At 38.5% G+C, this 72,089-nt stretch overlaps 2 protein-coding genes, 1 long non-coding RNA gene, 1 other non-coding gene and 1 pseudogene across 8 annotated transcripts in view; 3 read left to right on the top strand and 2 right to left on the bottom strand.

Annotated features, from left to right (window-relative positions):
* Positions 1 to 20,849: 20,849 nt before the first annotated feature.
* On the top strand, positions 20,850 to 24,447 carry LOC114299425 (uncharacterized). Of its 2 annotated transcripts, XR_014361774.1 has the most exons (5): positions 20,850 to 20,985; positions 21,131 to 21,520; positions 22,226 to 23,251; positions 23,574 to 23,685; positions 24,086 to 24,447. It is a non-coding gene; the product is annotated as an uncharacterized LOC114299425 (transcript). The 2 variants fall into 2 exon arrangements; XR_003642311.2 differs by lacking the exon at positions 22,226 to 23,251.
* Positions 24,448 to 27,538: 3,091 nt separating this feature from the next.
* Positions 27,539 to 28,943, bottom strand: LOC114311199 (uncharacterized). The gene is made up of 2 exons (XR_014361781.1): positions 28,120 to 28,943; positions 27,539 to 28,027 (listed from the first exon to the last, which is right to left on the bottom strand). It is a non-coding gene; the product is annotated as an uncharacterized LOC114311199 (long non-coding RNA).
* Positions 28,944 to 29,728: 785 nt separating this feature from the next.
* On the bottom strand, positions 29,729 to 45,665 carry LOC114278286 (putative disease resistance RPP13-like protein 1 pseudogene; annotated as a pseudogene). Of its 3 annotated transcripts, XR_014361778.1 has the most exons (4): positions 45,458 to 45,610; positions 43,601 to 43,687; positions 42,571 to 42,658; positions 29,729 to 36,651 (listed from the first exon to the last, which is right to left on the bottom strand). The product of XR_014361778.1 is annotated as a putative disease resistance RPP13-like protein 1 pseudogene, transcript variant X1 (transcript). The 3 variants fall into 3 exon arrangements; XR_014361779.1 differs by lacking the exon at positions 45,458 to 45,610 and having other exon boundaries at positions 43,601 to 44,561; XR_014361780.1 differs by lacking the exons at positions 42,571 to 42,658; positions 43,601 to 43,687 and having other exon boundaries at positions 45,458 to 45,665.
* Positions 45,666 to 70,041: 24,376 nt separating this feature from the next.
* LOC114282990 (uncharacterized) lies at positions 70,042 to 70,581 on the top strand. Its single transcript, XM_028225776.2, has one exon. It carries the CDS (start codon positions 70,042 to 70,044, stop codon positions 70,579 to 70,581), a length of 540 nt encoding a protein of 179 aa, XP_028081577.2.
* A 219-nt stretch (positions 70,582 to 70,800) lies between these two features.
* LOC145819140 (uncharacterized) overlaps positions 70,801 to 72,089 on the top strand; it is a 2,463-nt gene continuing 1,174 nt past the window's right edge. Inside the window, exons 1-2 of the mRNA XM_082913099.1 lie at positions 70,801 to 71,713; positions 72,056 to 72,089. The exon at positions 72,056 to 72,089 is cut by the window's right edge and continues 210 nt beyond it. Of these exons, the coding sequence (XP_082769225.1) occupies positions 70,801 to 71,713; positions 72,056 to 72,089 (947 nt within the window). The remainder of the gene's footprint in view (positions 71,714 to 72,055) is intronic.

Genomic DNA, 72,089 nt, shown 5'->3' with positions numbered 1-72,089 from the left:
GAATGCTGGGGCCACCTACCAACAGTTGGTCAATGTCGTTTTCCATCATTAGATAGGTCGGAATATGGAAGTATATATCAACGACATGCTAGTCAAGAGCAAACTCTCTATTGATCATCTGACCGACCTGCGAGAGACCTTCCCCATCCTACGCAAGTACCGAATGAAGCTCAACCCAGAGAAGTGCACCTTCGGCATAGGATCTGGGAAGTTTCTGGGTTTTATGGTCAGTCAGCGGGGCATTGAAGCTAACCCTGAAAAGATCAAGGCCTTGATTGAAATGCAGTCACCCAAAACGGTTAAGAAGGTTCAAAGGCTCACTGGCCGAGTTGCAGCCCTCAACCGCTTCATCTCCCGCGCAACAGATAAGTGCCTACCATTCTTCAAAGTTCTTCGGCAAACTTTTGAATGGACAAATGAATCTGAAGAGGGTTTTTAGCAGTTGAAGCAGTGCATGGCCAATCCCCTCCTCCTTTCACAAGCAATTACGGGCGAGCCGCTCTTCCTCTATTTAGCTGTCTCAAGCACCGCAGTCAGTGCAGCTCTTATCAGGGAAGACGACTCTGTCCAACGGCCGGTTTACTACATCAGTCGGGCTCTCAGGGGAGCAGAGCAGAATTACCCGTTGTTAGAAAAATTGTCCTTGGCCTTGGTCACCGCCTCCAGACGGCTCCTATAGCGATCCCGGTCTACCCTTTCTATAATTGTTGTGTTCCGGACTTTGGTTCTATGAAGTTGGTGGTTGTGTACGTTGTGGTCATCCTTTAATTCCTTATGTTGAGTTTTTAGGATGTGTTGGGCATGTTTCGAACAGGTAGGATGGGTTTTGGTCTCTAGTGCTATTGCCCAGGTTTTTGGAGTTGTGCTCGAGCGGGTCATTCTACACTCGAGCGGAGTTTTGTTTTTGGTTGTTCGCTCGAGCAGGTGTTCTGGCGCTCGAGCGGGGTTTACACCCTTCTAGCATTTCGTGTCTCTGTAAAACTTCTACAGATGTGTTTTCTACGCTCAAGCGGGTTTCTTGCGCTCGTGCGGGTTTGTTGGCGCTCGAGCGGATAGTATAATTTTGGTGTAAGTTCTGGGAAGGGGAAATCTACGCTCGAGCGGCCTGGTTTTCGCGCTCGAGCGGATGTACTTTATTCTTGTGTCCTGGAGCTCGAGCGGGCCTTCTTACGCTCGAGCGTGTCCAGATTTTTGTGCTTGACGCTCGAGCGTTGTGTTTTCCGCTCGAGCGGGAATGTCGTATAACGGGGGGCAGCTGGGCATTTTTCAATCACTTTCTACACTTCCTCTCTCTCTCTTGCATTTTGAAAAGATATTTTGAGAGCCTCTCTCTCTAGAAACTCCCTTCTCTCTAAGTATTGATCTAGTATGAGTGATTTCCCCACCTTCGGTCTTTACAAAAGTTGGGTTGATCGTTGAGGGTTACGTTTTGATCCGAAAATATTAAGTTTTGGAGCACGTTGAGTTTCTTCATCTTCTTCCCTTGAGCTCCGAATTTGAGGTAGGGATTCCTACTCACTCTTATGATCCTTGACATAGATTTTTGGTTGTTTTGATGAAGTTGAGTTTGATTTTGGGATCTAGGGTTTCAAAATGTATAAAAGGGGATTTGTTATTTTGATTCTAAAATGTGTATTTTGGGTTTCAAAATAAGGATTTTCATGTTGGTTGTTGATATATGGATCATTGGGTCAATATTGGAAAAAGGGGTAAAAACCCTAATTTGTTGTATAAATTAATTGGTATAATTAATTTGGGAAAAGTGTAGGTATTTGGAATTGAGTTGGAAATAATGAAATTGACTTATCATATAGTAAAATGGTGGAGTTGGATTTATTAATCGCTCACTTTTGAAAACATTGATATTTTATCTGTTGGAGCTTTTATTATCTGTTTAGAAATAATTGCTTGGGCTACCGGTGGAGGGTAGTTTTGATTGTTGTAGACAATGCATGATGATTAGGCAAACTAAAACTAATCAATTGGATGTGTCATAGAGTATGAAGGATAATAGAATACATTAATGTTATGTATTGATTGATTGTGTATATGATCTTTGTGTATATACGTTGTGTGTGTGGGAGGAGATAGGGGGTGTACTCCACGGTTTAGGGGAAGATAGCGGATGGACCTCTAAACCGGATGTTGTTTGGGAGGAGATAGGGGATGGACTCCACTGATACAGCTCATATGCTTGTCAGATAATGTGGTGATACAGCTCATGTGCTTATCTATGGAAGTGTTGATATAGCTCATATGCTTATCTGTTGAAGTGTGGATACAGCTTGTATGCTTATCTGTTGAGATGTTGATATAGCTAGTAGGCTTATCTATTGTGTAATGAAAAACGTTTAATATGAGTCACTGTCTCATGAAAATTGTTGGCCAGGTTCTGAGCCGTTGTTGTAAATGGGAAATTGGATTGGAATGGAAAACGAAATGAAACATGGACATATTGGTCATGTAATGGGAATGGGTTATGAATTGATTTATGGGAGTTAAACATTTATCATTTGCTAATGTCTTAGTTATTGCTCATACTGTGTTTAGCATATCTCTACTGGGCGTTGGCTCACCTTATATGGGACATTATTTTCAAGTACAGGTAGCATGCCACCTCCAAGGACATAGCTTGGATGATGATGAGAGTTGAAGACTCTTTTTGTTTATTTGTTTGTATTACATGTACATCAGGCCAAGGGCTTCTTTTGTATAGAGTTAGTACTCTTTTTTTGTGTAACCAAGTGTTGACTTGGAAAGCTGTAAGCCCGTAGGGCATTTGCTTTTGTTGTTAAACATGTAATATTGTAGAAAGAACTACTCTGATGAATAGAAATGGTTAATTTCTCTTTTATCGATGCATATTTAATTGTTGGGTTTTATGTATTATTTTGAGGGCGTTACAACTTGGTATCAGAGTGTACCGGGTTCAAATACTTTGGGTATGTGGGAAGTGATTAGTATCACAAGGGGTTTGTCTCGCTTGATAGAGACTTAGAAGTAGTGTCATATGCTATGTGTTTAATTGATAACATGCTTATGTGACTATGTGGGTATGGAATGTAGTTTCTAGGATGTTGATTAGATCCTTGGGTTTCTAGGAGTCTTTTTGGAAAAGCACTTGATCAATGTTGTTTCTAACCAGAACTCTAGTAACGCCTCGGGACTGTCATTATCCGGAAATGAAATTCGTAATTGCTTATGTGTTTAGGTGCTTACGTTGAGTGAATTAAAGTTGTCCAAACATTAGGACGCGAGTGTTTAGTTTCGGCACATTTATGAATGTGCTAATGTTCTGTGTTACCTTCATTAGGATGTCAGGACGAGGAAGAGGTGATAGGCGTGGCAGGCGTGGTAGGCAGGAAACGCCTTTACCGGATGATATTCTGGCAGTGCAGGAGGGAGTTGGTCAAGCCAATATGGCCGAGCCAGCAGGTCAGCAGGCTATGGGCGCCTTGGCCCGAGAGATAGCGGGAGCTTTGGGTATTCTCAGAGCTGAGAATCAGGTTGCTGAGGCAAGACCTTCTTTCTTGAAGAGGGAGTTCTTCAGGTCTAACCCGGACGAATTTGTTGGGGATCCGAAAGAGCCCCTTAAGGCTGACGAGTGGTTGGAACAGATGGAGAAGACGTTCGAGATGTTTGGCATCGAGGACGGGGCTTTAAAGGTGACCTTGGCATCCTTCCAACTGAAGGGAGATGCGGGTCAGTGGTGGAAGTACGAGAAGGGCCGTGTTAGTGGTGCATGGGAGGCTTTTGTGAACACTTTCCAGGAAAAGTTTTTGTCTTCAGCTGCTAGGGAGAAGCTGAGGGAGTAGTTTTGCCAGCTTAAACAGTAGGGCTTGTCAGTGACCGAGTTTGAGGCTACTTTTACTAGTCTATCCAGGTTTGCACCTGAACTTGTGGCGTCCGAGGAACGCCGTTGCTTTGAGTTTAAGCGGAAGCTGAGGCGTGGGCTCAAGTTGAGGATTAGAGGGTCGTTTATCCGGGAGTACAGATGTTTGGTTGATGCTGCAGCTCATATGGAGCTCATGATGCAGGAGGAGGATGAAGGGCAGAGAGGCTCCAAGAGGAGCCAAGATGGTCAGGGTGATGGCAGGAGACAGAGGGGTTCTAACCCTCAGCAGTCTCAGGGTGGTTTGGCTAGATCGACCTTTCCAGTGCCGAGTGCTGGCTCTGGGAGAGGTAGTCAGGGAGGCTTGACTTGTTTTGCGTGTGGCCAACTGGGTCACAAGTCTTCGGTTTGCCCGCAGAAGGGAGGGGGTCAGCGAGCTACTTCTTCTTCAGCTAGACCTTAGGGCCAAAGTCAGGGCAGGGGCCAGCCCTTGTCTTGCTATCAGTGTGGTCAGCCTGGGCACCTGAAGAGGTTTTGCCCACAGTTGAGTGCCACTTCGGGAGCGTCTAGTTCTAGGCAGACGCAGAGTTATCAGCCAGCTCAGTCTGTGCAGGCCTCGAGGGCCAATCCGGGAGCTTCGTCGTCCCAGTCAGTGCAGCAGTCTTTTGCTCCTAGGGGTGAGCAGGTGGATCAGGGGCCTACAGGGCACGTGTATGCTGTTACTGCGCAGGACCTAGTACCGGCTCCATCAGTAGTGAGAGGTACCTTTCTGTTTTGCAACTCGGTTGCTAGTGTGTTGATTGATACGGGTGCGTCTCATTCTTTTGTATCTGCTGCATTTGCATCTGTGTTGGAGTTGGAGTTGGCACTGTTAGCATCTCCTATTTGTGTAGTATCACCCGTTGAGGGTGAATTGGTTTTGAAACTCGGATGTAGAGGTTGTGATATAGAGGTCGCCGACCATAGGCTTCCTTTTCCCTTTGTTATTATGCCCATGAAAGGTTTTGATGTTATTTTGGGTATGGACTGGTTATTGTCATACCGAGCAGTTATTGATTGCTACCGCCAGAGGATCACAGTTTGTACCTTGAGCGGGGAGTGTTTCCATTTCTTGGGGGATCGGGTTGGTAGTGTGTTGCCACCGATGTATGATCCGCGAGGGCGGTGTGAGCTTAGTGGTCTACTTGCTAGCTTTTTGAGTAGTGAGTGTAATGAGACCCAGACTGTGTTACCGAGAGTGGTTTGTGAGTATTCGAATGTCTTTCCCGAGGACCTCGTCAGTTTGCTACCTCACCGAGAGATAGAGTTCTCTATTGATTTGGTGCCCGGCACAGCGCCGATTTCTATGGCACCTTATCATTTTGCCCCAGCCGAGTTGAGTGAGTTGAAGACTCAGCGCCAGGAGTTGTTAGATAAGGGTTTTGTTCGCCCTAGTGTTTCTCCGTGGGGAGCACCGTCCCTCTTTGCTAAAAAGAAAAATGGTGCCTTGAGATTGTATATCGACTACCGGAAGTTGAATCGAGCTACGGTCAAGAATAAGTACCCTATGCCCCGTATAGATGATTTGTTTGACCAGTTGAAGGGTTCCCGTTGTTTCTCTAAGATAGACTTGAGATCGGTTTACCACTAGTTGAGGGTCAGGGAGGAGGATATTCCGAAGACGGAATTCCGTACGCGGCATGGCCATTATGAGTTTCTGGTGATGCGATTTGGGCTTACCAATGCACCGGCAGTCTTTATGGACTTGATGAACCGGATCTTTCGGAAATTCTTAGATCGATTTGTGGTCGTCTTCGTGGACGACATTCTTATCTATTCGCCATCTGAGGAGGAGCACGGGGAACACTTGAGAGTGGTGCTCAAGTTACTTAGAGCCCATAGGCTGTATGCCAAGTTTGGGAAATGTGAGTTCTGGCTAGGAGAAGTCAAGTTCGTAGGCCATGTAGTATCCGGAGAAGGGGTGTCTGTTGATACATCCAAGGTTGAGGCAGTGCAAGATTGGGCACAGCCTAAGAGTATTTTTGAGATCCGCAGTTTTCTGGGATTAGTTGGGTATTACCGCCGGTTTGTGAAGGATTTCTCCAGGCTAACTTCGTCGTTGACTAGATTGACGCGGAAAAGGGTCAAGTTCGTGTGGAGTGAGACTTGTGAAAAGTCATTCCAAGAGTTGAAAGTTAGATTGACCACCGCTCCGATTTTGATTATTCCGGAGAGAGGGTTGGGTTATGCGGTTTATTGTGATGCCTCACGAGAGGGTTTGGGTTGTGTGTTGATGCAAGAGGGGAAAGTGGTAGCTTATAGCTCACGTCAATTGAAAATACACGAAAAGAATTACCCTACACACGACTTAGAGTTAGCAGCCGTGATTTTTGCCTTAAAGATTTGGAGGCACTACCTTTATGGTGAGAGGTTCGAGGTGTTCTCGGACCACAAGAGTTTAAAGTACCTGTTTACACAGAGGGACTTGAATTTGAGGCAGAGAAGGTGGATGGAGTTCATTGAGGACTACGATTTTGAGTTGCACTATCACCTGGGAAAGGCCAATGTTGTGGCCGATGCCCTTAGCAGAAAATCCATTACTGATGTAGCTTGTATATCTATCCGGGAGTGGGAAATGTTGGGAGCACTTGGCGAGTTTGATTTGCTTCTGAGGGAATCTGTTGAGGCTGCGGTCTTGTTTTCTGTTGTTGCGCAGCCTACACTCGTAGCTCGAGTGTTAGAGACACAGAGAGGTGATCTTGAGGTAGAATCCCTCTGAGAGAAGATCTCCAGTGGGAAGGTTGAGAAGGGTTTGACGGTGTATCCCGACCTGAGTGTGAGATACCGAGACCGTTGGTTTGTGCGGTAGTCTTGCCGAGAGGAAGTACTCCGAGAGTTTCATCATTCGCGCCTTGCGGTGTATCCCGGAGGCACTAAGATGTATCGAGATTTGGGTCGCCAGTTTTGGTGGCGGGGTATGAAGAGAGATGTGGCAGTTTTCGTGTCTAAGTGTCTTACTTGTTAGCAAGTGAAGGCCGAGCATCAGAGGCCAGCGGGTTTGTTGCAACCCTTGCCTATTGCAGAGTGGAAGTGGGAGCATGTCACTATGGACTTCGTTGTAGGTCTCCCGAGGACTCAGCGGGGTAGTGATGCTGTTTGGGTGGTTGTAGACCAGTTGACTAAGTCAGCGTATTTTATCCCTATGCGTGTAAGAGATTCGGTAGATCATCTCACCGACTTGTATATTCGGGACATAGTGAGATTGCACGGGGTCCCAGTGACGATCGTCTCAAATAGAGATCCTCGTTTTACTGCTAGGTTGTGGTAGAGTTTGCAGAGTGCCTTGAGCACTAAGTTAACCTTTAGTACGGCTTATCATCCTCAGACTGACGGGCAGTCCGAGCATACTATTCAGATCCTTGAGGATATGCTTCGAGGTTGTGTCCTTGACTTTAGTGGGACGTGGGAGAGGCACTTGCCCTTGGTGGAGTTTGCCTACAACAACAGTTTTCAGTCGAGTATCGGTATGGTACCATTTGAGGCCTTGTATAGCCGACCGTGTAGGTCTCCAGTTTGTTGGGCTGAGGTGGGTGATGCACCTTTGTTGGGTCCGGAGTTGGTTAGGGAAACGACGGAAAAAGTTGAGCTTATCCGTAAGAGGTTGTTACAGCCCAGAGTCGTCAGAAATCTTATGCCGACCGTAGGAGGAGGTCTTTGGTGTTTGAGGTGGGTGATCACGTCTTTCTGAAGATATCACCTAGACGGGGATTGATGAGGTTTGGGAATAGTGGGAAGTTATCCCCTCGGTTTATTGGTCCTTTTGAGATTCTTGAAAGGATTGGCGAGGTTGCTTATCGTTTAGCTTTGCCGCCACAGTTGTCCGGAGTACATGACGTGTTTCATGTGAGTATGCTTCGGAAGTATGAGCCGGATTCGTCCCACGTGTTAGATTAGACCGACTTAGAGGTAGATGAGGATGCCTCGTATGAGGAGAGACCGGTTCAGGTCTTGGATAGGCGGGATCAAGTCGGAAGCCACTTGGGAACGCAAGTTGGAAGTCCGCGAAAAATATCCAGACTTGTTTATTGATGTATAACCATGTAATGAGATTTTGTAATATTAATAAACTTTAAGAGCATTAAAAATGTCTTAAGTTGAAAAACATTGTGAATGTTTTGGTTTATGAAAGTATTGTAGAACTTGCCTTGATATGGGAGTTGATTGTAATATTGCATATATTGGCTATATTATAGAACTGGAGATGTATCATGAATATTGATTATGATATGAAAGTATGAACCATGTATGTTGGAAATGGTTGGAAATGGAAGAGAAATGCATGTTAATGATGCACTTGTAATATATGTTGTTTTTACATATTGTGAGATTGCCTCTTGAATAGAGATGGAAAGACCGGTAATGGGTCGAGTTGTTAAATTTTGCATTGTAATAATGTTGGGAATTGAGAAAATCTTGTTTTTGAAAAACCTGTATTTAATTTCGAGGACGAAATTCTTTAAGGGGGGAAGGTTATAGCGATCCCGGTCTTCCCTTTCTGTAATTGTTGTGTTCCGGACTTTGGTTCCGTGAAGTTGGTGGTTGTGTACCTTGTGGTCATCCTTTAATTCCTTATGTTGAGTTTTTAGGATGTGTTGGGCATGTTTCGAACAGGTATGATGGGTTTTGGTCTCTAGTGCTATTGCCCAGGTTTTTGGAGTTGCGCTCGAGCGGGTCATTCTGCGCTCGAGCGGAGTTTTGTTTTTGGTTGTTCGCTCAAGCGAGCGGGGTTTACACCCTTCCAGCATTTCGTATCTCTGCAAAACTTCTACAGATGTGTTTTCTACGCTCGAGCGGGTTTCTTGCGCTCGAGCGGGTTTGTTGGCGCTCGAGCGGATAGTACAGTTTTGGTGTAAGTTCTGGGAAGGGGAAATCTACGCTCGAGCGGACTGGTTTTCGTGCTCGAGCGGATGTACTTTATTCTTGTGTCCTGGAGCTCGAACGGGCCTTCTTGCGCTCGAGCGTGTCCAGATTTTTGTGTTTGACGCTCGAGCGTTGTGTTTTTCGCTCGAGCGGGAATGTCGTATAACAGGGGGCAGCTGGGCATTTTTGAATCACTTTCTACACTTCCTCTCTCTCTCTTGCATTCTGAAAAGATATTTTGAGAGCCTCTCTCTCTAGAAACTCCCTTCTCTCTAGGTATTGATCTAGTAGGAGTGATTTCCTCACCTTCGGTCTTTACAAAAGTTGGGTTAATCGTCGAGGGCTACGTTTTGATCCGAAAATATTGAGTTTTGGAGCACGTTGAGTTTCTTCATCTTCTTCCCTTGAGCTCCGAATTTGAGGTAGGGATTCCTACTCACTCTTATGATCCTTGACATAGATTTTTGGTTGTTTTGATAAAATGTTGAAGTTGGGTTTGATTTTGGGATCTAGGGTTTCAAAATGTATAAAAGGGGATTTGTTATTTTGATTCTAAAATGTGTATTTTGGGTTTCAAAATAAGGATGTTGATGTTGGTTGTTGATATATGGACCATTGGGTCAATATTGGAAAAAGGGGTAAAAATCCTAATATGTTGTATAAATTAATTGGTATAATTAATTTGGGAAAAGTGTTGGTATTTGGAATTGAGTTGGAAATAATGAAATTGACTAATCATATAGTAGAATGGTGGAGTTGGATTTATTAATCGCTCACTTTTGAAAACATTGATATTTTATCTGTTGGAGCTTTTATTATCTGTTTAAAAATAATTGCTTGGGCTACCGGTGGAGGGTAGTTTTGATTATTGTAGACAATGCATGATGATTAGGCAAACTAAAACTAATCAATCGGATGTGTCATAGAGTATGACGGATAATAGAATACATTAATGTTATGTATTGATTTATTGTGTATATGACCTATGTGTATATACGTTGTGTGTGTGGGAGGAGATAGGAGATGTACTCCACGGTTTAGGGGAAGATAGGGGATGGACCTCTAAACCGGATGTTGTTTGGGAGGAGATAAGGGATGGACTCCACTGATACAGCTCATATGCTTGTCAGATAATGTGGTGATACAGCTCATATATTTATCTATGGAAGTGTTGATAGAGCTCATATGCTTATTTGTTGAAGTGTAGATACAGCTTGTATGCTTATCTGTTGAGATGTTGATATAGCTAGTAGGCTTATCTATTGTGTAATGAAAAACGTTTAATATGAGTCACTGTCTCATGGAAATTGTTGGCCAGGTTCTGAGCCATTGTTGTAAATGGGAAATTGGATAGGAATGGAAAACGAAATGAAACATGGACATAGTGGTCGTGTAATGGGAATGGGTTATAAATTGATTTATGGGAGTTAAACATTTATCATTTGCTAATGTCTTAGTTATTGCTCATACTGTGTTTAGCATATCTCTACTGGGCGTTGGCTCACCCTATATGGGACATTATTTTCAGGTATAGGTAGCATGCCACCTCCAAAGACATAGCTTGGATGATGATGAGAGTTGAAGACTCTTTTGGTTTATTTGTTTGTATTACATGTACATCAAGCCAAGGGCTTCTTTTGTATAGAGTTAGTACTCTTCTTTTGTGTAACCAAGTGTTGACTTGGAAAGCTGTAAACCCGTATGGCATTTGTTTTTGTTATTAACATGTAATACTGTAGAAAGAACTACTCTGATGAATAGAAATGGCTGATTTCTCTTTTATCAATGCATGTTTAATTGTTGGGTTTTATGTATTATTTTGAGGGCGTTACAGCTCCGTCCTTACTTCCAGGCCCATTCCATAGTGGTTCTCACCGACCAACCCTTGAAGAAGGTCATGCAACAACTAGAACTTTTCGGCAGACTCATGCAGTGGTCAGTGGAACTCAGTCAGTTTGACATCTCCTACCGGCCTCGAACAGCAATTAAAGGACAGGCTGTCGCCGATTTCATCCTGGAATTCACTAATCCTACCCCAACCACCGCCCCTACACCCCCACCAACCCCTACCGAGCCAGAAAACCCGCATTCTTGGACTCTCAACGTCGACGGATCATCCCGCAGGGAAGGTAGTGGGGCTGGCCTCATTCTCACCGCCCCTGAGGGTGGCTATTTCAAATGTGCTCTCCGTTTCTTGTTTAGCGCCAATAACAATGAGGCCGAATATGAGGCATTGATAGCAGGACTCCGCCTCGCCAAGGACATTGGAGTCAGCCACATCCAGGTGTTCAGCGACTCCCAGCTCATTGTCTGCCAGATTACGGGGGAATTCGATGCCAAGGAGGACACAATGCGGGCTTACAGAGATACCTCGGACGAAAAACTCCAAGGCAGATGAGATGGCTCAGTTGGCCTGTGCAGACCAATCCGACCTCAGCCACGGTGTCCGCCTCGAATACCTAGCCCACTCGGCCATCTCACCCGACCTACAAGAAGTGCAGTTCCTCCAAAACGAACCCATCCCTTGGGCGTCCGACATCTTCCTATTTTTGACAACGGAGGAACTCCCAGATGACCAACAGCAGGCCGCCAAAGTCAGGGCCCGGTCGTCCAATTACATCCTGGTCAGTGGCGTCTTGTACAAATGTGGTTTTTCACGACCATACCTGCGATGCCTCAATTCGGCTCAAGCAACCTATGTAATGCGGGAAATCCATGAGGGAATTTGTGGTAATCATTCGGGTGGCAGGTCTCTAGCCCACAAAATACTCCGTTCTGGTTATTTCTGGCCAACTCTCAATCAAGATGTGACTGATTTCATGCTCAAATGTGATAAGTGTCAACGTTTTGCCAACATCCCTCATGCTCCTCCTACAAAGTTGATCACACTTTGTAGCCCTTATCCGTTCGCCAAATGGGAGATCGACTTGGTCGGTCCACTTCCCACCGGCCGAGGCCAGACCAAGTTCGCGATTGTCACCATTGATTACTTCACCAAGTGGGTAGAGGCAGAACCCCTTACCACCATTATTGAGTGGAACACAACCAAGTTCATCTGGCAGTCGATCGTTTGCAGGTTTGGCATCCCTTAGGCCATCGTTTCCGACAACGGCAAACAATTTGATAACGCCAAGTACAGGAAGTTCTGTGCTGACCTCCAGATTTAACCATGTTTCTCTTCCCCCCGTCATCCCCAGGCCAATGGCCAAGTTGAGGTCACCAACTGTTCTCTCCTAAAGATCATCAAAACTAAGCTAGAAGCTGCTAAGGGACTTTAGGCTGAGGAACTACTAAATGTACTCTAGGCTTACCGAACTACAGCTCGGACTCCCACTGGGGAAACCCCTTTCCGCCTAACATACAGCGCTGAGGCGGTTATTCCAGTAGAAGTCAATCTGCCTACTCCCAGGGTTTTACATCCGGATCCAGCACTAACCGAAGAGCTCCGTCGGGCAGACCTGGACCTAATTGAAAAACTCAGAGAGACCACCGCTGTCAGACTGGCCTCATACCAACAGAAAATGAGGACACACTACAACTGCAAAGTCCGACCAAGAGAGTTCGCTGTAGGGGACCTTGTCTTGAGAGAAACAACTCTTGCCACCAAAAATCCGACTGAGGGTAAACTGGCAGCCAAATGGGAGGGACCTTACATTGTGAAAGCCCGACCACGTCCGGGCACCTACCAACATCAGGACATGGAAGGTCAAGACCTCCCCCACCCCTGGAACGTTGAACACTTAAAGCGCTACTTTCAATAAGTTCCTACTGTTGTATTGCTCAGTTGTTGTATTTTCTTTTTGATGCATAATGTAAACTTTGATCGACTGGACTACACTGTCCAGGACAATAATTCTATATCTTAGCTATCTGTGTGTTATCTCAATAGCATTCTCATTTGCAGCACTTATTAACAGCCTCAGCCAGATTGAGCACCAGAAGCCTCGGCCAATCCGACCGTCAAAAGCCTCAGCCAAACTGAGCACTAAAAGCCTCAGCCAGACTGAGCACCAGAAGCCTCGGCCAGTCTGACCGTTAAAAGCCTCAGCCAGACTGAGCACTAAAAGCCTCAGCCAAACTGAGCACCAGGAGCCTCGGCCAGTCCGACCGTCAAAAGCCTCAGCCAGACTGAGCACTAAAAGCCTCAGCCAGTCCGACCGTCAAAAGCCTCAGCCAGACTGAGCACCAAAAGCCTCGGCCAATCCAACCGTCAAAAACCTCAGCCAGACTGAGCACTAAAAGCCTCAGCCAGACTGAGCATTAAAAGCCTCAGCCAAACTGAGCACCAGAAGCCTCGGCCGGTCCGACCGTCAAAAGCCTCAGCTAGGCTGAGCATTAAAAGCCTCAGTCAGACTGAGCACTAAAAGCCTCAGCTAGACTGAGCATTAAAAGCCTCAGCCAGACTAAGCACCAGAAGCCTCGGCCGGTCTGACAGTCAAAAGCCTCAGCCAGACTGAGCACGAAAAGCCTCAGCCAGACTGAGCACGAAATGACTCATCCAGACTGAGCATGAAGCACTCGGCCAGACCAAGCCTCAGCTAGCCTAAGCATAACAAGTCTTAGCCAGACTGAGCGCCACAATTTCAGATTCAGACTGAGTTACTTACAACGTCAGTGAATCATAGCTTAGCCCCAACTGAGCACACGTGCAGGGCTCGGTCAAGGCCATCCATGCAAACTTCATGCTTGTGGAATTAGTAGACACACTTAGTCACAATTCCAGATCCAAGTCCTTACACCACTCTTTGCTTAGTTAGATTCCAAAGACGTTCTTACACGTTTTCTTTACAAGTCAGGTTATTTTCTTCTCACTCAAACTCTTACAAGTCAGCCTCTTTCCTTATAAGCCAAGCCTCACTCCATAAACCACTAATCTACATGAGAAGTGCGGCCAACACAAACTTATAATTTTATTACATTTTAAATTTCACTTCGCATTGAGGAGTTCTTAACTTTACTCTGCACTGAGCTTTTGTTACAAGTTCAATTTCACTCTGCATCGAGGAGTTCCTAACTTTACTCTGCATTAAGTTTTTTACAACTTCGATCCCACTCTGTCTTGAGGAATTCCTAAATTCTGTTTTTATAACAAGTTTAACTCCACTCTGCACTTCACAATGATTCAAAACAATGAAATGCAAAACACAACTCAAATTTTATTTATTCACAACTTTGTACATAAGTTCATTACAGCAATTCAAAAAAAAAAATAAAACAAATAAAACAAAACATGTTTGTGCAAGGTCTTCTTCTTCTTCTTCAATTACTCCTCGTCGCTGGACACAAGGTCTTCTTCCTCAATATAGCGATCCCGGGTTTACCCTTGTTGTACAGTGATCCGGACATGTGTCCGTGGATGTTGGTAATTGTTTATTATCTAGTTTGCATCCTTTTTACTTTGTATATTGAGTTATAGGATGTGTTGGGCAGGTTTGTTACAGGTTGGTTGTGTTTGGGAGCCTAGTGCTGTTGCTCAGATTTTTGGACCTTCGCTCGAGCGAGGAGTTGGTCGCTCGAGCGAGCGTTGAGTTCGTGCTTAGTGGGTCGAGCCAGAGTGGCTTCGCTCGAGCGAGCGTTTGCGTCTGGTTCTGGACCTGAGAGTTGCATTTCTTGGCTCGAGCGAGCTTCCTTCGCTCGAGCGGTCTGGTTGTTCTTCGCTCGAGCGAGAAGTCTGTCGCTCGAGCGTGCTTCTGGTTGCAGACCTGAGGGTTTGAGTTGTTGGCTCGAGCGAGCATTCTTTCGCTCGAGCGCACTTCTGAGTTTTTGGCTCGAGCAAGAACTTCTTGGCTCGAGCGAGAATTTTCTGTGTCTGGTCGCTCGAGCGACAAAGGCTTCGCTCGAGCGAGCGTGTTTTGTATCAGCGGACAGTAGCGTTTTTGAACATCACTTTTTCACTTTCTTTTTCTTTCAAAACCTAGATCCGAGACTCTCTCTCTCTACATTTACTCTCTCTCTAAGATTTGATCTCCCTAGAGTGTGAATCTAGCCTAGGGCCTTTGTTAAAAAGATAGAGGGCGTTGAGAGCTTCGACTTAATCTGAAAAAGTTTGGATTTGGAGCACGTTGATCTTCGAGTCTTCATCTCCTTTTTGGCTTAAACTTCGAGGTAGGGATATCCTACTCCTCCCTATGGATTTTGTCTTTAAATTTTAGTATTTTGAGATGTTGGGGTTGGTTTGGTAATTTGGTGAAAGTTTGGGGCTTTTGTGTTATTTTACAAAAGTTGGGGTTTTATTCATAATAAACCTAGATGCATGTTTGGCATAGAGAAATGAAATAAATGTTGAATCATTGATGAAAATGGGACCTAAGGGTTGAAATGTTAATTATGGAAAATGACCTAATTACATTGTTGATTAATTGGGATAATTAATTGTGAGAACTGTGGAAATGAAATGAGATTGTTGAGATGGGAATATATGGGGTTAAAGGGTGTAGTTGAATTAATAGCCACTCACCGGAATGAAATGTTGATTGAATATCCATTGTGCATTTATTTTCTGTTTAGAAATAACTGCTTTGGGCTATCGGTGGAGGATAGCCGTGATTGTTGTAGACAATGCATGATGATTAGGTAAACGGAAACTAATCAATGGAATGTGTCATGGAATTTGACTGTTGATAGAATACATTAACTGTATGTATTGAGTGATTGTATATAGAACCAATGTGTTTGTATACGTTATGTGTAGAGGAGGAGATGGGGGATGTACTCCGCGGTTTAGGGGAAGATAGGGGATGTACCTCTAAACCGGATAGTGTTGGGAGAAGATAGGGGATGAACTCCGTAGATACAGCTCATATGCTTGTCTAGAGAAGTGAAGACGGAGCATATATGCTTATCTTTGTGAAGGGTGGATACAGCTCATATGCTTATCTGTGAATGTGGGATATTGTTGTTATACATATCTGTTGAGAATGTGGATATAGCTTATATGCTTATCTGTTGAAATAATGATAGAGCTAACATGCTTATCTGTTGAAAAAGGAAAAATGAAAGGTAACTTGGACTCATAAGTCGTATGACATAAATATGTGATTTATGTGAATGTATCAGTGTTGGCCATCTATCAATTGCTAATCTTTTAGTCATTATTCATGGTTGGTTTAGTGTATTTCTACTGGGCTGTGGCTCACCCTATATGGGAATATCATTTTCAGGTACTGGTAGCATGCCACCTCCAAGGACATAGCTTGGGAGGCTAGAGGCAGACATACTTTTGTCGTTTTACTTTTTGATGTATTACATGTAAATTCAAGTCAAGGGCTAAATGTGTAAACGAGTTAGTACTCTTTTGTTGTAACCAAGTGTTAACTTGGAAAGCTGTAAGCCCATAGGGCATTTGCTTTTGTTGTTAACATGTAATACTTTTTGTAATGAAACTCTTATAAATGAAAGAATGTGGAACTTTTGAATATCAATGCATGTCTTATTTAATGGGTTTAATGTTATTATTTTGAGGGCGTTACACTCAATACCCTCATCCAGGGGTGTTTGGGCCACATCGTCTTCACCAATTGTTACACTACTGAGGTCTAAGTCTGGGAACAGTTCTTCAGCTCTACGTTTGAACATTTTCCAGCCACTGTCCCAGAACTCAGCCATTTCGTGCTTATAAAAGTCTGACCGCTGGAAGCTCTCAATCACTTTTGCCTCAGTCCTTCCTCCAACAGCCGTCCTCGATGGACCCGCCCCCCCAGACTCCTCCCTCACCAAGCTATTGGCGACCGCGGCATCCACTGTCATCTAAAATTCAGCAGACCCCTTGAACTGGTCCACTGCTGCAACATACAGATCGGGGTAAGCCGCCCTTTCAGAGGCTGTCTTAGCCCTCTCCTCATCCAGATCCTTCTGCGGGGTTGCCCTTTCAAAGGCCGCCTTAGCCCTCTCCTCCGCCAACTCCTTATCCAGGGTCGCCCTTTCAGCAGTTGCCTTGGCTTTCTCTGCCTCCAACTCCTTCTGAATGCTCTCCTTTTCAGCAGCTGCCTTGGCTTTCTCTGCCTCCCACTCCCTCTGAAGGCTCTCCCTCTCCTCCACTGCCTTAGCACGCTCGCCCTCCAGCTCCTTCTGCAGACCGTCAATCTTCACGTCTGCCTCATCTAGGGGTGTGCATAATACCGTCGAAACCGCCAAAACCGCACCGCCAATGCAAATTCGTTATTATTTCCCAATCGAACCGTCGATTTTTGGTAAGAAAAATGGCAAATTCTAGTGACACTTTTATCAATCCGCCGGTTTCTATTTTTCTTCCAAACCGCATCAACCCGCACCGCTATTAAATCATGTTTTATAAGATTCTAAAAATTCTTTTTTACTTAAGTTTGCTTGTTGTTCTATACCTTAGAATATGGTATTACATTACTGCTCGAAGGGAATTCAAGATGTCAGTAATCCAAAATAAAGTTGGATTCCAATTCACTTTTCAATCTTTTTTTTTTTTCTGGCCATGTTGCAAACTTGCATCAGCTCACTTTTCAATCTAAATATTTTTCAACAGTAAACATTTTCAATATATTGTAAACCCTGAATGATATTAATTTTATGTATTGTATTTGATCATTGTAGCTTCCACAGATGCTTGTAATGAACTGATGGCATAGTCGTTGATATTATCATGTTGTTGCTATACTTGCTGCATCAGAAGAAAGCTTCGCAAGATGCTTAACATCACGGTATCTCTCGTCTTTTTTTTACTCTTTGATTTAAGTTTTGTAATTTGAATTCTATTTTTTATAAACCGCCAATCCGCCAGAACCGCCAAGGCAAATCCGCCATTATTTGCCAACCGAACCGCCGGTTTTTAATAAGGAAAATGGCAAATTCTAGTGACACTTTTATCAATCCGTCACCCGCCATACGGTTTCTATTTTTCTCTCAAACCGCACCGACCCGCACCGCGCACACCCCTAGCCTCATCCTTCTGCCTGACCAGCTCTTCATTACTGCTCATCGCCTCTTCATGTCGTTCGACCGCGACCGCGCAGGCCTTTTGGACCTCATCCAACCTTTTCTGCTCGCCAGCCAGTTGGAACTCGAGCGACACAACCTGGCGGCGTGTGTTCTCCAGCTCCACCTTGACCGCTTGCAGATCAGCGTGGGCACTCTCCCAACTTACACTCTCCTTCTTCATTGCAAGCTGAGTCTTGGCCTCATCTGCCTTGAGTTTTGCAGCCCCCGCCTTCCTCAGCAGAGCCCCTGCTAAGGTGGTTACCTCCATTTGAGCGGAGTATAACCCCCTCAGCAGTTCAGCCTCATTGAATCTGGCTGCTGAGCGTAAGGCTACCTCTTCTACTATCCCCACAAGGCGCTCTGCCCCTGCCCTGGCTGGGCCTTCTCCTCTCTCCAGCCGCCCAACCACTGCACGAGCGTGGTAGATTGTAGTAGTCAGACTGACTCCCCCTCCTTAGGGTGCAGGACCCCCCTGGGGCTGTTCTCCCCTCCTTGGCTCAGGGCCAGTTACCCCACCTTCTACTTGCACTTCAGGGGCGACCCTCGCGACCCCTGCGGCGATCGCTGCCACTGCTGGAACGACTTCCATGCCCTCTGAGGCAATGTCCACCACTTTTGGGGCAATTACTCTTCCTGGGGTCTCCTCCACTTTCCCCCCCTCTGCCTCCTTCGCCATACTCGTCTCTTCTGCCCTCACTTCCCTCTTTCTCTTCTGGGCAGGCTCTTCTTCACTTCTCCTCACTCTCATCTTCTTCTTCACTACACCCAACACCTCCATCTCCTTCAAAGACCTCTCCTTCAAAGGATCTATTGGGGGCGGTCGTGGCACAAATTCACCGAACTTTTTTTCCCCCAAGGGTTTGGGGCGAGATCGGATCCTCTCCCTTGCAACCAGCTTTGGCGGTCGGTCTGCCTGAGACTCTCTGAATTCTTGGGCTTTGGCAAGGATGGTCCAATCCTCTGCCTCTTGAGCCTTCCTCCTTGCCTCCAACTCCGCTCAGTCGAGGTCCCTACCATTCGGTTGTGGACCCAACCCCGCCTCAAACAAAGCAGACGGCTGAACGAGCTTGTCCCATCTGGCCCCTTCCTTCTCCCTCCATTCCTTTACCCTCTTCACCCTCTCCTCTGCTGCTGCTCCCAACTTTGGCTCCACAAACTTGGTGGGCACTTTCCAAATGGTGTGCACTCCATCCCCTCCACTAGTAGACACATAGAACCACCGTGGTCTCCACCCCTTGATCGATGACGGTAGCCCCGCCACCAGTCCTTTCCCTGCTGCTGCCTGCAGAGTGACCCAAGTCTCTTGCTGCCCTGAAGCTTTGTAACATGCGAAGAATTCGTCTACTATCATGGCCGCTCCTTCGTTCGCCTTCAGCCACATACTTGCACAGGCCAGTAAGATCTTCCACGCATTGGGCATTAGTTGGCCCGGCGCTACCTCCAAACGATTTAGGACATCTACCACCACTTGCGGCAGGGGCAGCCTCAGTCCTCCCTTCAATGCTTCCTCATAAAGGGCAAACTCCCCTGGCCTGGCGTTAGATGGCCTCTCCGTCGACATCGGCAACAATAACTCTATTTCAGCAGGCACCTGGTATTTTTCACGAATAGCCTCTAAATCCGCTGCGGTAACCGTTGATCTATCTGCCTTTGTATGCCAGTGATCTGGTTCTGCCTGGATGATTGGCTTTGGAGCTATTACCATGGTGGAACCATGGGATCGTACCACCGACTTCCCCAACCCCTCCATCCTATATTGCTGCGCTAACTCCACTGCATCATTGTCACCAAGTGGATCCACCCTGACATTCGTAGTTTCTTCTTGGGCCATATCTATGGTATGTCTGCAAATCGCTTCAGATGTAGGTGCAAGGAAATTGAAAAAGTGTTGTAGAGGTGTATCGTGAGCAACAAAGGAATTCACACTTGGAATATTTTGATTTTTCGTAAACAAGTAGGTGAATCGAATAATGCCAAAAGCCCACGGTTTGCCTGTATTCCAAGGATCCCAATTAATTTTCGCCAGTTTGAAAACTTTTCAAATCATCCGCCAAAACTGTCTTTTCAACACCCATAATGACCTATCGTTTCATTTATGATCCAACGCCTAATCTCCCCCCCCCCCGGCGGGATTTGCCACGTGTACGACCACGATCCACTGCCTCCTCCCCTTACCTTGTCTTTTCCACTTCAAATCACCACGTGACGCCACCTCTCGAGCCCCATGCTCCTCCACCTCACCCTTCGCGGTCGACCCTCCTCGTGGTCGGTCCTCCCACTCGGTCACCCTTCGCAGTCGGCCCGTCTCGTGGTCGACCCTCCCACTCGGCCAACCTTCGCGGACGGCCCTCTTCGCGGTCGGCCCTTCTCGTGGTCGACCCTCCCACTCGGCCAACCTTCGAGGTCGGCCCTTCCACTCGGTCACCCTGCACGGTCGGACCACCTCCCGGTCGATTCATCCTCTCGGTCACCCCTGTCGGTCGACCTCCATCCTGCCAATCCCTAACACCCTCATCTTCTTCATTAGTATTCCCTTCGTTGGACTAAAGTTGCACTCGGGAATGGGGGACTACTAACGTGTATAAACCCATAAAGGCCATGAATCACTATGAACAACCCAAGCCCATCACTTTGAGCCCAATACATAACCCAGTTGGTGAGGTCCAGGACAGTTGGAATCCAACATGGCATAAAGAGCCAATGACATTCAGACACATGGCAGGTGAAGGACGAGCCACATCAGCAGATAAAGATCTGCAAAGTTATTGCCATTGCACATCACCATTAATGCAGCCCATCACAGCATTTATTACGGCAACACCTCTCCGTCGGAACAGGACCCCCTTACCCTGAACAAGGTAAGTTACAGCATAGACTTTCGGCGAGGAGGGCAGGTCGGAAGAGACAGCGAAATGATTATCAAAGGATATAAGCAAACGTTGAAGACAAGAAGAAAGTTAAGCTTTCTATCGCTAGTCTCTCTCTACACCCTACTTCTCTTTCTAACTTGCTCATCGGAGGGTTCACTGGGGGACTACCCCGTTCCCCGTTAGACTTGTTTGCAGGTTATCCGATGGGCTTGATCATTTGGGCGTGGGCCTAAAGGACTCGGACCTGTCCGATCCATTCACTGGAACAAACTGTATCATCATAAAGGAACCATACAGGGGGCGGGTTTCAATCTCTGTAAGACCGAATCGATCTCTCTTGTGTATCTGAAATCAGAGTTATCTATCTCTTCTTCACGGTGTTCTTCCTGTAAGGAGTCCTTGAAAGCAACGATTGAGAGTGTATTTCACTGACTGGTAAGTTGGTCATCTTCATCTTCATTTTCATCTTCATCTTTGGTTTTGGTTTTTTTTCCCCCTCATATTTGTGTAGATTCGTAGATTGCTTCTTCCTCTCCCTACATTGTTTTATATGAAAATTATTTAATTTTGATTTTTTCAGATATTCCCCAAATTTGTAACAGGGGATATGAGTTCCATTGTTTCGAATCTAATTCAAAACCATGGAGCAGATAAAAAAAATTTGACTTCAAAGTTCTCTCTCTCTCTCTCTCTCATTTCACAAAGAAACAGAGTAAGTAGTATTTTCTTCGTATTTTTTGCGAAGCTCTGAATCGCGAGACCACAAAATCGAACGAAGACAGGTCTCCATTGGCCGTCGAATCTGCAAGGCAAAACCCTAGATCTGAGTTGATCTGTTTTCGATCGGCCTCAGCATTCTGAATATTGGATCCATTGGATCGGAGACCATGCCAGTGGCTGCTTCCGCCATATGCTTCTTGAATCTCCACGGCGATGTCCTCATCAATCGTCTCTACTGCGATGACGTTGGGTCAGCTCCTCTCTCTCTCTCTCTATATATATATATATATATATTTATATGTATGTTTATTCAATTATAGATTTATATGCTTGAAATGTATGAATTACATATGATGAATAACTTGCATTGAGTATATATTTGACTTCCTTGATGGGGATTGACATACATATTTATTAATAGAGATCCTTAACATCGCTATCATTTAAGAAAAAAGTGTGGGTTTATAATGGGTAGCAGCTTCTGTTCTATCATCTATGTATGTTTAGCTGTGACTATTTCGGGAAGAAGGACATGTGGTTTCTTAAACCCTAGATTGTTGTGTTGTTGCTCCAAAGAAACTTAATTAGAGACTTTTACTATTTGTGGAAGGCACGCTTTTAGTTGGTTTACAATTGTCAGGTTATTACTTTAAAGAAACTTATTCCCCCTCCCCCCTCCGATGCCTGTGGAAGGTGTGCTTCCATTTTTTTTTCAAGCATCAAGTTATTCTTTATGTTTATAAAACATTAGATTAGAATTGTATCTTGTGTTTCATTGTGTGCATAAATGTCAACGGTCATTTTCCTTATGATATTCTGAACTTAATTTCATTAATTCTATTGTCTTAATACTATAATAGCTGTTTGTTATATGACAAAGAATTTCACTTTATGGCTTAATTTTGTGTAATTTTTATTTTGATTTTTTGTTTATTGACTCCAATAATTTATCCAGGGGTAATATGGTGGATGCCTTTAGTTGAGCTGCTCATATTGTGATATTTTACATCACTATGTGGTGGTTGGTGAGAAGTCAAACACATCAAGTGATGTTTGGCATTTTGGTTTTTATGTCTACGTTCAATTTTTGGCCTTCTTATTGCTTGCTAAGAGTGTGTCTCTTTTCATTGAATACAAAATTTTAACAGGTTCCACATTGGTGTGCTTTCAACTAATAATATCTCCTTTAACGGTGCCATTTGTATGACCCCATGATGTTCTTCCCATTGAAGATTAGGTTGTTTGTAGAAGGGGACAAATCTGTAATTAATTCATTGCCTGAAGTTGGATTACATAGTTTACTACTTGGTCCCAATGTTCCAATTTCTTTTAATTGTTTCCAGGTTGGTTCTTAGTAAATTTAATGGAAGATGTTTATGGTTTCACAACTGCATACATTGGTCCCACCATTTTAACTTGGTGCACTTCCCTATAGGGTTATGTTAGATAGGTTCAACCTTTCATTATACACATACTGGAGAAAATTTGCTACCCTCTTTGGATTGTTCTTTTCTGTTCTTCCTTCTTCTTCTTTTTTTTCTTCTTTCTTTCCTCTTTTGCATAGTAACTCAAGGAATTTTGCTTCTTAAGTACTTCAATTATTTCAAGGACCAAATGTATTTTCCTTAGTTATGGTTCGTTAGTTTGTTCCACACTTTTGACTTACCCTTCTTTAACTGAAGCAGATTTATTGTTATTTATGGATCAAGTTGGGATAATACTTTAGATTTTTTTTCTTTAGCAGACAGTATAAAGAGAAAAAGGAAGAAGTGGCAGAGACGGAGGTTGATCCTTAATTATATTCTCCATCTTTGGCAAAAAGCAAGACCTCTCCACCACTCTTCTCTCTCTCACCTAAGGCTGCTTGAGGACCTAGGCTGGCAACTAATTCCTTGCCATCTCAAATTTTCAGAAAGTAGCTTTTTTGTACTTTTTTGCCGCATGATGACAATCACATTCACAGATTTCTCTCTGTCTCTATGTAGGTTTTTTGTTTTCATATTTACACTCTGATTGTTTGGGCATAAAATGCTTTTTGCATTTTTTAGCATTTGGTACAATAGAAAACAAAATGGTTTTTTATTCTTTTTGCTTTTTCCTTCCACGATTTCAAATAACTACCCTAAAATAGTTATTTCAAATCCATCATTATAGAATTGTTCAATTCAATTTTAAAATTTAGAGATGAATTATCAAACCTAAATTCGAGTTATCTTCCATAAATGATTAATGCCAAATCCATGCATTTCAAATCCTTAAACACAAACGGAACCTAATAGTCTAAACTTAGTTATTTCTTTCAGGGGCGATGTTGTGCAAGTCAAGTTGGGTAGCTACGTCTGGAAAGAATGGTATGCGGCGTGATTGGATTGTCCATGACTGCAAAACAGGGGACATTCTAACAAGAGCTTCCAGGTAGGAGCTTATTTAAACAAATCTCATGACTTTTATATGGATGTCATAAGTTATGCGAGATTCGTGTATAGCCACAATATCCTTTCAAGAACACTATATCAGCATGTTTATTGCCTTGGAAAAGGGTGCATATATTTTTCTGTTATATTTGAACAAATAAAATTACAAGATATTGTTGAATATATGTAAACTAGTTTAAAGTGAACAATATCTGACCTTCACATCCCTCCTGATAATATCCATAAGACTGTTTGGATTAGGTAGATATCCCCCGGAGCATGGTAAGCCATGGATTTTTAGTGTCAAGAATAACATATTTTGAAACTTAGATTAAATTACTTATTGACTAACCAGACTTTTTATTATTATTTATTATTATGGTGACTTTGGTTGGTTGCAGTGTCTGAGTGATGATGAATAAAGAGACGCGGAGGTTATCTAAGATACCAGATGAAGTTAGAGTGGAAATAGGTCCTTATTTTGTGGATTCACCTCCTGTTCTGGACGAGGACAGCAGAAAATTACCAAAGCTTAATGAAAACACCATAGATTATATTCGTATTGGTTTAACTGTAAGTTAAAGAATTTGATTGTCACGATTATTTGCCTCTGTTATGCAGCATATGACTGCTTTGTGCTGCTCGAACTTTGGTTTGTTGATATGATTTGTGCATTTTGAATTGATCAACCTAAACGGAGTGATTTAGATGTCAACCTGCATTTTAATAATGTGAAATACGCTGGCTGGATTGTTGAGGTAAATCTCTTTTCTTTCTTTTGATGCTTTATCTATTTGATTTCTCCGGTTATTAACTTTATTACCTGTCCCATGAAATATGGTTTGTGATGCCTATTGGATGCTCTGTTCAAACCTAATATCATGCTCTCTGGCCAGCCTCTTCTTGGTCAGCCAGCAATGGTTAAACCATCTGAAGCTGAAAAAAATCTGGTTAAATTAAAAAGGCTCATATCATTGGATTGTTAGCTCATTTGATGGTGCGATAGGGCTATGTAAGTGTTGAATAAACTTTTAAATGTGACGTGACCATAAAGAAAGGATTGGTTTTCCCTCAGCTGATGATTTTTCTTTAGTTTTTCATGTATAAATGTCTAAGTTGATTGGTTTACTTTTTGGGTTGAAAATTTAGCCCTAAATCTGGATGCTTTTAACATAATGCATCTGACCTTACTAAATGATAGAAGTGTTCTTTTATATATATATATATATATATATATGTATATCTTTTCTGAATCCCAGATTAGGAACGAAAAACGGACCTTGGAAATTGGTTTGGTTGGAGATAGAGCAGGAAAATGCCTATAACTCGTGCATAAGTTCCAAGTTCCATATTTTCCCCGTGTATAATGATGAATTCAAACATAATTTCATGATGGGGTAACTGTTTATGCTATGGAGATTCACAGGTACATAAAAGAAAATTATCTTATTTTGAATGTTATAGTTTGAAGTAAAATATGGCTTGATTCCATTAGTTCTAAAATTTCATGTTTTATGTGCACTAGCAGAGCATATTTTGAAAGGCTCTTGGAAATTTGATGTTGTTAGTTAGAATATATATTCCAATAATGTGGTCATACATTACAACACAAGTTCATCGTATAACTTTGGCAGCATCACTCTCCTCAAAACAATTTTTGTATCCCAGGGACTGAGTGTTAAAGACCTTGTTGTTTTTTAGGTAGAATTAAATTTTCAAAATTGACATTGAAAATATTTGAGAAAAACTCTGTTCTTACATAATGTTGATACACAAATGAAGACCAAAATAATACAATAGTGTATTTTTCGAAAATTTTAAACCACGTTGATGGAATTTTTGTTTTGAAGTGATACGATCAAAAGATCTATCTTATCATTTTGTATTAATTTTCTGTATGAAAATTTTACTGAGTAATGCTAGAATGATCAGTTTTGTATATAAATTTACTTGACATTTGATGAAAAAAAAGTACTGTTATACAAATAAAACTACATAGAAAATCAAAAATCATGTAATCAGGTGGCAACTACTCAGCTTAGCATTACAACAAAAGACTATTGAATTTTTAAGATTTCCAGAGAAACATTATTGAGGTTGTAAATTCTGTATAAAATTTATGTCAAAACATCAAGATTTAGCTTGAAGTGTTTCTTTTTGTTGACAGGGGCACACACCATAGGGATTTCTCAGTGTACAAGCTTCACCATAGGGATTTCTTCTAGCTATTGCCGCGGGTTTAGGTGCCTTAATACATACATTGGGTAGCCTTGTCCCTATGATAGGAGTAAGTGGATTTGCTACAACTGCAACTGTAACTGCAACTGCTATAGGAACTGTTGTCAGTAGTTTTAGATAATCTCTTAATAGTTGTTGATATGTTTAGAAAGTTAGATATGCATAGTTTTGGATGATTTAAACTTTTTGTACAGTTTAGAACTTAAGAATATAGTTTTCGAATGCTTGGAATGTATAAACAATTGTTGAATGTTCATAATTTATGGATATAGTTTCTTTTTGATGTTTCAAACAATATTTTGTTGGTTGATTGATGTTTTGTGATGCTTGTTTGTAATATTTGTTAGATTGTACACAATTGGTCAAATAGAACTTACTGAATTTTTTTTAAAAAAATTGCATATTCTACGGCAGACATAATAAGTCATATTACATATTTTACAGCGCACAATCAGCATCGTTATTTGTCTCACCAATTAACGGCGTGCAAAAATAGCCGTAGAAAAAGTAACAATGACGCATAAAATCTGTCGTTAAATAGTTTTTAACGGTATGCTATAGCATGTCGTAGAAAAAGTAACAACGACGCACAAAATTTGTCGTTCAATAGTTTTTAACGGTGTACGAAGCATGTCGTTGAAAGTGAATGACTTTCCATAACTGGTCATAATATGACGAGCGCTGCACGCCGTAGAAGGGTTTTTACAGCGTGCATTGCGCACCGTAAAAACCTTTTTTTGTTGTAGTGATGGCAATATCATTTTTTATTCATATGATTAATAATTTTTGATAAAAATGCAGTAGTGTCATGTGAATATGAACCTTAAGAGAGTCTAATGTAACATTTCTTTCTATGTTTGGTTCATTAGAATGAAAGTGAGTAGAATGAAATGTTCATTCCTCATTTCATTTACAATATATTTTTTAACATTTCTTTAGTGAACTAAATATGATGATGAACATTTTTATAGAATAACTATTCTGGTCCACTTTAATTTTAATGGACTAAACCTACCTCATGTTACTAGACCTTTTAGCTATGAGAAGACCTTTTAGATCCTGAACACAAATTAGTCTTCATATCTTCTTGTTTAAATCTTGCTTTTGTGCTTATGTTTGTGCAGGCTGTTGTGTGGTATAGTTTGGGGGTGAAAAATGCTTCAAAAGTCATTAGACTCCACCTATCTATCTATCTGTCTTTTTTACCTACTAATAGAAAGGAATGCAACCTAGAATGTAGGAAAATATGCAAAAAGGTATAAAAGTAAAAGTTTTTAGAGTGGTTTTAAACTAACTGGCTGAGTGTTCAAAGGTATAGAAATGGATGACAGCAAGAGAGGTGACCCCTTGGATCTCTCAACACAAAGTATTCTCATTAAAATATATAGAAATTAACAAATTCCTTTCCATTAATTGAAGAACAGCAGTTTACCAATTTATGGATGTTTTGTGATAATTTACCAATTTATGGGTGAAAATTGCTCAAAGGTGAAAGTTTTTCAAGAATTGTATGTACATGTTTCTATCACTACTCATTAGTTTACATGTTCAAAACATCAATGTGTCCATCATTTGACAAATTTAAGTCCAGTTAAACAACCATTTCACAAAATTGAAACACGATGAAATTTATTGATGAAACTCAAATTTCAGAATTCTTGATGTCTAATGACACTAGGGTAATGCCCTTTTCTTTTCCTTTTTTTAAGAGAGCATCATTACAAAAATAAAAAAAAATCCCAACTAGGTGACTCATGCTACTAAGCCAATCATATGCTTAAGCCAAAGGCCGACAACCCCTAAAACACCTACTAAGACGGATGCAGAACAATGACCGAGATTGTAGCAGCAACTAGACAACTTTTCATAATGTTAGGATCCACTCCAAAAAAAAAAAAAAAAAAAAAAAAAAAAAAAAACAGACAGCAAGACACCAACTAGGATAACAAAGCTAAAAAACAAAAACAATGAGGACTCAACTGCCTACACTAGCCAAACTGAGGCAGAACAATGACCAAGAATGCAATCCGGCCATATGAACTCATCCATCTTCCAAGTTGAATCAGTCCCTTTCATCATCCAAAGCTGAATCACCATTTACACCACTAAGAACAAAGAGGAAGAGAGCAGAGCCATGTCAAAAGACTACTTGAAAATCCACAGTTGCCTAACCTAGCAAAGCAAAAAAGTCCCTCACCTTCTAAAGGGAAGTGTAGGTCTTTGACTTCTTTCATCTTTAAGATTAAATCAGCAACTGTATAGCAAGGGATAATTCAATGTGCTTTTAGCTGAGTTGCAACTTTCTCTTTAATTAACTCCAAGACATTTTCCCAAGAAGCTTCACCATTATTAAAGACAAGGTTATTATTTCTGGTTTTCCATATGGTCCAAAAAATTGTCATGGATGGGTTTAGCCTCCCATCATAAGAGCTTTTTGACATTCTTGAATGTGAATCCAAACCACAAATCAAGGCATTAACCGATAAGGAACAACCCATTTCATTACCCACCAAGACAAACAATCACCCCAAATTTCCTAGATCTCCTACAAAGTAACAAGAGATGATCAAATTGACTTTGACTCATTCCGACAAATATATCAGAGCCCAGAACATGATTCATCTAGAGCATTTATTTTAACCAAAAAACAACAATTCTAAAGGGGGCAATACTTTGCCACAAACTCTATTGTAGGAATAATACAACCTCCAGATGAGGCAAACAGGTTATGTAAAGAATTTACTGAGAAGTTACCTGATGGATCACCCCTCCAAATTAATTGATCCATTGATTGGCATTAAGCTGATCAATCTGTGGCAGCATTTTCAATAACCTATGATGGCATTCCTCCTCCTCGTAACATACAAACAAAGTCTTCCTATGTGACGTACACATGTTATGAAATCATTAATGAGACCATCTTTGTTACATCAGACACCCATTTATCAAACAAAAAGAGAAATCTCATTCCATTTCCCCAATTTCAGTAGCACATTAATGGGGATATGTTCAGAAGAAAAAGAAAAAAAAAAAAAACAAACTGCATTATCCTTTTAAGCAATGAAATTATGAAATATCCCATCTCTTGTTGTACCAATTATACTTTTCAAAAATCACTATTTGGCTCAGATGCAAACCTCCACCACCACTTAATTAAGAGAGCTTCATTCTTAAGTTTTAGATTAGAACTACCCAGAACCATAAATCTATGTAATGAATCTTTCATCATATGAGATTATGCTCACTGTAATTATAGTCACAGGGTTAATATTCAATGTTTATTGGTTTGATTTGTTTTGACAAAAAGGTTACCATTAAACTTATGGTAGGCAGGGCTGAGGAGGTTGTTGAAAGATTATAAAGTATTCTCTACTTTCCTTTGCCATTTCAGGCACAAAACTACTAATTTATGCAGTAACTTTGTTCATATGATTGAGTTTAGAAGGTGAAATCTTCTCACCCATCTCTTTTAGAAAAAAAATTCTCCAGGTGGACATCACCTCAGCAGAACTTGTAAGTCTTAGATACTTCAATCTTTAGTTTGCTCCTTCACTCACTCTCTCTCTCTCTCTCTCTCTCGGAAAAACTCAGTTGAATAACCTAAAAAGGACATCTATTAATCATTGCTGCAAAATGTGAAAAGCAACTGAGTGTAATTGAAGCCAACCAAAATGAATCAAATTTCAACACTCTGATTATTTGATGAACAAAACTTCATTTTTTTGGGGAAGTCAATATAAACCAAAGATCAAAAGTAAATACATAGTACAAGGAGCATACAAGGGCAATACAAACAAGGATGGGAATTGTCTAAAGCAAGCAAAAGATGAGGACAATACCATTTAGCCAATCTAGGCCTTGTTTACATCTGACATGAACATATGTACTACATATACAACATAAAGACCATGAGAAGATAGCAATAGCTGCACAGAAAGTCTAGAAAGCCAAAGAAGCAACAATAGTAGCATCAACATAAACCAGTCAATTTACCACTGAGCTTTTATATATGACACGTACAAAAGCAGTTGTAGAAAATATAGCATGATAAAAGAACTAACCCGGTTTACCAAAAAAGCAAAAAAAGAAAAAGAAAAAGAAACACGACCAGAAGCAAGGAAACAACAACAACAATACAAAATCATCAAGCCACTGCATTCTTTAGGTCTTCAACAAGATGCAACATTTCTTTAAATCAGATGCAGCATTTACTTCACCGGACGCAGCAGAAAATGATTGAAAGAGTTGATACCATCCTTTGGTAGCTCTTTTGGTTTCCCAAGAATAGCGGTAGCTAGGGCAAAGCAGATAAATGAATGTATTGAACCTGGAAATGAAAACAATAACAACAATCAAAAATAAACATTTGACAAGCATCTACCAAAACTTATAACTTGAACAATTTTTACTAAAACCTGAAAACACCACAGGGAAAATAATAATAATAATAATTGCTGAAAATTGAAAAGTAATTGGGTTAGTGACTGCCACAAAATGGAGATCAAACAACATATGTAGACGAAGCAAAAAGACACCAATTATACATGGTGAAAATACATAAATTCTAGGTAAGTAATCGATGCTCCGACCCAAAAATTAAAAAAGAAAAAGAAAGTTATGGTTGATTATTGTGATTGGGCATGTGATCCTAATTATGTCTGGGTGTTAATGTGAGAAAACAAATTACCATTCTGCAATATGATTTATATTTTTTATCAGAAAACAAAAAGAGTTTATGAATAATAATGTGAATCATTACAATCAATAAATAAACAAGGGGAAGGGATAATAAAGAACAAGAAAAAAAAAAATAGGCAGTATACAAAACCACCTTAATTTCCGAACCAAAAATAAATAGACCCCAAACCCCTCTATGAAGAAGAATGCAGTGGTTGGTTGGCAAGAGACCAACACTGGGAACACTTGACATGAAATTCCCTTGTTTTTCAATAATATATATATATATATATATATATACTTAAGAAATTAATTTGGCCTCTTCATCTTCAACCTTCATCAAGTTAGACCATCTCCAATCCTTCACCAAAATTTTGATTTGAATAAAACCCGCTCTTTTGATTTGATATGAAATACTCCAATCCTTGCATCAAAATCTTTTAAAAAATTCCTCTCTTTTCCCAATTTTTTCTTTCTATCAAATTTGATGGAAAAAAAAAAATCATCTCAAATGCTTCTTTTTTTAATTTTTTTTCAATTTCAACCCTTCAAATTCAATGTTTTCTTTGCGATTTTTTACATTTAGAAGGGAAAACTGTAATGATAAAAAATTAAAATTAAAATAAAATAAAAAAACATAGCCCAACCTCCCCTTTTATATATAAGTTTTGATAATTTAAATATATTTAAGTTTCGTATTTTGATAATTTTTTAAAAATTAAAATATTGTTCTATGAAATTGAATGGAATATCATTAGATATATGATAGAATTATGTGGTATGATGTGTATTATTTTTTGATTTGTTATACACTTAATAATGTAGATTCCAATTCTATTACCATATTATTTTGGGTGAATTTATAAGACTTTAACATTTCTTCCGAATTTATTAAGAAAAAAAATTATGTGTGTAACTTTTCTCAACACATAAATATAAAACAAATACTAAGATAATTCTCCCATCTAAAAAAATTGCTAAGATAATTCACTGAACTAATAAAGAAGCAGAAGAAAATACATGTATATACAAACGACTAAATTTATTAGTACATAAATCATACTTGCATAACAAATAACCAATTTTATTAATAAGTAAATCATTAAGTGAATTAATAATTTTTAATGATATGAAAAATATTTTTCAATTAACCATTTTGTTAAAAAATAAATCATTAAGGAAATTAATTGTTTTTAATGATATGAGAAATAGTTTTTAATAAACAATTTTGATAATTTATTATTGTATTGGAGAATAGTTTTTTTTTTCCCCTCAGTATTGTGTTAAATTAAAATTTAATAAACGATAGTTATAATTTCTAGTATTATAGAACTTATTCATATTTTAAACAAACTTTATAGGTGTATTTATAATTTGTTAAAAAATAAAAAATTCATGTTCATAATTAACCAATAATATTTACGTAATTAAACTCAAATTATTTCACCAACCAAATTAAAGGACAAAATAAGAAAAAACAAAAAATTGGCAAGCCACAAGCAGCAAACCGTCTCTTTTATATATATCTATATTATAAGGAATACACAGGCTCTCTGTTGTGATGAGATGAGGAGATGGGACACTATTAGCATTGATAAAAATAATAAAATAATAATTTTGATATATTTAGGTCAAGTTTGAAAAGATTAAATAAGTCCACACTTTTTATCTTTTTTGGATCACATCAATCAACATCTCCTCTCTATTTTTCTACACATATTTCTATAAAAAGTCAAAAAATACACTTATTTAAAACATCTCAAACCACCCTTTAGTTTGGGTGATTTTTGAGTGCCTGGCAGTTTTGATTGCTCATATTGCAATTTATTCCTCTACTTCAAAGATGTATCTGTAGTCTATGGTGACTTTAGGAATGGGAGCTATGAGGGGCCAATATTGGCCTTTCCCCTTTTCACACCGCCGTTTCATTATTGGACATCTGTAGAAATGAAGTTGTAAAAGCGAGGGAGGCAGCCCTCCTTGCTTGGGAAAAGATGCGAGCATAGGGCAATTTATGAATTCAAGTTTCAAAAGCGAGGGAGGCAGCCCTCCTTGCTCGGGAAAAGATGCGAGCCTAGGGCAATTTCTGAAATAAAGTTCGGTGAGGTTTTGAATGGTCTCCATGGAAGAAGATATCTTCTCCAGATTTGGGAAATCATAAATCCACAGTTCCGTCAGAGAGGTGGGCAGCAACATCCCATCTACTGGAAAGCTGGACACCGAATAATATTCTTCTTCTTCTTCTTCTTCTGATACGTTTTTTGGGCCTCGAAGCCAGAGAGTTTTAAGAGAGGAGAATCTGTGCAAACCCCACTCTGATAGGGGCTTACCAATCTTCATATTCTCGATGCTAAGAAAAGTGAGGTTGGTGAGGAAATTCCCTTTCTCTAGAATGTAGGAGGAGACGATTCCTCCTCCTGCAGGCCAACTTTCTATCACCAGAAATCTAAGGGAAGCGAGGAGGCTGTTGTTGCATAAACTAGGGACCGATTCTAGTTTTTTGCAATTCCTGATAATCAATGATGACAGTTTTGTTGGGGGGTGGTGGACCCATTCTTCCCGAAGGGACTCCAAATTATCACACCCGTGTATGTCCAAGGACTCCAGATTAGAATCGTGTGCTGTCCACCCAGGTAAGGACCGCAGAGCCTTACATCCATTCCGAATCCCAAGTTCTTTTAGGCTAGGCGGAAAGCCTGTCTCTGAAAAAGATACCAGACTTGGACACTCACTGATTTCCATCTTTCGAAGAGAAGTGAAGGTATGTAGCCCCCGTGGCAGTTTCTCCAGCTTTGCACAAAAACTTATAGATAGATCCTCAAGTTGATGTTGCCCTTCGTTTTCTACATCCTCGTCTTCTTCAAACAATGAAACAAGTTGCCGACAAAAAGAAATTTCCAAACGTTTCAAGGCAAAGAGACTGTGTTGTAGTCCCTCATCACTCTGCCACAGTGTTGTGAGTTCGGTACACAAAAAAATCGTCAATTCTTTGAGTCCTTTAAGCCCCTGGGTAAGCCATTTTGGCAATAATGCAAGTTTCTGAATCATCCCAATGCTCAAGGAAGTTACTGAACTCAGATGCTTAGACATTGCATTTGCCAACATCACTTCATCATCTATGCTTGGATTGCACAGGGACTCGGGGATTGAAACATTTCTAATATCTAAGCAAGTAAGGGAGCTGGGTTCAAGCACGTTACATGTCTCAAGGAGCACTGGAAGGCTCGGAAGCTGAACATCACTCATGGACAGGGAGGTGAGTGACGGGAGAACAAGACTGGAAGCTTCAACCAGCAGCTGCGGGCAATTTTCAATCTCAAGAGTTTTGAGGCAAGGAAGATTACTCGGCAACATTCCCACAAGTTTCGGACATTTTTTGATGGAGAGCTTACTAACACGAGTGAAGGTTTGAACTTCCTTGTCAATTCCAAAAATGTACCAATCCTCCCATTCTAACATATTCTCAAAACATAGTGTCTCGAGTAATGGAAAAGGTTTGGCACAATGCTGCCCATAGAACTCACAACCCACATGCTTGACGGCACTCATTCCCTCAATGTGAAGGTCTTTCAAAGAGGGTAGTTGTCCAAATGGCGGTAAGGAAGTGCAATTTTTACAATTTTGTAACTTCATGCGCACCATATTGGAGAACAAAGGATCCCCTATCCAAGTTGGAAAACTCATACCATGGTAGCCTCTAATGTGTAGCTCTTTCAGCTTCTTGTGAGGTTTTAATATGTCAAGCACTTCTGTAACCATTTCATTTCGTAAACCATCCAAGCTCTCACTACTCCACACCATTGTTAGCACATCTATACCTTGCTTGTCATTCAAACACACCCCTCTTGCATACGAAGAATCAACCACATTTTCTATACCCGATATGCAAAGTGTCCCTCCAAGATGAATTAAGTTCCCCAACTCTCTTATCCGAGACCCATTGTTGTCTTTCATAACAATAAAATTGGATAGTGTTTGGAGACTTGTCAACTTATCAATTCCTCGTGGCATTTCTTCAAAGGAATTTGAATCAATCATATCGAGATGACGTAGGTTGACTAGGTTTCCCATGTCCGTAGGCAATTTCCTCAGCTTTGGACAACCTCTTAGCATCAAAGTTTGTAGATTGTATAGGGTACCTAATGATTCAGGTATTGTTCTAATTCCAGTGTAGGAAAAGTTAAGATATCGCAAATGTTTCGAATCTCCAATTGAATTTGGAATAAGTTCGCCAATGTGATATCTACTCAAACTCAAAACCCTTAGGCGTTTCATCTTTAGCAACAGATCAAGGGGAACCTTGCTTGTCAAATAACAATGACTTCTTTTACTAATGGACAATGGTAAGAAGGTCCTTACATTCTCGGCTTTATAAAAAGTTTCAAACTTTTTGATTGTGTCAAATTCGCTTTGCATGTAAGATGAATGTCGAGCATTCTTCAATTTTTCACATTGCGCCTGATCTTTCAATATATCCTCCAATCTAAAACAAGTATATCCTGCAACTGACTGAGCCAAATCATTGATGAGGTCATGCATCACAAATTTCGAGCTTTCACCACCACTTGATGGTTGGAAAAAAGACCTCGACTGCAATTCACGAAAGTATTCAACTCCTAAATCTTCCATTTGCTTCTTTCCATTTTGTTGCTGAAGAAGGCCTTCTGCCATCCACAAGAAGACTAACTCCTCCTCCTCAAATTCATAGTCCTTTGGCAGTATAGAGCAATATGCAAAGCACTGTTTCAAATGTGAAGGGAGATGATGGTAGCTTAATCTCAAAGCTGGAGGGATTTCATTGCCTTGTTCTGTTAAATCCCATATTTTACTATTCAATACAATTTCCCACTCATCGTCCCTTTCTTTGCACCGTAAAAGGCCACCAAGTGTCCTAGCAGCCAAAGGCAAACCTTTACATTTTCCCACAATTTTCCTACCAATAAACCCCAAATTTGGATTTGCATCCAAGCTTCTATTCCCAAAGGCATGTTGTTCAAATACTGACCAACAATCATCATCTGATAGATGCTGTAGCAAATGGTTTTGAACAGTTCCCATAATCGATGCAACACCTCTGTCACGAGTTGTTACAATTATCTTACTTCTTGGGGCTCCATCATTAAAGGGGCTCTTCAAAATGTTCCAATCATTGTATTTCTTGTCCCATATGTCATCTAAAACAATTAAAATCTTTTTTCCAACCAAATTTTGCTTTAGTTGAACTTGAACTTGATTCAAGTCCTTAAATTCACAAGACTTGGAAGTAATAGACTCCAGAATTACTTTTGAGATTCTCAAAATATCGAACTCATCAGAAACACAGACCCATGCTTTCAAATCAAAATTCTTATTCACCACTTCATCATTGTATACCATCTGTGCAAGGGTGGTCTTGCCAAGCCCACCCATACCTACAATGGGAATTACGCCGACTTTGCCATCACTTGACTCATTGCTTAGGAGAAAATCAATTATCTCATTTTTTTCCTTATCCCTGCCACATATGCGAGGTTCATGTATCAAGGATGTGGAGAGTGGTCTGTGCCAAGCTTTAGTAGATTCTCTTGCAACAATGTTTTGTAAACCAAGTCGACTTCCTCTTTCAAAAATATTTTGCAATCTAGTAGTGATTTCCTCTATCTTGGATGTGGAACTCTTCATAAAATCAGACAAAAGTGTTGTTGGACTGAATCCTTTACAACATGTAGGTATCATGGCTTGTAGCTTGCTCTTGCTTGTGCTAGCTGCTTGGGACTCTGCTGTTAACTTACGCTGCAAAGCTTCAGTGGCAAACTCGTCCAGTATGTCATCCAGATCATAAGCTAGGTCTGTGAGTTCCTCCAGCCACATTTTCACGGCTCTATTTTCTATTTGTTTCTCCTCCGCATCATCCAAGAATGCCTGAATTTCAGTTAATTCTCCACTCCATCTCTTGAAGATAGTATGAACCTCCTCCCGACGAGCAAAGTTCAGTAGGTCAATTGAGGCCAACTTCTCAAACAACACCTTAATAAAAGCAGCGAGAATGATTTCGCCTATAGGCATTGTTTCCCTGTGGAAACAAGGAAGCAAGAAACAACATTATATCAGATTTAGAGAAAGACACAAACAACCCAAGACAAGCATGAGAGTAAAAGTCTGATTGGTTTTAGAATGAATTCACAATTGAAGGTAACAAAATGAAGAGTCATTATTGCAGCTGCTATTATGTGTTTACATACTAGAATATATTCTACCTTATGAAAACCAATGGCTCAAGTTTTTTTTACCAACTATTCCACATGCCCGAAAGTAAAGTTATTGGGGAAAAAAATGTATTGTATGATCCACAAACAAAAGTTTCATATAAAATACCATATAAGAATGGATAATTATTTAGTTGTTCGTTATGGTACTGTTCATGTTGTGCTCTCAGCCATTATGGGTGAGACCGTGCTAAGGCACTTTTATTACGTACTTGATAAATAAAGAATGATATTTTGTGGTTTCGCATTTGTCGGGAGGATCACATAAGTAATATTCCGTTGTATTCTGAGACTACCTAATATAGATACATACATATTAATAAAGATTGTATTCTGAGACTACCTAATACAGATACATATATATTAATAAAGATAATGTGACAATGATATTCTTAAAAATACAAATCATTTTAATAAAATTTTATTTTTTAAAATAATAGGAAACAATGTCTCCTTGAAAAAAAACATAATGAAGTTAAACACTACTCTTTATTTTTCACTAGTTATAGTATAATAAAGGAATGTTCTTTATTTTGCCTAAATACTTTTTTATTTATATGCTCTAACACTACTATTTATATTTACTTATTTATTCAAATTATTTAAAGAGTCTCTCAAGACTCTCTAAACGTAGCCAGCTAGAAAAAAATTTGTTAAAATGACTAGTGTAATAACTAGCCCGTTACAGAAAGTAAAATAGGACAAGACTAACTATAATAGCAAATACACATCTTTCAAAGAATCCATTGAAGATACTAACACAATGGAAATAGCATAAATATGATGCCATTGAAACTTTCTTCCCAAACAAAAGTAATGGCAGTTAATGAGGTCATTATATTATAGGTGATAAATGAATTTTTAGGTGATAAACAACAGTAATGCCATTGAAACTTTCTTCCCAAATAACTATTTGTAATTATCAAAAAATAAATGCAGTGTCGAGGCTTGCTAATCATCCTAATTTTATCAATAGGTGATAAATGAATTTTTAGGTGATGTGTCTCATATAATAAGTTAAGACTATTGCTGAGCAGAAAGTTTAATAAGATCGCTATGCTGGTCATAGAATCCGAAATTAATTTCAAAATAATGAAACTCTTTCTTCATCAAAAACTTGTTTGATAAAATTGCAGAGATTATTATATGATTTCTTGAAGGGTAAATTACACTTCTAATTATTTTTTTATTTATGTTATTATCTGCACTCAGAAATTTCTATTGCTACTCAAGAAGTCCTGCAGGTGTGAACACAAAAGTTTGTTGAGTAAATGTAGGCGTGCCTAGTTCAAGGTGTAGGAATTGTTAAATATTTCTAACTTCTAACACAGAGCAATGACTGTGTATGGCTAAGAGGAACCGTCATTGATTCGGATCTTACCCCAATGAAGATGACTTTTAACAAATTTATAGGTACCAAAGATAATTAGACTAAAATTGTGACTTGCATTGATTGGAAATGAAATACAATTGATAATCTACGATAACTAAGCAAAAAAGCTAAAAGAACTAAGCTATGAAGATATGATAAGTAAGCTATGAAGCTAAGCTAAGGTAATGAAGCTATGAAGTTAAGATAAATGACCTATCAAGCTAGGATAAATGTATTGAAAAGTATGTGTTGAAAGACTCTTGATCAAGTATTTGGTCAGGGACCCTTTAAATGTTGCACTTAGAGCCCTTTATATAGTGTTGGGAAAGCCCAGAAAGCCCATATTTCTGCTTAACTACCAGAAATGTGGCATATATCTCCTTAACCTCTGCCCTAAAATGAAGAGCCACACCTCTCTCTTCATATCTATTTTTCACTATAATAGGGAATGAATGAATTTATACATGATATGTGTGAATACATATGTTTGTGTACAATGTACACATGGATTTAGATCCTATATATTACATGTTTGGAATTGAGATTTTCATTTTAATGCATTAACTTGTAACATATTGTTAAAATTCAGAATCATCTAACTATAACTGTTATACTAATTTGAATTTAAGTATTCTTAAATTTAAGGAAAAAAAAAATATTGATATAACTCTTTCACAACCATTAATAATGAATAGACATCTCCATTTTATTAATGTAAGAGAGAGAATATGAATTTTATTATCCTATTTGTACATTGAGGTGTATATATCTTGTGAATATTATGTTTATATGTAATATAATAGTTTTTGACAGTGATACATTTAAATGAGATCTAGTTTGGGAGTTTGGAAGTTGTGGTTTTGTTTCATGATGAAGATATTGAATCAAGTTAAGTCCAATCAAGGATAGACCTAGGATAATATTCTAATACAAGAGAGGTAAATATATATATATATATATATTAACACAAATTTTAAAAAGAAGGTATAAACTATAACATTAATTTCTATCAACATGAAAGGTGAAAAATAATATGAAAAACATATATAAATAAATATATTTTCTTATATGTTGAGTTATTGACACTAATTGTAAGAAATTTTTTTTTTTTTTTTTTGATTATATTTTGTCTGAATTGTTAAATTTTATATTTTGAACCCCATGGATATAGATGTGGGGTCGTGCAATCACTTACTTATTTTGGAAATTGGAATAATTAATTGTACATTTAGAAATTTATACGAAAATGAAGATATTTTTAGGAGAATTCAAATTTGTGACTTGGGAGACACTTTTGAGAATATTAAAATCATGTGTTGGCATTACATGTTTTGGCCATGCAAACCACGTTAGTTACTCTGAACATTGTGCTAATCATTTTTTAAATTATATAATTTGATATTAAACAATCTAAATTTTTGTGTGTGGTTGAGATTGTTCTATCTTATTTAAAGTTGAATATGGATCATTGATTGAAGATTCAACTTAAGGATTAAACTAGGATGACTGAGGGACCTATTAATACATGGTGTGGGATTATTTCGAAGTGCAAAACACATTTTTGCAGCTGCTGCCGTGAGTATTCCCTATCCTTTCCCTTTGATTTTTGCTTCCAAAAGTCCATCCTTGTGAGCTTTAAATCGTTGTCTTCACTTTACAACATAAATTCTAAGACTTATTCTAGTGTGTTTATTAAGCTTAATAGTGAGTTTTAGAGGGGGAAATTCTACGAATTCACTCTTCTAATGGTGTGTATTATATGCATTTTATTATAAATTGATGTAATTTTACTTTAAAATTTCGTAATATCAACTATAAACTACGTAATCTCTTCACAAATTAGCGTAATAAAATGTATAAAATTTTATGGTTGTGTAACAAAAGTTTATAACTTAGTTACAAGGCATGCTTGGTTAGAGTTTTCTAAAAACTTTTTTCAGAAAATTCTACTTTTTTTTGTTTTTCGTGTTTTTTTGTTTTTATTGAATTTTTTTAATATTTTAAGTAATTTTTTTTACTTTTTAGACATACCTAACATAAATATAGCTAAAAGTAAAAAATTTGTGAAAGAAACTTTTTAAAAATTCACTAAATACCATAAATACAAAAAAAATATAAGAATTCCGTACATATTTTGTATTTTTATGTATTTATTAATTTTTTAAAATATTTTTTTACAATTTTTTTACTTTTTAGATACATCTAAGTAAGGTGCATCTAAAAAAGTAAAAAAAAAAATGTTTAAAATTTTAAAAATATTCACTAAAAATAAAAAAAACACGAAAACCAAAAAACTCAGTTTTTAAAAAACTTAATCTAAAAAACTCAAACCAAACACACTGAATATTTTTTGTTACGCTAACAATTTATACTTTCGCTCAATTTCCAATATGGTACTTCTGTTTGGTATTAAATTCATTAACATAAATTAGGATAAATTACCCTTTGCATCCTTGTAGTTTACATGAAGATTAATGCCCCAGACCCCAGCCCCACGTGAGGGTGGGTGGTTGAAAAAAAAAAAAAAAAAACTGGCCAATGAAATGCCAGTAGGGGTGCTGGGGGTGACCCCCACTAGGGGTCCCTAGCATAGCTATTACATGAAGTCTCACTTTAATCTCTTATTTTTTTTAATTGTAACAATCAACCCTTTACATTTTTAGTCATGTTACAAAATTTTAATTTTTTTCCCCCTTTTTTCTACTTCTCTATTTTTCCCATTATTTTCTTTTTGTGCTATATTTTTAAAACTCAACACCACCAACCACCCATTCCCTACTACTCTTCATCCTTTGTTCTATCTCTTCAAATAAGATGACATTGAAACTTGACCGAAAGTATAAAGAGGGTACTTGTTACAATTAAAAAAACAGTGGTGCTACATGTATCAATTGACATATCAATTAGTGTATTAACATATACTATGATATTATCACTTCAAAACTATAAATCCCACCTATTATACAAATTAAAAAGATCCAAAACCTCTAAAATTATGTCACATCATCCGTTAGTTCACTAATTGATATACCAATTGGTGCGTATAGCTTTATTTTTTTTAAAATAAGGAACCAAAGTGAGATTCAATGTAATTTTTAATTTGGTTAAATAACGGGAAAAAAAAAATCCTAAGATTTTGACTTTTGTAACAAAATAAATCTAAATTTCTCATTTTTTCAATTTAAACACTAATTTTTTTTTTTCAATCTAAACCATACCTATTTTCATTAAGTAAAACAGACAGAAAAAAATTGGTATTTTCTGTTGGAAAATAATAGTTTTTTGGTAACTTTAATTTGAGATTAAAGTGAGACCCAATCGTCGGTTGATGTAGGTCTGAGTGAGTTTGTATTATCTTACGTGAGAGGATTATGATACAGAAATAATGAGCCGAAACCATTATGTTGTAAATGAGAATTGTCTCATATAGTGGATATCAATAAAAGTTGAGCTTAGATTTGGACTAGTCTTGGTTTGGACTGTGCCTAAGCTTGGGCATGTGCTAGGTTTGGTGTTGGACTTGAACTTGGACTTGAATTTAGTTTTGAGTTTGGGCTAAGTTGTGCTGTGTTGCACTTACCATGTTTATGAATTTGAGTTGGACAAGTAAAGGAAAATGAAATGAAACACGGATGTATTTGTCATGGAACTGGGATGTGTTATAATCTGATTTACAAGTGTTAACCATTTATCGAATGCTACTGTTTTAGTTATTTCTCATACTTGGTTTAGTATATTTCTACTGGGCTTTAGCTCACCTTATATGGGACATCATTTTCAGGTACAGATGGTATGCCACCTCCAAGGACATAACTTGGGAGGCTTAGAGGCTGAGAGACTCTTTTGTTGTTATCTTTTTGTATTACATGTAAATCAAGTCAAGTGCTTATTTTGTATAAAGAGTTAGAACTCTTCTTTTGTTGTACCCAAGTGTTGACCTGGAAAGTTGTAAGCCCGTAGGGCACTTACTTTTGATGTCAACATGTAATACTTTTGTACTTATTACTCTGATAAATAGAAATATGACTTATTCTCTTATGTCTATGCATGTCAAGAATGTTGGGTTTATATGTATTATTTTGAGAGTGTTACACTTATGCATTTATATGTATGTGTATTAATTTTCTAAAATGAATCAAACATTATACAAGCATATATTTAAGTTGTATTTGGATCATAAATTTAAGTAGGAATTTTTTAAAAATAAAAAATAAAAAATGAGATAAATGTGAATGAAATATAAGTTTTCTCTTTTCATTTTCAAATCTCTATCTAAATTCATAATTTAAATACATAATTTAAATATAGAGTTTGAGAAAATTACAAGAGATAAATTAAGGAAAACGAGAAGTACCTGGAAGCAAATTAACTTCACACAGAGAGAGAGAGAGAGAGAGAGAGAGAGAGAGAGGAGGACTTGTAAGGAAGGGAAGGGAGGAAGCCTGCTTGACAAATAGTACAAGAGAATAACCAAGTGAGCTTCCAACCACAGAGAAAAGAGTGAAAATAAGGTGTGACTCAAATTAAGAGATTGTTTGGCAATTAAGGATTTTAGTTAAAAGATTAAAAAAATATTTAAAAAATTACAAATATAAATTTATATAAAAAAAGTTAAAAATTCTTCTTCATTCACTTTACATTTTATATATTCTTATTAATTTTAATTTTTTTATTTATAAATAATTAAATCTTATAACATAAATAATTTAAATCGACACAATATCAACAGGCACAACAACTTTAAAGTTTAAAGCACAATTGTATTCTTTTGTCCTTGGGTGGGTGGGACCTTTTTTTTAGTATTTTTCTCAGCCCCACATGTGGCAGGCACAACAACTTTAAAGCACAGCTGTGTTGTGGGTGGGACTTTTTTTTAGCATTTTTCTCACCACTATCTTTCTCCTTTCCCTGTTCTCATTGAACCCCCCCTGACCATGACATGTATACTTATATATATTAAGAAAAAAAAAAGATTTTTAATGAGAATGAATATGAGAATTAAGTTTTCAAACTAATTTTTTTTTTTATAATTTAAAATGTAAACAGAAAATTTATTGATTAGTTAATTAAACTAAAAAAAATAAAAAAAAAGTTCTAATTATTTATGATTTCAAATTTTAAAATTCAAACCAATATGGGAAATCATTCTTATCCTTACATATTAATTTCCTAAAATGAATCAAACATTATACAAACATATATTTAAGTTATGTTTAGATCATAAATTTAAGTAGAAATTTAAAAAAATGAGATAAATGTGAATAAAATATAAGTTAAATTTTTCTTTATTTCTCTTTTTATTTTCAAATCTTTATCTAAATTCATAATTCAAATTCAGAGTTTGAGAAAATCACAAGAGATAAATTATGGAAAACCAGATGTACCTGGAAGCAAATTAACTCTAAACAGATAGAGAGAGAGTGAGAGAGAGACAGAGAGAGAGGACTCGTAAGGAAGGTAAGGAAGGAAGCCTGTAGAAGAGAATAACCAAGTGAGCTTCCAACCACAGAGAAAAGAGTGAAAATAAGGTGAGATTCAAATCAAGGGGTTGTTTGGCAATTAAGGATTTTAGTCAAAGATTAAAAAAAAATATTTTAAAAATTAAAAAAAATAAATTCATATAAAAAATTAAAAATTATTTTTTTATTCACTTTACATTTTATATATTCTTATTAATTTTAGTTTTTTTATTTATTTATTTTTATATAAATAATCAAATCTGACGATATAAACAATTTAAATCGACACATATCAACAGGCACAACAACTTTAAAGCACAATTGTATTCTCTTGTCCTTAGGTGAATAACTTTAAAGCACAGCTGTGTTCTCTTGTCCATGAGTGGGTGGGACCCTTTTTAGCATTTTTCTCAACCCCAACCTATGACAGCACATATAACAGGCACATCAACTTTAAAGATTTTTTTTTTTTTTTTAAAAGAACAAATTAAAAAATTGATCCACTTTTTAAATTGTTTAAGAAATTAACATTATAAGAAAATATACCTTCGACTGTTAAAAAATTAGTTGTCATAGCCTCATTTTTAGTCGTCGAAAGTCAATGGCGACTAAAAATTTTAGTCGCCTAGTTAGTCAGGGTTACTTTGTCGGCAATAGTATTAGTGACTAAAATTTTTTTTATCGCTAATTTACAACTTTGGCTACTAAAAATTTTTTCGTCGCCAAAGTTAACCTTTTGGCGACCAAAATTTTCAAACACTGTGTTTGGAATATAATCAACCTTTCAATGTGAAAAACATCTATATGGTTTAAAATTTTTAAAAATAGTTTGTGAAAAATAATTCGTTTTTTTTTTTGTTTTTAGTATTTTTTTAATATTTAAATTTTTTTATAAATTTTTTAGATCCACTTAATCTAAATACATTTAATAAGTACAAAAATTTGTAAAAAATTTATTGAATATAAAAAAAATACGAAATATATTGAATTTTTATATATTTTTTTGTATTAAATGAATTTTTAAAAAAATTATATAATTTTTATACTTTATATGTGTATTTTAAATGGATCTAAAAATTAAAAAAATGATTAAAACATTTAAAAAGAAATATAAAATAATAAAATAATTTATATTTCATTCATATTTTTTTCACATTTTTATTTTTTCTTTCTAAATTCTTATTCAAATTGACAGTACTAACTTACCGTTTTCTATCTCTAAAACAAAAATATATGATTGTTTTCAAGAAAATTACTTTTCATATCTGTACTACTACAAATTGGTGTCTACAGAGTGGACACGCATATCTAACCAACTAAAAATTAAAAACACAACATTCAACAACAGCAACAACAAATTGTGAAGTACGCAAAAATTGAGCATCCATAAAAAAATGCAGCGACGCTCTATAAAACTATAAACCTGCATGTATAATATATACACCTCACTATATAATACGATATATTATGTCAATAATAAATAAAATAAAATAGAAGAGATAAGCTAATTCAAGGCAGGAAAACTTATGCGTTTATATGCATGTATATTAATTTTCTAAAATGAATCAAACATTATACAAATATATATATTTAAATTGTCTTTTGATCATAAATTTAGGTAAGAATTTAGAAAAAAAAAAATTAAATGAGATAAATGTGAATGAAATATAAGTTAAATTTTCTTTATTTCTCTTTTTATTTTCAAATCTCTCTTTAAATTCATAATTCTAATATTGAGGTTGAGGAATTTACAAGAGATAAATTAAGAAAAACGAGAAGTACCTGGAAGCAAATTAACTTGAGAGAGAGAGAGAGAGAGAGAGGGAGAGAGAGAGAGAGAGAGAGAGAGGGGGGGTGGGGAGGACTTGTAAGGAAGGGAAGGGAAGGGAGGAAGCCTGCTTGACAGTGGAAGAGAATAATGAAGTGAGCTTCCAATGACAGAGAAAAGAGTGAAGACTTGTAAGGAAGGAAGGGAGGAAGTTTACTTGACAAATAAGAGAATAATTCATATAAAAAAGTGAAAAATTCTTTTTTATTCACTTTACATTTTGTATATATTTTTTTTTTGTAAAAATTAAAAAAATTCTTTTCAAATATATTATTTTTTTTTCATTTTATATTTTAATAAAAAGTAATTTTTCAAACGACTTCAAAAATTGAAAATTTTGTTTGATTTAATTTTAAAATTATAATTTGAATGTGAAATTATAATTTAAATATAAAGTTATAAGTTGAGTTTTGAAAAGAGTTTTCGCTTTTACATTGTCTTTTCATTTGGTCTTCTAGAGATAATGAGCCCGTTTGGTACCAAAATAAGAAATTGTGACTTCGAAATAATGCTTTTTTTAATTTTTTTATTTATTGAGAAAATAATATTAAAAAAATAAAGAAGTAATGTTATATGTTTTAGAGGTGGCGTATTGTTTTTGTCTTTTTTTTAATTTATTTTGTACGGATTACAAAAGACATGTGAAAAAATAGATAAGTGACCTAACTTAAACAAGTCAATAAACTAAAAATAGATAAGTGACATAACTTAAATAAGACAATAAACTATTTTAAGTCATGTTGCCCAAAAGGGAGCTAATAAGTTGCTTATTCAGGCATGGTTTGGGACATGAGTTGTTTTTTTTTTTTTTTTGACATTTTTGATTTTTTTATGAGAGAAAGAACATAATGATTATGGGTTAAATGTGATATTTCGTCTTATTGAGCTAAAATGCCTTCTTTTTTTTTTGTGTGTGTGTGTGTGTGTGTGGGGCTATTTTAGCCAAAAAAAAGCCCCCAAACCCTCTTCCCAATAATTAAAGATTTTTTGGATAATAATTAAAATAATACTAATTGCAATAAATCATAACCAATATCTCAATAAATTAAAATTAAAATCTAAAAAAAAATATAAAAAAAAATTAGTGAAACATCCCTCTTTAACTTTGTGTATTATGAGAGGTTCAAGATTTTTTTTTTACTACCTAAGGTCCTTTAACATTTTCACAGAGAAAATTTGACTCAGAGAAATTTTATTCGATTTAGAGGAATTTCACTTGACTTAGAGAAATTTTGGTCCCAACTCAAATTTTTTTTGAAATTTCTCTATGATCAGAAAAATTTCTTGGCGCCGAAGCGAAATTTCTCTAAGTCGAGCAAAATTTCTTTATAGAAATATTAAGAAATCTTAACTGCTATGAAAATATTATATATTATTTATCTTATATGTTAGGTTTTATTTCTTGGCAACCCCGTTTGACAAAACTCATTTCAGTTGTATTTATTTTCGCACTTTTATTTCAGTGAGGCTATGAGTGTTTAGATGCGAATCCAACCCGAATTGTGCTTTGCAGAGAAGTTTGTAATGCTAATGCTTTCAAGATTGCCACTTCGCTGATTATGACGGGGATCGAGCTGCCCGGTCAACTCGCGGGGGTCGAGGGGGCAGCGCCCCTTGACGGGTCCGGGGCAGCGCCACGGCGGGGTCGAGGGGCAATGCCCCCGAAGCAAAATGCAAAAATGCATTCCAAGTTGCCTGTCCGCTCGAGCGGACATTACCCCGCTCCAGCGGAGAATCCCTGGTTCCAGCAGTTTTGGTCGCCTGCAAAAGTACTGAAATGTGTGATTTTGCGCTGGAGTGGGCTTTCTAGCGCTCGAGCGGACCTCTGTTATATCACGCGCATATTTTGCTGAAGACGCTCGAGCGGGCTGTTGGGCGCTCGAGCGAAGATCACGGGACAGATTCTATAAATTCGCGTGTTGGGTCAGATTTTAGGATAACTTCTCCAGATCTTCTTTTTGGGTTTTAGGGTTTATATCTGGGGATACTTTGTGAGTTTTCTTTGATATTTTATTGAGTATTCAACTCATGGTTTAAAGAGAGTACATCAAAGGTTGTGTTTTGTTCTACAAAGAGAGAGAGTTGTTTTTCGGTGGATTCTGAAGAATTCGAGCCTGAAGCTTTGGTGGATTCCGGAGTGGCTCATCGTAAAGACAATTCTGAGGTGAAGACGGGTTGGAAGAGGCACATAGAGGTTGGTTCAATTAGGCGTGAATTCGCTAGGTAATTGAGAGTATACCTGTGTAATTCCTTTAAATCTTCTTAGTGGATTGTTTTGTGGCTGTTGCCCGTGCTTTTTTATCACAGTTGGAGGTGTCCAATTGTGGTTTTTTCCACGTAAAATCGTTGTGTTTCTTTGTCTTGATTGTTTGATTGAGATTGTTATATTCTGCTTAAAATTGATACATAATCACAAATCAACATCTAGGGGATTTCTAGATTTTTCATTATAAAATCTTAATATTAAGGATCTTTAAAAAAAATTGTCCAAAAAAAAAGCATAATTAGATATATGATACACACTTTTCATGAGGGGTTTATTATAGAATTTACCATGATAAATAACGAGAAACTTTCTCTATATTTTTTTGATAATATTATATATATCAATTATTATATTAATTGATGTATTAATAAATGATGTGATATTTTAGATATTTTAAAATTTTATAATTTATATAATAAATGAGATTATAATTTTAAAATAATAATATGATAATTACATTAATATATTAATTAATATGCCAATTATTATAGGTAACAATACCGATATTTTTTACCAAATCCTCTCCAATTTAGAATAATGTCACGGTCAGGGGTCCAATGAGAACAGGGAAAGGAGACAGAAAGTAATGAGAGTAAATGCTTAAAAAAAAGTCTCACCCACCCACCCAGCTACCAAGGACAAGGGAATACAACTGTGCTTTAAAGTTGTTGGGCCTGTCGTGGGGTTGATATAAATTACACTGAAATCTTTTAAAATTTGGTTAGATTACATCTCAATTTTTTAATATTTTAAAAATTATATTTCATCTCTGTGATTTATAATTTTATTTTATAAACTTTTTATTTATATAAAAATCAATAACTCTTAATAAAAAAATATAAGAAATTATATTTAAAAAAAAAGTGAAGCAAAGAAAAAAAAATAAAGAAAATAAAGCAAAGTAAGAAAAAAAAGAGTATATGAATTCAATATTTTTATTCCGTCTAAATAATTACAATAACAGAGAACTAGTATAATTTTTCCAAACGTTAAAAATAATATGTATTAAATCCAAACTTCAAAGGTATAAGTGTAATTTATCCTAAATTATTTATATGATACGATTCATCTTTTTTTTTTTTCGCCCAGTAAGATTCAAATCATTTATGAAACGAAACAAAATTAATTGAATATTTGTAATTATTTAATAATATCATAGTTATTTAAAAAAAATAACAAGTATAAGTTTAATAATAATTTTTTTAATTTAATTTATATAATTATTAATATTTATTTAATTTAATTTTTATTATGAATACTCTATTTATTTGACAATAAGGGAACATCAAAATGAATTTGACGCCGACCCGATGATAGGTGTACAGTATATAGCAGCCTGAGGCATAAGCAATTATTTATTGTTCCAAAGACATTGACCCGGTAATGTCACAAACTAAGGGTTGGTTGGGGGAAGCGGGTTAGTTTTTTGACTTTTTAATTTTTTTAGTTATTTTAATTTGGGTTAAAAAGTTTGGTTTGGGAAGGATTTTTTGATTTTTTGAATTTTTTAACTTTTTTTGTGAGAAAAAAGTGTAATGATTATGGGTTAGATGTGATGTTTTATTTTTTGTGACTAAAATAGTCTATTTTACCTTTTGTGACTAATAAATTAATGATTTGAATTGATTTGAATAGCCTATATAAATTAATGATTTGAATTGATTTATGATAATATCACATGAGAAGTGAAATAATTTCAGATAAATAACTACTTTGTGTGTGGTTGAAAAAAAAAAAATCAAATTCATTATAAAATTTACAAAATTTAATTATTAAAATTATAAATTTTTCTATGATTATGTAATTATTTTTTAAAACTAAATTTGAATTGTAATTTTTTCAATATTTTTTCTAAGGCATAGGATCATTTCCATTTGGAGAAACTGCAAATTAGTTGAAAGATAAAAATACAATTGCAAAATCATAAAATTTTTTTTTATTATTTTTATAGCGATCCCGGTCTTTTCCCTTTTGGTTGTTGTATCCGGACTTAGATTCCGTGGAGATTGTTGTTGTATATATCTTGTTGTCATCCTTTTAATTCCTTATTTTTGAGTTATAGGATGTGTTGGGCAGGTTTGTTACAGGTTGGGTGTGATTGGGAGCAAATGGTTGCTGCCCAGATTTTAGTGTCTTCGCTCGAGCGAGCTCTTTGTTTTAGATCCTTCGCTCGAGCTAGGGTTTCTTCGCTCGAGCGAGAGTTAAGTTTTGTGTCTTGTGGCTCGAACAAGAAGTCATTCGCTCGAGCGTGCGACTGCGTCTGGTTCTGGACCTGAGAGTTGCAATTCTTGGCTCGAGCGAGCTTTTCTTCGCTCGAGCGAGTGAGGTGTATGTTTTGAGTTTCTTTGCTCGAACGAGCATTTTGTCGCTCGAGCGTGCTTCTGGGCTGCAGACCTGAAACTTCAAATTGTTGGTTCGAGCGAGACTTTCTTCACTCGAGCGAGGGTTTCTTGTGTCTGGTCGCTCGGGCGACCAATCCTTCGCTCGAGCGAGCCTGTGTTATATCAGTAGGCAATAGCGGGGAAAACACTTCACTTTTCATTCTTTTTGTTTCCAAAACCCTAGATCCGAGCTCCCTCTCTCTCTATACACCTTCTCTCTAGGGATTGATCTCTTTCTAGTGTGTTTCTACCCTAAGTCCTTTGTAAAAAAGATAGAGGGTCGCGAGGGCTTCCTTTTAATCTAAAAATTTGTGGATTTGGAGCACTTTGGTTTTTCCTCATCTACTCCTTTGAACTTCTAATTTCGAGGTAGGGATATCTTACTCTATCTTATGAGTTTTGTCTTTAAATTTTGGTCATTTTGATATGTTGGTGTTGTTGGGCAATTGTGAGAAAGTTAGGGTTTGGTTTGTAATTTAGAAAAGAGGGGTTTTATGATTTAAGGCCCCATGTGTATTTAAAACCTTGAAAATGTGGGGTTTGAGGATTAAATTGATGAAATTTGGGTTATGGATCAATATTTTGATAAATGGGAGAATGCCCTAATTATTGTAATAAATTAATTTGTATAATTAATCTGAGAAAAATGTAGAAATATGAAATTGAGTTGAAATCCATGAAAAGGGAAAATTATGGGATTGAATGGTGTAATTGGATTAATTAATCACTCACCTATGGAATAAGTTGAGATTATATCTGTTTAATGCATTTATTTTCTGTTTAGAAATAACTGCTTTGGGCTATCGATGGAGGATAGTCTTGATTGTTGTAGATACTGCATGTTGATTAGGGAAAACTGAAACTAATCACATTGAATATGACGGTTGGAATAATACAACGAATATGTGTATTGATTGGTCATTGTATATGACAAGTGTTTAAATGCATGGGTGCCGAGTCCCGCGGATGAAATTTCCGTAAAATGGCAATCTAAAAATATTATACATGGGTGCCGAGTCTCGCGGATGAAATTTCCGTAAAATGAAAACTTGAAAACATTTATATATGGGTGCCGAGTCTCGTGGATGAAATTTCCGTAAAATGGCAGATTTGAAAATATTTGTACATGGATGCCGAATCCTATGGATGAAATTTTCGTAAAATGACAGTTTGAAGCATTGTAGATATGAGATGTAGTCTCAGTTAAATTGTTTGGCCAGGTTCTGAGCTACGGTTATAAGTTGAAAATTGGATAAGAAAAGGAAAGTGAAATGAAACATGGACTTTATGTCATGGAATTGGATCGTATTTTAAGTTGGGTTATAAGTGTTAACCATCTGTCGAATGCTATTATTTTAGTCATTGCTCATATTTGGTTTAGTATATCTCTATTGGGCTGTGGCTCACCCTATATGGGACATTATTTTTAGGTACAGATAGTATGCCACCTCCAAGGATGTAGCTTGGGAGGTTAGAGGCTAAGAGACCTTTTTGTTGTTTTTGTTATCTTTTAATGTATTACATGTAAATTCAGGCCAAGGGCTTAATATGTATTTAGGTTAGTACCCTCTCTTTGTAACCAAATGTTGGCTTGGAAAGTTGTAAGCTCATAGGGCATTTACTTTTGTTGTCAACATGTAATACTTTTGTATGAACTACTCTAATGAATAGAAAGATATTTATTTCACTTATATCAATGTATGTCAAGAATGTTGGGTTTTATGTATTTTTTTGAGGGCGTTACAATTTTAATCATTAAAATTGATAATCTTTACTGTTAATTTGCAATTATTTTTTAGACCCTCGACTGAATTGCAATTTCCCCTTCCCGTTTCTTGGAAATCAAGAGGCAGATAGAGTTAATAATGGCATGTTCTCACAAGGCATATAGGCCCCATTTGTTTGGAGGGTAAAAGATGGAATGAGATTCGGATGGGGGATGGGATTATTTAGGTGCTGTTTGGTAACATTTATGTATTCAATTTTCTGTTTATATTTACAAAAATTTTAAAAACTCAAATAAAAACTTGTTTGGTAAATTTTTGATTTATAAATCAGTGGTCTCAGTTTATAAATTTGGCCAAAAAATGTAAACTCAAAAAATGTATTTCCGTTTTGAGTTTTGAGTTTTTTTTTTTTTACCACCCAACACTAGCCACCACCTGCCACCATTTTCCACCACCGTCTTCCGCCACCACCACCCACCTCCCACCACCACCACTCACCACCCAGCTTCCATCACCACCACCCACTTCCCGCCATCACCACCCACCTGCCACCACCATTTACCATCTACCTGCCACCACCTCCACCACCACCACCACCACCCACCACCCACCTGCCATCTACCCGCCACTCGCCACTACCATCCACCGCCCGCTGCCACCACCATCCGCCACCTACCCGCTACTACCACTCACCACCCACCAACCACCACCATCCACCACCATCCACCTGCCACTCACCCATCACCACCACCCAGCACCTACAACCACAGCCACCACCACCCACTCGCTACCACCCACCCTCCGCCACCGTCACCCACCCACCCATCACCACTACCCACCCGCCACCACCCACCACCACCCGCTACCCACCACCCGCCGTCACCACTTTCTACCACCGTCTTCCGCCGCCATTTGCCACCACTTGCCATTTCTCACTCTTTTTTATATTTTTAAATTTTTTAAAACATTTTGTCAATTACCAAACGCGTTTGTAATTTATGTTTTTTGAGAGGGTAATTTTCGATCAAGGTTTATATGCGGTGCGAAAGGCTGAGTAAAGAAGTCATAAAGTTACTCCGGTCTTGAAGAAGCTTAAAGTTAGCCTGGTCTCAAGCCCAGAAGGTAGACCCGTTCGAGGGACTCTTGATGTTAGTCCGGTTGAAGGACGCGTTGGAGTTAGGCCGGTGTAAGGATGCTTTGAACTTATACCGGTCATGGCGCAGTGAAACTAGGTCGGTCTAAACCTTGATAAAAGATAGTTCGGTTTTGGGCATACATGGTTTGTAGAAAACTATGGGCAGAGAACTGAACTAGGGATAGTTCGGCTAAGCATGGTCATGAGTACTTCGGTCGTATGGTAAGTCGGCCATGGAAGAACCATCTCACTTAGTTTAAGCAGTGAGAGGGGTGTTGAAGGATAAGTATTATCTTTCAGGAGTATGAATCCTAGGAGGACTCTGCATGGAGGAGTAAAAGTTCTACTAGGATTGTGCCACGCAAAGCCTATAAAAGCTCTTAAACATCATCTACGGAGAGGTAACATAACTTTGTTTTCTGAATACACAGAGCTTTTGTCTATTTGTCAAGCTTACTGACTTAGGCATCGGAGAGGTTTCCGGCATACACCCACCGGCTAGCTCACGTTTGTGTTTTCAGGTGATAAAGCAACAACTTACGGAGGAGTACAGACTTGATCAACAGGATTATACGAGAAGGTTTATTTCTTTCCCGTACAATTGGCGCCGCCCATGGAAAAAACAGACAGGACAAAACCTCTTGATCAAGCTTTACCTCTTTTGGAACAATGGCGCACAATGAAGATTTACCGCAATCCGCCATCGACGGGCAAACACCAGATGGGGATGCAAGGCGTGAAGGACTACCTTCTATCCATCCCATGGCGGACTTGGAGCCCCAACGACATAACCCCAGGAGGGATACTAGGGGGAGGCGGACTAACAGCCCCCGTCACTCTCGTTCACAAAGTCCTGACAAGCAAAGGCGGAGGATTGATCCTCAAGTTCTGGAGGACCGCATGAAAGAGTAAGACGAATTAATAAGGAAGATGGCGGCGGACATGGAGGCCTTGAAGCGCCAGATGAAGGGAAAGGGAGTGGCGACAGGAGAGGGGCGCAAAAACAAGACGTCCCCTCGCCGCTCAGAGGACCGTGGAAGGCATTCCACACCATCACAAGCAGAGAGTAGAAGCCTCAAGACAAGCGATACTCAGTCTAGAACCTCCAGAACTTGTCACTCCAAGTCTGAGAGGACGAGATCTGAGAGATCGTACACTGAAGGAAGCACCTATTGGCCCTCACATACGCACCAAACCAGATCCAGACAGACGGAGTTGCCCAGATCGTCCGACTTACGAACCGTGCTCGATGAAAAGGCACGATGCAAGGAGGATGCCAGGGCACGCGATCCACACAGAGTTTCTGTCTTACAGCGGTTGGCTCCTCGGACGCATGGAAGCGTCGAGGTTGGAATGCGAATACCGCGCCTTGCTTACGAACTAACGGACAAGGCACTAGCAAGGCTGCAGACCTCACCTTTCGTTCCGGCGATTGAAAACGCACCTCTACCATCAGGCTTCCTTCAGCCCAAATTCACTACATATGAGGGAAAGATGGACCCCTACTCACACTTGAGCTACTTGAGCCACTTTCGCCAGGTCATGGCGATATACCGGCGAAACGAGGCTTTAATGTGCATCCTCTTCCCATCTAGCCTTGGCGACCTAGGCTTGACTTGGTTCGAAAAACTTCCAGAAGGCAGCATAGCCTCTTGGGCGCAATTGGCAGAGGCGTTCGTAACAAGATTCCGAACAAACACTAAAACCCCGGTGGAGATTGACCAGCTACTCTCCATCGACATGGGCGACAAAGAGACCCTAAGATCCTATAATAGTCGTTACTGGGAGACCTTCAATCTGATTGGAGACTGCCCCACCAATCTCGCTATTGCACAGTACAAAAGAGGCCTTCCAGTCGGGAACAGACTAAGGGACTCAATCACCATGACACCGCCCCTCACCATGGAAGCCTTGATGGAAAGAGTGCATCAGCACATCAGGGTGGAGGAGGATGGCGCATGTGCCAAAGCAAAATCTGGCGCGACCACAGTACCAAAAAAGAAGACCGCAGCAAAGGTCAATATGGTAGACCGTTCAAGCAAAAACAGACGAGGCAGACGAGACAATGAAGAGGACCAGGATAAAAGATGGTTGAGAGTCCGCACTGCCATAACCACGGTTTTCAAGAAACCGATCTACCGAATTCTAAGTGAAATACGGGATGAGCCTTTCGTCAGATGGCCAGCTAAGCTTGGGAAAGCTCAGAAGGACTATGACGAAAGATCACGGTGCACCTTCCACAAAGAAAAGGGGCACCGCACTGAAAATTGCACGCTATTGAGACAGCATCTGGAGGAGTTGGTGGCAGCAGGTCACCTGGATAAATACATTGAAGGAGGGGCCCAACCAGCCCCCCAGGACCATAACAGCCCCAACGGAATGCCAATCGACGCCCCACCCCAAGGCGTTATCAATGTGATACATGGAGTTTTCGAACCTAAGCGTGTATGCGAGCACAGAGGATCAATCAATGCCTTGGTTATCACTCTCCGAGTCAAGGATTTTGACGTCAAGCGGATTTTGATAGACCAAGGCAGTTCATGTGAAATAATGTACTACGACACCTTTAAACAGTTGAAGCTACAAGATAAAGACTTGGCACCTGTCGTATCTCCTCTGATTAGATTCAACTCCATGCCAAAATGGCCCGTTGGCAAAATAATCCTCCCAGTCAAGGCAGAAAGCGTGACGAAACAAGTAGAGTTCTGGGTATTAAAGGTCCCCTCCACTTATAACATCATCTTGGGCAGAACATGGCTGCATGCCATGCGTTCGGTGGCGTCATCCTACCACCAAGTAATGCGGTTCCCCAACGACACTGGTGTAATTGAAGAGGTCTGTGGAGATCAGATTATGTCCAAGCAATGCTTTGTCGCGGCAAATGGCAGCCGCGCTGCCAAAGGATATGTTTATTCGGTGAAAGAGCCTGAGAGCAATGAACTGTTCGCAGATGTAGGCAAAGCAGCTAATCAGAAAGCGGTGGAAGACTTGGTAGAGGTAAGAATAGATGAAAAGAACCCAGATAAGTTCTTTTTGCTCGGTTCGTCGTTGTCCAACACTGAGAGATTAGAGGTCTTGGAATTTTTAACCTCTAATATCGAAGTGTTCGCCTGGACACCATACGACATGCCAGGCATTGATCCCAACTTCATCTGTCACCAACTCAATGTCCACCCATCCGCCAGATCAATCATTCAACGCACCCGTAGATCGGCACTCCACCATGCCGAGATAGTGGCAGAAGAAGTAGGAAACCTGTTGGAGGCAGGAGCAATCAGAGAGGTGCACTACCCAAGATGGATCTCCAACACAGTCGAGGTGCCAAAGAAGAATGGCAAATGGCGTGTCTGTGTCGACTACAAAACAGTCAACAAGGCATGTCCGAAAGACAGCTTTCCTCTACCACGGATAGATCAACTGGTCGACCAAAAGCCAGTATGTGGAGTGGCTGTGGCAAATTCCAAAAAGCCGTTTGGGTACCTAGGCCGTGGTGAATGTCAATCGACACTCGTCTCTTGGGGATTTGGCGTTAATGAAATTGCCTCGGGGTCACTGTCCGCATTTAAAAATAAATGGAATGGACTCTTTGTGCCAATGACCTCATTAATATAACACCATTCGTTGCGTGGGGTTATAAAATATTGTGGATGTAAAACAAAGTTTCTTTAATCAGCCAAACTCAAACTTTGGCCGAGCTTGATGTTGCAATGGATCGCGGTGGAGAATTCTCCGGTGTGGGAGGTAGGTCGTCAAAAAAGAAACAAGAGACGCGCCAGCCTCCAAGTCGTCGAAGCAGATTGCCCCGAAAGGAGACACGACGACTGTTGCCCTTAACCTTCCTTGTCTTGGATCTTGGCCTTGACATTGTCGATGGTGTCAGAGGGAGGTCCAGCGATACGCTAATTCGGGCACGGTTGGATCGAGGCATTTTGAGCCGCGGAGGCTTTACAAACGACGTGCATTGATTCGGGGCCTCCGCTGTATCAACGTGATTAATTCCCCTTTTCGCCTTAGAAGTTAAAGATAGATATTGTAATGTTCGAACGCGGGTTGCGTCTATGTAACAACTGTTTGATCAAATAAAAAGTTTTATTTCAAACATTTGCGTCTTACTCTAAATTTTTTTTTTTATATATATGCTTAGCTAAGCACCTTATTTCGAATGTTGGCATGTTTTGTTTCGTTTTGTTCGTGCCGAAGGGTGCTCTGAATTCGGAGGTATGATCTGCCCTAGGGTGTCATGCACCAAAGGGGGCTCCGAATCCGGAGACTTAGTTTGGCAAATCGTGATATCCACGAAGGGTGCTCCGAATCCGGAGTCTTAGTCGGCCCTAAGGTGTTATGCACCAAAGGGGGCTCCGAATCCGGAGACTTTACTCGGCCAATCGTGATATCCATGAACGGCGCTCCGAATCCGGAGTCTTAGTCGGCCCTAAGGTGTCATGCACCAAAGGGGGCTTCGAATCCGGAGACTTAGTTTGGCCAACTGTGATATCCACGAAGGGCGCTCTGAATCCGGAGTCTTAGTCGGCCCTAAGGTGTCATACACCAAAGGGGGCTCCGAATTCGGAGACCTAGTTTGGCCAACCGTGATATCCACGAAGGGCGCTCCGAATCCGGAGTCTTAGTCGACCTTAAGGTGTCATGGACCAAAGGGGGGCTCCGAATCTGGAGACTTAGTTTGGCCAACCGTGATATCCACGAAGGACGCTCCAAATCCGGAGTCTTAGTCGGCCCTAAGGTGTCATGCACCAAAGCTGGCTCCGAATCCGGAGACTTAGTCGGCCCTAAGGTATCATGCACCAAAGGGGGCTCCAAATCCGGAGACTTTATTCGGCCCATCGTGATATCCACAAACGGTGCTCCGAATCCAGAGTCTTAGTCGGCCCTAAGGTGTCATGCACCAAAGGGGGCTCCGAATCTGGAGACTTAGTTTGGCCAACCGTGAAATCCACGAAGGGCGTTCCGAATTGGGAGTCTTAGTCGGCCCTAAGGTGTCATGCACCAAAGGGGGCTCCGAATCCGGAGACTTAGTTTGGCCAATCATGATATCCGTGAAGGGCGCTCTGAATCCGGAGTCTTAGTCAGCCCTAAGGTGTCATGCACCAAAGGGGGCTCCGAATCTGGAGACTTAGTTTGACCAATCGTGATATCCACGAAGGGCGCTCCGAATTCGGAGTCTTAGTTGGCCCTAAGGTGTCATGCACTAAAGGGATCTCCGAATCCAGAGACTTAGTGTGGCCAATCATGATATCCACGAAGAGAGCTCCGAATCGGGAGTCTTAGTCGGCCCTAGGGTGTCATGCACCAAAGGAGGCTCCGAATCCGGAGACTTTATTCAGCCCTAAGGTGTCATGCACCAAAAGGGGGCTTTAAATCGGCAATATGACGGGCGCTAGAATGGAAGTTGGGAAATGAATTTGAGCGACAAAGAAAAATGGTTTGCATTGCAGAAGTGAGATATATACAAGTATCAAAGCCCACAGGTCGGGTCAGTGATAAGGTTTTCATAAAATCTCTGCTTGTGCCGATTGCAGGGAGCCACAGATTTCTTCAATGCCGTGGGCTGTCGGAAAGCGTACAAGCTAATGATAAGTGCTTGGAACAACCTTCATAATATGTAACCAGGTTCGCCCCATGATGACGTTATACGGCGAAGGGAGCTTTACGACCAGGAATTCTACTTCAACCATTCTGGAGCCCGCTCGAACAGGTAGTTTGATCTTCCTTAATGGGTACTCAGGGTTCGTGTTGAAGCCGAACAATGGGTGAGGAGCCGGAGACAGATCTGACTTGTTGAAGCCGAGTTTGATAAAAGTCTTATGATACATAACCTCCGAAGTACTCCCAGGTCTATGAGAATGCGTTCAATGGTGAACCGATTTACGTGTAATCTGATGACCAACGGATCGACGTGGGAGGCTGTTGCGCTGTAAAGATCGGAGTCATTAAAAGTAATTGTCGGAGCTTCTCTGGGCCATTCGGTCAGCATACGTTGTTTTTGGGGGATTGGATGCGATTAGATTGCGTGCACAGTTGGGGGCGCTGGCAGGCTGTAGATTATATGGATCACGCCAAGTGGGGGTGAGTCCTACCTCAAGGCTAGTGCCTTGATTGGCTTGCCGTTTCTCACGTACTGTCGCAGTCGGCCGTCTTGCACCAGCTCTTCCAGGTGATCCTTTAATGCGTAACAATTCTCAGTCTCGTGGCCATGATCTTTGTGATGCTCGCACCGCCTATCCCTTCTTCGCGTGTCGGGAGGTCCCACCATCTTCGACGGCCATTTGAAGAATGGAAGGTGTTGGACCTTGGTCATTATCATAGTGATTGGTTCGGACAATTCTGTGTACTTCTTGTCGGCACGCCTTAAGCGCCTGCTGTCGACTTACAGTTGGTCATTCGTCCGGTGAGAGCATTGATCACTTGATCGGCGAGAGTCTCGCCTTTTGTCTCTATTAGCACGTTGCCGTGGCTCAAGGTTCGGAGGTGGCACGGAACTTATTGGTTGAGCAATTTCAGGGAGTGTTGTTTTGTTGGACGTTTGTCCAGCTTTAATTCTCAAGGCATCGTCTTTGACTTTGCAATACTCCTCAACTTTCTTCATCAACGCCCAGACTGTTTTGGGTGGTCTTCTGGTCAAGGAACTGCGAAGAGCACTGTTATGGTGTAGTCCCATTTTGAAGGCGGTGATGGCCATGGAGTCATTGCAAGCGTCGTCAACGAGATTGAAGCACTCCCAATAGCGCGCCGAGTACGCTTTGAGCGTTTCTCCTGACTGGATCTGCATAGCCCAGAGAGAGTCGGCCTGTTTCGATTGTACCTCGTTGGTGATGAACCTGGCCAAAAAGGATTTCTGCAATTGATGAAAGCTTTTGATCGAGGCCGGCTCCAGCTTGTAATATCACCTGACAGCTAATGGTCCCAGGCTGCTGGGGAATATTCGGCACATGAGGGCCTCGTTGTCTGCATGCAATGTCATGGCCTGCTTGTAGTGACGGATATGATCAGTGGAGTTTGATTTTCCGTTGTAGAGAGTGAATGACGGAGCTTTGAACTTCTTGGGCAGGACCACCCTTGCAATCCGTCGGACAAAGGGATCATGCTGGTCGTCTTCGTCTGAACTGCTTCTTCTGCGCTTGTTCCTTGTACGAAGACTCTTTTCGAAGGAGCTGGAAATTTCGGGTCGTCCTTTCTTGTTGAGCTCCGTGGATAGTGAGTTGGAGTCGCTATCGGTATCCCTTGGTTGGGCTCGAGGTTGTTGTCCACCTGTCTTCAGAAGATGTTCAGGATCTTGGCGCACGGCTTCTCTGGATTTTGCCACTTCCAGGGCCAAGTCTTGACGGAGACGTTCATTTTCAGCGATCATGTTCTCCAGCCTTTGTTCATTCTTCTTTGCTTGTTCCATGATGGCTTGCATTGTCTTTTGCGCTGAAGTCGTTGGTGAATCGAAGTTCAAGGCGCGTTTTACAGCGATGGTTTCCTTTCCGAGCATATTTGCCAGGGTGAGGTCATCTGTCTGTGTGGTCTCATCAGTGGCTATCGGAGGATCTTCAGTCACGCCTGCCATGGATGTATTTGAGTATTCCCACAGATGACGCTAATTGTGGAGAAGTGGTTTTGGAAATACTCTTCAAATCCTAGGAGACGCTAGTGATCCTCAGCTAGTCACCTGAAAAGACACAAACACTCCGGTCGAGGGTGCTGGAATTAGCATTCCGACAGACAAGTCAGTTCTTGTGCTCAAAATAGCTTGTCTTCTTAGTTAAGCAAAAAGTGATTGTTACATACCTACTAAATATGTTATTCCTGTATTTATACCTGTTTCTTTTGGGCCTCGGGGCCAGGGTTTACTTTTTAATCATTGTCCTTTCCATTATTCGGCTCCAATGGTCCACACTTATTCGGCCCATATATTATATTCGGCCCCCTATTCTCGCAGAATACAGCCGATTAATATCAGCCTTCTATTGCGCGCGCCTTCTGACTTTGCCATTATTCAGCTCCCATACTATCTCTTTTCTCTAAAACTTATATCAAATTTTTTTTTTCTTTATTTCAACATTTATCCACCATTTATATTATTTTCAGTCACTTTAGGTTTACTAATATTAGAGTTAGCTTAATTAGGTCAAAACTGTGGAGTTGATTGTATTTTTTTCAAATATCAGGAAAGGTAAATGTAATTTACTCTAATAAAAAGTTTAGAAATGAATTCTTTCTTGTTAGGCATTTAAATTAGAGAGGTCTTATTGAATTTTAGTGGGTTCAATATTTTGATAATTTTTTTAGATAATTGGATTTTCAAAAAAAAGTTTACAAATATTTTACTTTTTTACACGTGGATTAGGTGCATCTAAATATTTTAAAAATAAAAATTGACTAAAATATGAAAGAAGTTAATAAAACACAAAAATACAAAATACAAAAAAATTATTCTTGAAAACTCAAAACCAAATAGATACAATATGATTAGACAACATTAGTCACAAAATCAATTACATTTGTCTTAATAAATTAAATTTTTGTATAAATAATCTGTTTAATAAACTTTAAAAGGTAAATAATTTGCATAATTGAGGTAGGTAGGCAAGCAAAGTTAAACAGAAGCACAGAACCTCTACTCCAACCGGAGATTATCCATTCAAAACGTTGATGAAATTAATACAACTTAAATTGTGGTCCCTAATGTTGGGCAAATCTTCACTGTATTTAAATAGATTAAATTTTGTTGTGTACAAAACAATAACAAGAATATAAAGAAATAAAGAAAATGAGAGAATTTGTTTGATTACAAAAATCAAACTCGAAATAATAAATAAATAAATAAAACCACAGATTTTATTTTGTTACAAAAACAAAATTAAAATCTGATTAAATAAACAAATAAAAACAGAATAAAATTAAACAACTTACTTGGTTAATTTATTTGAATAACTTTTCTGATCAAGTCCAGTGTTTAACACTGTGTCCTTAAGACAGATTCGTCCTCTCCACGGCGCTTTTAGAATTTGGACGTCTATCTCCCAGGATGAAATGATCTTACCACAAACAATAGCAGCACTACAAATTGTTTGCCTTACGAACACACTAAGTGTTTACACTCTTTCTTTCGGAAATAAAATGCAGCAAGATGAAGAATATAATTTGCAGAGGATGGAGTACGAAAAATTGGAGTTAAATCCAAATGGGAGGCTAGTCTATTTATAGAGGTAAAGGTGGCTCTTGGTTTTGAATTGAACAGGTATGAAACCTGTTAGTTTCAAATTTGAACAGATTTGAATCTGGTGGGTTAATTTATTCAAACAGATAAAAACGGGAAGGGCTCTGTTTGGATGAGCAATAAATCCAAATCAGTTTAATTCTGTTTGAAAACAGGAAGGGCCCTGCTTGGAATTCAAATGTTTTTGGCCCAAAAAGATTAGAAGCACACTACACACCTGAGCCCAGGCCCAGCCCGCCCGACCAGACGGACGACGGCGCGCGTGTGGTGATTTTTGGGTCCAATGGGTCTAGCCCATAACCTCTCCCTCTAAAACACTTGGGTACCCCTTGGGGCACACCCCAAATATCTCACCCTAAGCCTTATAAACCCTTTTAAAACTTCCCACCAAATCAATGTGGGACAAGCCAATTTACAACCTTAAGGAATTTTCACCAAAACTCCATTTCCATGGAGCACACTTTGGCTTCAATTTCTCATTCACTTGGTAATGGTTTTGAGCAACCAAATATACCACGTGAATCACAACGCGGCATAAAACGCATTACCACTTTGACCTGAGTAAAACGACACTCGGGGCCCACCTAAAAAATAGACCAAACTTGAGAAAAAAATTCTGATTTTATCCAGAATTTTTCTACCATTTCCAACACCTGAAAGCACGAAATAATCGAAAAGTAAAGTGATATTTTTTCTTTTTTTCACCCCCTTTTCTCTTTTTGACAATATACCAAACAGTCATGTTACATCTTTCAAAAAAATTCTTATAAAATTATTTTTTTATAGACTCTGATTGGTAAAAACTTATTTTTTTTAATCTGTAACACTAAACTTTTACCGATTAGAGTTTATGAAAATGTACTTTTATAAAAGATTTTTGTGGGAATAGATCATTTTCCTATGCCCAAAAAAAACTCCTCTCTGTTAACCTTCTAATTAGGGCCATTGGAAAAATTATCACAAATAACTTTTTTTACTATCCATAACCAAGCACCCCACCAATTCTCTCTCTTACAATCTCTCACCGTATCAATTATTGATTAGTTTTAAAATCAATCATATGAAACTCAATCCTTATTATGAATTTCTAGATCATGTTATAAGAGTCTCTAACAAGAAATATACCCTTACTTGTAATTTATATATATTTATTTATTTATTATTATCATTTTGATGATGATGGTAGCATAAACTAATAGATGACTCCATTAAACTTGCCTACCTGTTGGCAATTTTATTTCGAAAAATGCTAGAGATTCTATATATTTTATCAAATATTCTACCAAATATCTTACATAGGTGTGAGACCCATACCATATGAGTCCCACACCAATGTGATACATTTAATAAAATATTTTATAAAATATTTGGAGTCTCTAACATTATTCTTTTAGTTCTACACCAAGCAATCACTACAACTAGCTAGTGATGAAAAGATCTCCAAATGATTTTAATTAATAAAATATTTAATAATATTATAATAATTATATTTTATTTATCATTTACGCTTCGTTTATTTGGGTGAAAAATATATTTTGCTAATGTTGTGTACAATGAAAAACAAAATTCCATGACAAACTTTTTCAATAGTTATTATATATGAAAATTATGTATAAAATAATTGGTGAAAAATCCACTCTAACAATTGTCTAAGGCATTAAGTCCAGTAGATATGTTTTGTTAATGAGACATCTACCCTTTGTAAAATAGTTTGGTGAGAAATCTGGGAGAACATTTTGTCTTCAATTTTACTCATTGACTTTTTTTTTATCTGTTTGACTTTTTGTTGACTATCTGTTCAAATTTATATCTATCTATTGAAATATTTTCCCTATCTGTTCAAATTTTTTTCTATATGTCTAAATTTTTTCCCAATATCTTTAAATTTCTTGTCTATCTGTTCAAATTTTTTCGCGTAAAGTTCAAATTATTTTTATTTGTTGAATCTATCTATTGAAATTCTTATTTGTCAATTTTTTTTATCTATTTAATTTTTGTCCAAATATTAGCTATATTGTGAAAACCCATCTTTTAATTATTCTTTAAAGAAAATTAATTAATTAATTCATTCATTCATTTTGTCTACAGTCTATCTGAATTATATATTAGTGTAAAAGTTAGTTTTAAATTGACTCAATTCAATCACTAACAAGACATTATTAAGAATAATAATTTTGTGGGTGTTCAATATTTGTTGTTTATAAATTATTTTAATTAGGATTCAATATAATAACTATTCTTACTAAATACCTTAGTTAAAAATCTTAGTGTGCCAATTTTCAGAAACCCACACAAAAAAAAAAAAAAAAAAAATACAAACAAACAAACCGTGGGCAAACAACCCACAGCTCCTACCAAATCCACCATATTTTAGAATTTAGGATAGCCATAAAATTTAGGGAAAGCTTATAAAATTTAGGGAAAGCTTGCTCTTAGATATTGGAGAAAGGGAATGGAATTTTTTTGAGAAAATAAAATAATGGAAAGAATGAGAGGGAGAGAGAGATGTCTTCAACTAGCATTTTATATATATATATATATATGCATGCAAGCCTTCCTTGTGCATGCAAGCATTCGGTGAGAAAAAAAAAAAAAAAAAAAAAATGCTAGTTGGACAGAAGTTGGAGAAGCACCTCTTTTAGGGCCAGAGTTAGTTCAAGAAACTACCGAGAAGGTGAAACTAATTAGGCAAAGGCTTGAGACCGCTCAGAGTAGGCAGAAAAGCTATGCAGATCAAAGGAGAAGACCTTTAGCATTTAAAGTTGATCATGTGTTTCTGAAAATACAGCCTCGTCGAGGAGTTGTTCGTTTTGGAAAGAAGGGAAAGTTGTCACCTCGCTTCATTGGACCTTTTGAAATTTTGGACAAAATAGGAGAAGTGGTGTACCGTTTGGCTCTACCGCCTCAACTGGCTGGAGTACATAATGTTTTCCACGTCTCTATGCTACGGAAATACGAGCCACACCCTTCTCACATCATCAATTGGGAGGAAATTAATCTTGATGAAGACGTGACATTTGAAGAAAAGCCTGTCAAGATTTTAGATCGTCGCGAGAAGAAATTACGCGGTAAAACTATACCATTGGTTCGAGTTCTCTAGAGACATCGTGGGACGGAAGAGTCAACGTGGGAGCGAGAAGATATGATACGTGTCAATTACCCTCAACTTTTCGAGTCTAAAGGTACGAATTAATTTCGAGGACGAAATTTTCTTTTAGGAGGGTAGATTGTGAAAACCCATCTTTCAATTATTCTTTAAAGAATGAATTATATATTAGTGTAAAAGTTAGTTTTAAATTGACTCAATTCAATCACTAACAAGACATTATTAAGAATAATAATCTTGTGGGTGTTCAATATTTGTTGTTTATAAATTATTTTAATTAGGATTCAATATAATAACTATTCTTACTAAATACCTTAGTTAAAAATCTTAGTGTGTCAATTTTCAGAAACCCACACAAAAAAAAAAAAAAAAAAAAAAATACAAACAAACAAACCGTGGGCAAACAACCCACAGCTCCTACCAAACCCACCATCTTTTAGAATTTAGGATAGCCATAAAATTTAGGGAAAGCTTATAAAATTTAGGGAAAGCTTGCTCTTAGATATTGGAGAAAGGGAATGGAATTTTTTTGAGAAAATAAAATAATGGAAAGAATGAGAGGGAGAGAGAGATGTCTTCAACTAGCATTTTATATATATATATATATATATATATATATATATGCATGCAAGCCTTCCTTGTGCATGCAAACATTCGGTGAGAAAAAAAAAAAAAAAAAGAGAGAGAAATCCCCAAAGCAACCAAGCTTAGTGATAGGAGAGGAAGAAGAGTAGGAGATTAAGGAAGCCAAAATTCTCAACCATTTTGTCACCCTATTACTAAGTAAGAAACCCTCTCAACCCTCTCATTTCTTTTTATTAGTAAAATTTTCAGATTACTTCCTTGTGATTAAAATGACTACTCATAAATAGCAATTTTATATATATGTGTAGGAATTTTGTGATCAAAATAATCTGTTTTGAATCTGCCAGCATGTTATTCGAATTTTTAGATAATTTTACACTCAAAATTTTGAGATGATTTCTTCTACAAAGTTGTTGATAATGATATCTAGTTTATCCAGAAATTTTTGGAAACAATTTTCGAGCTTTCTACGAATTTATACAAATTTTTAACTAAATCTGAACTGTGTTGAGAATAATCTGTCTTGAATCTGCCAGTATGTTACCCGAATTTTTAGATAATTTTATACTCAGAATTTTGAGATGATTTCTTCTACAAAGTTGTTGATAATGATGTCTAGTTCATCCACAAATTTTTGGAAACAATTTTCAAGCTTTCTACGAATTTATAAAAAATTTTAACTAAATCTGAAACTGTGTTGAGAATAATCTATCTTGAATCTGCCATCATGTTACCCGAATTTTTAGATAATTTTATACTCAAAATTTCGAGATGATTTCTTCTACAAAGTTGTTGATAATGATGTCTAGTTTATCCAGAAATTTTTGGAAACAATTTTAGAGCTTTCTACGAATTTATACAAATTTTTAACTAAATCTGAAACTGTGTTGAGAATAATCTGTCTTGAATCTGCCAGCATGTTACCCGAATTTTTAGATAATTTTATACTCAAAATTTCGAGATGATTTGTTCTACAAAGTTGTTGATAATGATGTCTAGTTTTTCCAGAAATTTTTGGAAACCATTTTCGAGCTTTCTACGAATTTATACAAATTTTTAACTAAATCTGAACTGTGTTGAGAATAATCTGTTTTGAATCTGCCAGCATGTTACCCGAATTTTTAGATAATTTTATACTCAGAATTTTGAGATGATTTCTTCTACAAAGTTGTTGATAATGATGTCTATTTTATCCAAAAAGTTTTGGAAACAATTTTTGAGCTTTCTACGAATTTATACAAATTTCTAACTAAATCTGAAACTGTGAGACAGATTTTATCATGTATTTGAAAATTTATTTAAAATTCTATACTAAGCCAAATCTGGTAATTTCTAACTAAAAGATGAAATTTGAGAAGTCTAGTTTCATGATAAATTTTTAGATTATGGGTTTAATCTATAAATTTAATCATGGAATTAATGTAAGGAAATGTGACAAATCTGTGTCATAAACACCCTTGGAATTTGTTTGGAATAATTTATAAGTTATTTTTGAAAAATGCTTTCTGAAAAATAACCATAACATGTTTATTAAGTATCCTGTAGATTGGTATGAATTTTAGAGTTGTATAAGTAATGTATTTATAATTTTATTTGCAAGATATATACTCTGAAAATTTTTCTGGACAGAATAAAATCACCACTTTAATATTATGCTAGTCTAATTTTGTAAATCAAAAATTTGTGCATGTGTGTATTTAGGGTTTAATCCTTGTATCTAAGTTATTATTTCATACCATGGTTTAAATAAATTGTTTATTTAAATTCTGTACTTTTATTTAGTATTGTGTGACACATGCAATATTTTATGATTGGGAATTTTAATGAGTTGGTATAACATTACTTGTGATTAAAAGTTTGAAATTATTTGTGATTAATATCAAAATTAACTGAAATGATTAACGGCATATACAAAATTAACAATTGACGGTTAATACCAGTTGTTCGAGGTGAGTCTTGGTTTAAAGACTGTACGGAATTAAGAGTTGACGGTTAACACCGGTTGTTCAGGGTGAGCCCTGGTTTTGAGAATTCTCACGTAAATTGTGTTGCGAAACTCTAAGATGGCACGGGACTTATTTGACCCCTTTTCGGTATTCGGTTTTGGAATAAGGGTGGATGTGCAGGTGGCACACAGGGAGGTTACTTACCCCTGGCAGACCGTTTCCTTGGGGCAGACCACGGATGCCACTACTTGGGTATATAACTCCGGATGTGGGCATCCCTGGTAGTTACGGTTGATAACACTTAAATATTTGACCAAGGGAGGGTTTCAAATTAACCGTTGCCATGCTTAGTGGTTGGTAAGTTAAATCTCTTTGGTGAGATTTCGAGTGTCACCTAATTTATTAAAATTACTGAAACTATTCTAATGGTTGTAATTTCTGTGTATAATTATATTGTTATCTCATGTTTAGAATATTATTATTTGTCTCTTAAAAAGAATGGTAGGTTGATTACGTTTTCTTACTGTGTTGCAAAACTCATGGCATATATTTTGTTGCCCTGGCGTTTCATGCCAGAATATGTTGAAGAAGGGACTGAGGCTGAAATTGGAGCTGCTGCCAATATCGAACCTTGGCTGACTTAGAGTCAAGATTTTGTCAGAATAAAATCCTGTTATCCCTTGTATTAGGATTAAACTATGTTGTGACGTTGTGTGTGAACTTGTAGTTTTATTTTGTTGTTGGACTTTGGCTTTGTAAGAACTTAAAAGTTCCTAACTAGTAGTTAAAATTTTATCTAGCAAGTTATTGTTATTTAAATCTTATGACGTTTCAAAAAAATTTAGGGCGTCACAGCTTGGTATCAGAGCCTAGGTTTGAACTTTTGGGCCATGGGTAGTAGTTTATTATTTTTACAATTAAGAAAACCTTAAGTTAATTTGTAATTCTCGGTGACCTAACTAAGTTAGAACCTTTTTATTTGTAGGATGCCAGGGTCATCAAACATTAACTCTAATGAGGAAAATTCGGTGGAAAACTATGACATAGAATCTGACCCAAGTGAAGAAGTGGAGATGCCTATAGAAGACTATGAATCCATAGAATCCGACCCAAGTGAAGAAGTGGAATTGCCTATAGAAGACTATGAATCTGAGCCTGAGCTTGACCCTGAACCTGAGTCTGAAAAAGTTGAAGAAGTTGTACCAATATACAACCCCCCGGAGGTTATTGTGATTGAGTCAGACACTGAGGATGAGTCTATGGAAGGTAATACCGAGGGGAACCCTGGAGATATAGGAGCCACATTTGAGGGTTGGGATGTGCAAAACAGGTTGCAGATTGGCTCTCTTGTATATGTCTGACTTTATCCCCTCGGAGGTTGTGCTTGGAAAAATGAGAGTTGGGTGGGCACCTATATCGGACCTATCCAGATTCTAAGACAAGAGACTCCCTGGGTATATCAACTAGGCCCCTTTCCGGACAGTTTCACTGAAAGAGTGGGCGACCTTTTTGACTTTTGGAGCCTTCAGTATATCATGCCCGACCCAAGCAGAATTGTGAGGAGAGATGGGTCAGTGGACTTCAGAGACTGGAGGACCTATCGGGAGGAGCCGGTGCGCTGCTAGGGCATCGTGTGTGCGAAACTGCTATCTTCGTAAGGGTGCTATGGCGATTCATGGGACTTTTCCAAGCCACATGGGAGCCGGAAGCCCTGGTGTGGAGAGACTTTCCTTGGCTATTTTAAGGGGTCTTAAGGGAACTATAAGCTAGGCTAACAGATTGTTTTGTATGCTCACATGTAAAAATTGCCTAGTTTAGAATTGTGAGTGTGGGAATTAACTCAGATTGTAGGGGCTATCTCTTGCCCGTAGTTTGTTATTTAATCTTTTCCTTTGTTCTATTTGTATTTTGTTAATTGTAGCTTATCTAATCTAATTAATGAAGTCGTTTTTTTAACTGTCCTTGCACATAAGTATAATAATAATACTGATAATAAATAAGTGAATAAATCACAAGAAAATCCCATCATGCAGAATGGCTGGATGAACAAGAAATAATAACAACGGTAATGGCGATGGAGTGCCTGATGGCGTTATCGCTCGAATTATACGCGCGATTGCTGATAGGGTAGGCAATATACCACCCCGAAACCAAGATCAAAACAAATCGGAGATGATAGCAAAATTTGAAAAGCTACGTCCCCACAAATTCCTTGGTGGATCAAACCCCCATGAAGCTGAAGCTTGGTTAAGACAAATTAAGAAGTTGCTAGATACTTCCGACATCCGAAATGAACAAGATAGAGTGACCATGGTGGCATTTCAAATGGAAGGGGAAGCAGATCATTGGTGGGAAATGATCAAAAGTACTCGACAAGTAGAGACATTAACTTGGAGACAGTTCGAAGACCTGTTCATGGAAAAGTATTTTCCTAACTCGCTAAGACAAGAAATGATTCAAGAGTTCTTTCAACTGAAACAAGGAAAAATGTCAGTCGCTCAATATGCGAACCGTTTTGAAGCTCTTTCATGGTATGCTTCAGCCATAGTAGCAAATGAAGAGGATAAGGTTAGGCGATTTGAATGGGGTTTGGACACAGACATTAGAGGAAGATTGATCGCAGTACAACTCTCCACCTATGCCCAAATGGTGGATCGAGCTTTAATTGTGGAACGAGAGTTAGCAGATTCCAAACGCATTCGAAATCAGTGATCAAGGAACAACAACTAACCATGCGGAGGAGACCCAGTCCGCAACACCAGAAACCATCCTGCGCCAGCACCTTATACCGGAAGGATGTAGCAGCAAGAAAGGCAGAATCGAGGAAACCAGCAGGGAGGAAACTTTGTAAATGAGTGGAAGGGAAGATGTTTCAGGTGTGGTCAACAGGGGCATCGTCGAAGTGAGTGTCCTCAAGGTGGGGAGTATTTAATGGATCAGCGAGGGGCACAACAATACAACAAATACCAACCTGGGCAAAGTTCTAAGCCTACTCAAAATACTCAGACCAACAAGGGGCAGCCACAAGCCTCTAGGAATGCAGGCCGACCAAGAACACAACCACAAGGAGTTGGAAATGGGAACAAACCAGGAGAGACTAACCAACAAGCAGTAGGGAGAATGTATGCTCTCAAAGAAGAAGAAAATGTTGATAACCCATCAGTAATTCAAGGTATGTTAATCCTTATGAATTCGTGGGTTAAAGTATTATTTGATTCTGGAGCTTTGCATTCTTTTATATCCACTGCATGTGTGACAAGTTTGGGTTTAGAACCAGAAGCGTTAGAGATAGCTATGAGTGTCGCTTCACCCTTAGGAGGTCAAACCCAAGTAAATCTAGTATGTAAATCTTGCGAGCTAGAAATCTCCGGTTCACATTTGATCTGTGATCTAAGAGTTATGGATATGTCGGATATTGACGTCATCCTAAGAATGGACTGGTTGTCAGTTCATCGAGCCATTATTGATTGTTACTGTAAGACAGTGACAGCATCCTCCCTTAACGGCACGAAAGTTCAATTTAAAGGGGATAGACAAGATTCTCTAACTCCAACGTGTCGCAAGTTGCGATGGCATGATCAACTAACCGGATGGTTGGCGAGCCTAATTTTGGAAGACAAAAATCGAGAGGATCCAGGATTACCCCATGTGGTGTGCGAGTACGTTGACGTTTTCCCTGATGAATTGCCGGGAATACCCCCAAAACGAGACGTAGATTTCACGATTGAGCTTCAACCTGGGACTTCGCCGATTTCAATAGCACCACATCGTATGGCGCCAGCTGAACTTCGAGAATTGAAGGAGCAGTTGCAAGAACTGTTGAATAAAAAGTTCATCAGACCAAGTACGTCTCCTTGGGGAGCGCCAGCATTATTCGCAAAGAAGAAGGATGGGACCTTAAGATTGTGCATCGATTATCGACAACTAAATCGAGCCACCATTAAAAATCGATATCCCTTACCCAGAATTGATGACTTGTTTGATCAATTAAGAGGTTCAAAATGTTTTTCCAAAATTGACCTTAGGTCGGGATACCACCAACTTCGTGTTAGAGGAGAAGATATACCCAAAACTGCATTTTGAACCCGTTATGGCCACTATGAGTTTGTGGTAATGCCATTTGGTTTGACGAATGCTCCTGGGGTATTCATGAGTTTAATGAACAAAATTTTTACCCCCTATTTAGACCAATTTGTGGTAGTATTCATTGATGATATTTT

The sequence above is a fragment of the Camellia sinensis genome, chromosome 2 (genome assembly GCF_055761805.1).
Source record: "Camellia sinensis isolate YWXY chromosome 2, ASM5576180v1, whole genome shotgun sequence".
In the NCBI taxonomy this organism is placed as follows: Eukaryota; Viridiplantae; Streptophyta; class Magnoliopsida; order Ericales; family Theaceae; genus Camellia; species Camellia sinensis.
This window is presented reverse-complemented; position numbering and strand designations above follow the sequence as displayed.

What these genes read in the sequence shown, in the direction of transcription:
- LOC114282990 (XM_028225776.2), top strand. Translation starts at nt 70,042, where the DNA reads ATGATAGCAAAATTTGAAAAGCTACGTCCCCACAAATTCCTTGGTGGA.